Here is a 72,089-nt window from a genome sequence, read left to right on the forward strand (position 1 = left end):
AACACGCTACGTAAATGCACACTCTCTGACTTTTAATTTAAAACGAGTAAACACATTAATGACTTACCAATTCATTTAAAACAAAAAATATTACACATGTTAATTTTTTTTTAGCTGGCTCTAACGACTTACGCAAATGAGCAACTAGCCAAAAGTTGATTGTATGACCTTCCATAATTTTCCTTAGTCCATCGCAAACCTTCGCCCTTCTATCCCTATGCGTGGATATATACACCATGTATTGAAATTGACTCTGCTAATGCTAAACTCAATAGAATGGAAACAAGGAATACACTTGCCCCTTTTGGTCTGCTTATAGATCCTAAAGGGTCAAAGGGCGGTTCCTTTATGATTTCCTTGATAACGTTCAATCAATATTATATTATTACACATTATATAAGTTGATAGTTGAGATGAGAGGTCCAATTTACATCCTCCCAATACTTCTATTGGCATTTGTTCATCATTTTTTTACAATAATATTAAATTAATAACGGCAAAGCTTTTCTAAGATTAGAAGTGCTTATTTAAGGAGAAAAAGACTTATTTTAGAGAAATCTAAAACATATGCCATAATTGTAGAAGATCAAGTGGAATTTGCTATTATCACATCTGTTTTAATTGCTAATTTCCCTCAATCTAGAAAATCAGAGTTCAACTTTATGACCAAACTACAATTACAAAAGTGAGGTTCGACCTTTTTTCCTTCTTTTTTGTTGTTGTTGTTTTTTTTTTTTTTTTTTGGTTTTTACCCAAAAGGAAAAAGAAAAAAAATGAGATGAGTCTTTTCACACATACAATGCAAGCAAAAGTTCTGATTTTATCTAAGGAGGACAAAATTCTGAGTTTTCTATATCATCTTTATCTTCCTAATAAAAATCCTAGACAAAACATTTGATTACTAATAATTGTTTAGATCATAAATTGTTTTTTCACTATAGTGTGAATCCACCTTCTTTTTCTTTCTTCCATTTTTCTCTTATTTTTTTTTTTACTTTTATCAAGCAACCACTCTTCACAATATGAAATTTTTTATTCACGCCAATGTGCAATTAATTTGATGGCAGTTTGTTTTTGCAAATTACAACAATTTTCTGTTCATTTCATTTTGCCATTCCCAGATAAATACAAATAATAAATTTTGAATATAATAAACTAAGTTAAACATGGTAAAATCTTGAATCCGAACTCACAAAATTCAAATATTTATTTCGGTTCGATATGTGAGTAAATACGTGATTTTAATTGAGGATGTCATGTCAAATAGGAACAAGGAGTGTTAACCAGTAAAACGGTTCGGTTGAATTTATAAACATGATCAGGGACACGTAGATCAAAGTGACCAATAAGATTATGATGCTCATATCGAGATAATGTAAATGGAAGTAAATAAAGTAAGTAATAAGGAAAAGCCTGGGCAGTAGGTGACAATTCCAAACTTAAATTTCTCAGTTCCGGTCAGGCCGTGGCACCGGAGCTTAGTAAGTATGACAATAAGATTAAAGTTTATGCAAAGAATAAGTGTGAGAACTGGGTATTTTAGCTTGTCTCTCGTCTCTTTACAATGGGAATGACAATCCCTGTTTAACTAAGAGCTAGGGATGCATATTCCATGTATTGCGCCCCTGCCCATAATGAGCTTTAAATACATGGCAATAATCAGTAATGAAGAGGGCCATTAAGCATAATCACACCGTATCCGTAATGTTTGAATTGACTCATAACGGAAGACTATTATGTTCTCGACTGGGGCTATTCTAATGCCCCACTAGGCCTAGCGCTTTCTCTGGTACCATGGTTGTTGACACCTAATTTTTGACCTCCCGTAATTTGTTTCAGTCACTCAAAATCCCCGGATAATAAATAAATGAGCTGAGCATTTTTAAAATAAAAGCTAGTGATTTTTTATAAATTGTCCAGCATCAATATTTATTTTCCTTTAATTAACAAAAAACGGGGGGGGGGGGGGGGGGGGGGGGGGGGGAATGTTCATGCACCATAATTTATTTAGAAATTAATGAGCATTTTTTTATTTTGTTGAATTTAATTAAACAAAAGTGTTGAGGGGGGGGGGGGGGGGGGAATTGAGAAAGGGTCCTTATTTTATTATTTGAAATTATTTTTCAAATACGCCTTTTCTTTTTATTTTATCTTTGAAATTTGAATAATTTAAATGATTTAAGTAATTAATTATCTAACCTTCTTAACTTCTGATTTTTTTTATAAAATAAGCATAATTTCCCTTAAATGTTTTAATTAGGTTAATTATTTAATTAATTAAGTAATTGAAATTTTGATTTTTTATATTTTTTGCCTTGCCCATAATTAATTTAGTCAAACCATAATTTAAAGAAATTGGAGTTGTTTTTGCAAAATCAGCCAGTTAACATTTGATTTAAAAATAATAGGTTTAATTTAATTTCCAAAATTAATTTAAAAGGTCGTAATTAAAATAATTACACTAGGCTAATTAATTAAGGCCATTTTAGGCCCATTAACGATTTGACCGGCTTTTTAAAATTACTTTATAAAATGATTATGGCCTAATTTTTCCCGTAATTAAAATTCCCTCCAAACTTTAATTTCTAACTATTTGTTTTAGGTATACCCAATGTATACACCAAAGTATACACATATATGTGAGGTATATATTTATACATTTGGTGTATACACAAATGATGAGGCCCCATTGATTTAAATTCGGATTTGGACCAAGTCCATCCCAAGCCAGACTGTGACCCAACCCAATCCCTCTTGATATACAAACCCTCCCCCAACCCCTCATTTCATTTCCCCTTTTTGGAAGAAAAAAAATGACCCCCCCCCCCCTTCTATTATCTTATCTCTCTTTCTTCTTCGGGTAACCCTAGAGGCGCCGCCTCTGAGTGCTCTCCCTCTTTCATCGCGTAAATGGAAAAAATTCAGAGCATGCATGGTCGTCACTGACGCGGTACAGCCCGAATAGTGAAAATAATTAATGCTTGGTCTCCGTTTCATTCAAATTTTCCACAAACGGTATTAAAATCCCTCCTTTCACTTTTTCTTTGCATTGTTAAGTCAAGATTATGATTTTTCTGTCAATTAATGTTATATTGCTTTATGATTTTGCGCTATTTTTCTATTGGTCTTCGTGGGTTGGCTCAGATCGACTTTGAAAGGGACTGATTTGGCCGTAGGTGTTGTTTTACTTTAGATCTCAGACGTTGAATTTGTTTTCACTGAAAATGGGTTTGTACCACATCGTTGGTTTCACCATTTCGCACAGCCTTGGAGTTCTATAAATAGAAACTCCACCAGAACTTGAAAGGAGGAGGAAAAAAGGTTGAAAAAAGAGAAAGAAAAAGAAAAAGGTTTTTTAGAAACAAAAAGCTCAAACTTTGAGTTTTACTTAAAATTTAAGCTTCATTGGTATAATGTTAGACTTCACCTAAGGGGTTAGAGTCTTTCTAGTTCTTAAATTTGTTTTATTTGTGCTTTGTGTGGCTGAGATTTGAATTTGGAAGCACCAAGGTCTTCAAATCTATTCTTTTCCTGGATGCGCATTCAAAAGGTAAACCTTCATTTGATTTATTTCATTTTTGTTATTTAGTATTCTGCATAGTCTAAGTATGTTTGTAAGTTAGCTATACTTATATGTTTTGATGGTGTTCATTTGCTAAATATGCCTTGTTTGGTTTTGTGCTTAATGTGTGCTTCATTTAATAAAAACATGATAAGAATTGAGGAAAATGCCATTGTGATGTTCATTCAAGAAGTAGACTGTTGAATTGCTTTGGGTTTTGTTTGTTCATGTGGTCTTGAGGTTCCGTGTTCACCATAGAGAGGTGTATGTGAGGTGTTTTGAAGGTCCCATTCCCTTTCCTTTGCTTTTTCTTGAATATTGTTGCTAGATCACTGATTATGATCCTAAGTAGAGCCAGTATAATAAGTTCAACTTAATGTTTTTTTTAAAAGGGAGGTGAGACAGTCTATGTGTAATACAGATGAATGTGGTTGATTTGCTGGTGATGTATGCTTGTAATCACAGTCAAATTCCCCCCATTTTGCTAGTCAGTCATGAATTGCCCCTATTATGAAGTGAGGTCTGTTGTCAAAGTCTCAACTGGACTGTTTGAACTTGACAAGTTGTTTTGGATACAACTCCTGATGTGTTTCTCTTTCTTCTGAAAATAAATAAATAAAGGAAAACTTAGATAGAATGTTAATCTACTTTGCTGAACCTCTGAATAGATAATAATGGGATGTCTCATTATTTCTTTCCTCTTCGATAATCTTGCACTTAGAATAGAGTAAGACAAGATAAGCCAATGGTTTCTTTGTTTGTTACCTAATACTAGAACAAAGGAGTATCAGGTTCATGCCTTAAGCTTACAGTTTGATAGTTTGTTCATGACTGTGCTTGTGGTTGTGTCATCACCTAGTGTAGATTATGTATAGCCACCTATGATTTGTGACAAGTGTATGTTAATTGTCCATGACTCATAGCAAAATCCTAGAACCATTATAATCATGACACCGGAATATGAACCCTATTTCCCTTTTGGTCTGCTTAAGGTTGTTTTGTCTTCATCAAATTTGTTGTTAGGGTAAAAGGAGAAAAATGCTCTCTTCTCTCTGCTACTCTATGCAAACCCTAAACTAACGTAGCCACTATGGCTGCCACCACTGCTGGTCAGATTTTGACACTCTCATCACAAACCCAATTCCCTCCTCTACCCAATACACATGCACCCGCTTCTTCCTCCACTACAATCGAACCTTTACAAAACACTAATCCTATCCCTACGACAAACTATGCGCAAACTATTTTAAACATGGAAGTCTCAGCTACCAAGATTCAATGTGATCCTATCCCTCTGAAAAAGATCACATATGTTAATGGTATTCCTTATGTGAAGTGGACATCGAGTGAAGTTTCTCGTATGGAAGTGCTTGAAGAATTACAATATGCTATTGTTGGTAATTTTTCTTATGGTTGGCCTGAACTTGAAGAATTAAGAACTATTATTCCTAAGCAATGTGGGGCTAAAGGAAGAGGTCAAGTAGGGTTTTTCAGAAACAGGCATGTGTTAATAAGATGTTCATTGATGGAGGATTTTATTACATTGTCATCGAAGACTGGCTTTTGGTTGAAATCGCAAGATGGTTCTACATATCACATGATACCTCTTATTTATGATTCAAAGTTCAAAATAAAGGAGAAGACTAAACTGCTATGCCTTGGATCTCTTTTCCAAATATGTTGCCCACCTTTTTTTGTGAAAGAATCCTTGTTTACACTTGCATCTTGTCACGACCCGACTCGGGGCCGCGGCGAGCACCCAGTGCTAACCCACCCGAGCACCCTCTTAGCTTACTCTTATACTTACATCTAGGTGAGCCACATAATTATACATGCATTTCCATTGATTCGACAACTAGTCCCATATGGACAACCGCACATTTATATCATCATAGGCATTTATGCTACATCAATATACATGGGCCAACGTGGCCGACAAAATGATATACAAAACATTGGCCGACAAGGCCAAACACATCTACCCACACACACACACGTCTACGAGCCTCTAAAAGTATAACATATCGCATTAGCGGGACAGGACCCCGCTATGCCCATAATTATATACACAAAAGAATGAGTACCCAAAAGATATGGCTCCGAAGGAAATGGAGCTCTCTATGAAATCTCCGAATAGGCAGCTAAGGATCAAATCTGTCTCTCTGCGCACCTGCGGGCATGACGCAACGTCCACAAACAAAAGGACGTCAGTACGAAGAATGTACTGAGTATGTAAATCATGATCAACATCAATATAGAAGCATAATAGATATCATATGAAGATAGCATAGGAGGGGAGACAGTAATATCATCATCATGTCGCTTACTTGCATACATCGTCGTTCGTATCCCATAGTAATACTCGTACCATACTTGTGCTCATATTCGTATACATGTCCTTATCCGTATTCCTATACATAGTCTTTTCACATTCATATTCATATTATATACATAGTCATTTCATATACATAGCATTTACATAGCATACCCGACCTCATGGGATCGGTGTCTTATACATATTTGGCCAACCAAGGCTCAAGGTCATACATACCTGGCCCTACCAAGGCATCAGGGTTATCCGTGCCCTCTGCAGAGGTGTGCGCGCGTTTCGTAATCGTATACATACTTTATACATAGTCATATACATATAGTCTTACCCGGCATCATAAGCTCGGGGTCTTATTATAGCCCTTCATAGGCACACATACACATATATCGTAGCTTGTAAGCATCTCTAGTCTCATTTTACTCTCATCATCATTTCTATCCTCATCATTATCGTTACATTTACATTATAGACTTACTCGTCATACGAGGAACGTAGTATAAGCATAGTACATATCAAGGGTCGGGAGCTTATGAGCTCGGAATGTCAACCATGTGAAGACAACATACTCATATAGAGGAATTTAGGAATTTGGCCAAGAACCATGCCTTATGAAAGAAGGGTTAACCTTACATACCTTTCCGTCGAACTATTCTATGCTTGCACGTTCCCTTCCAATGCTAGCGTTTATACCTTCATTAATATCATAACAATGGCCATTAGTCATTCACATTATCCACATTATCTAGAATTCCTTAATTTGCCTCTAGTTCACCCACATTCATGATTATAACACCCATCTTCGTCCATTCGTCTAAAGTGTTTAGTTCATGATCTTAATACCATTTATAACACATTCATATCACAACACAACAACATTCATAACTCAATTCAAACTATTTCTCAAAATGTCACTATTCATCATTCATGACCTAGTTGACCACATTTTCTACAATCCATGTATTTTAATTCTCCAATACCTCAAACATCTTGTAAAAATCATGAATCTTACCTTAGAAGTTGTAGGAACAAGCTTTGGTTGATAATACTCTTCTTTGAGCAAAACCCTAGTTTTTCTCCATTTGGATTTCTTGACTTGGATGATCCTTGATGATTCCCTTATCCGTGATTTACTTGTCTTAATGTTATGGATGACTTACAATCCTTGAAAACTCATAAAATAAATGTAGAGGGGAGCTCTAGAGAGAAGTGGTGTAATGTTGTAAATGAAATAAGACAAGTCTTGATCCTCATATTTAATGAATTGAAAAATCTGTGCTGGGTGAACAGTGGTCGTCCATGGAGGTTTACGGTCCGTATTTCTGTTTAAGGACCGTCCCTCGTGGTCGTTTTTAAGCTTAAGCAGAACCAGAAACTTTGGCCTGCATGCATAGTGATTTACGACCATGGTTTACGGGCCGTAAATCACTTTACGATCCGTCCACCAGGTCGTATTATACCTCTACCTCAGCTGGCAGAAAGTTGAAGTTTGGCATGCCAGTTTACGACTTGGCAGTTTACGGACCGTATACCAGTTTACGGTCCGTATTTGCACTTTACAACCTCTGGCAGAAAGCTGAAGCTTTTGCATGGCAGTTTACGACTGCCAGTTTACGGACCGTATTGCACTTTACGGTCCGTATTTTGCAATATACGACCACTGGGCAGTTTTGCCAACTTTCAATTTTTCTCATTTCTCGACTTTTCATTCTAATCATCCACATCCCTTTACATACATTTCCCATGAAACATTATACACTCGCACTCCTCGCACACCTCATTAGTTCATTTACTTGCGTACCAACGGGAAATTTTCCGAGGTGTAACATTCTACCCCCTTTAGGAACATTCGTCCTCGAATGTTAAAGGCTTGGGGAATTCTATAAAAATTTCGCCAGAGTTTCCTCTGTAATGTGGCACTACCACCCTGTCACAACAACCCACAATAACAATGCCTCACAGGGCAATAATACAACAGCACTAGAAATTTGGCCACACACGACCTGAATGTATAAAAGGAAAACATGCATACCTTATTATTTTGACGTCTAATCTTGGACTTCTTTCAAGGGCTGAAATAAATGTGGGTATTTGGATCGCATATTCTCTTCTGCTTCCCATGTCATTTCCTCTCGATTGTTATTTCTCCAAAGAACTTTAATTGAGGCCACTTCTTTGTTTCTAAGCCTCCGTACTTGCCTATCTAATATGGCAATGGGTATTTCATCATAAGTTAACTTTTCTGTCACTTGAATATCATCCACTGGGACGATCCTCGTAGGATCTCCAACACAATTCCGAAGCATCGAGACATGAAATACTGGATGGACTGACTCCAAATCTGGAGGTAGATCTAGTTCATAGGCCACTTTGCCTATTTTGTGCACAATTTCGTATGGCCCAACATACCGGGGACTGAGCTTCCCCTTTTTGCCAAATCTCATCACGCCCTTCATTGGCGACACTTTCAAGAATACCCAATCTTTCACTTCGAACTCTAAGTCTCTTCGACGATTATCCGCATAGGACTTCTGACGACTTTGAGTCGCTAGCAACCGATCTTGTATGAGCTTAACTTTCTCTAGTGCTTGCTGGACCAAGTCTGGCCCTATCAACTTAGCTTCTCCGGTTTCAAACCACCCAATTGGGGATCTACACTTTCGCCCATATAGAGATTCATACGGTGCCATTTGAATGCTAGAATGGTAACTGTTATTGTAAGAAAACTCAATGAGTGGCAAATGGTCATCCCAATTTCCTCCAAAATCAATCATACATGCCCATAACATATCTTCAAGAGTCTGAATAGTACGTTCAGCTTGCCCATCGTTCTGTGGGTGAAACGCCGTGCTTAGGCGCACTTGGGTCCCTAAACCTTCTTGGAAAGACCCCCAAAACATGGTTGTAAACTGAGTCCCTCTATCAGAGATGATAGATACCGGAACGCCATGGAGTCTCACTATCTCTTTAAGATAAAGCTTGGCATAATCTTCTGCCATATAGGTCGTTCTGACCGGTAAGAAATGCGCTGACTTTGTGAGCCTATCCACGATCACCCATATAGAATCATATTTACGTCGAGAACTGGGTAACCCTGTAATGAAATCCATATTAATCACTTCCCACTTCCAAGTTGGGATTTCTATAGCTTGCAATAAGCCACCCGGCTTTTGGTGTTCTATCTTCACTTGTTGGCAATTAGGACACTGAGCTACGAATTCCGCTACGTCTTTCTTCATCCCATTCCACCAATATATAGTCTTAAGATCACGATACATTTTCGTCGCTCCAGGGTGAACGGAGTAACGGGAACAATGAGCTTCTCTCAAAATCTGATGGCGTAGACCTGCCACATCGGGAACACATAACCTGCCTCGACATCGGAGAGCTCCGTCTTCCGAAATGTCAAATGATGACTCCTCCTTCTGAGGGAGTGTATCTCTATACTGCATTATCATGGGATCCTCATATTGTCGCTCTTCTACTTCCGCTACTAACGATGAAACTGCTGAATTCTGAATAATAGCTCCACTGCTACCGGAGTCCACCACTCGGACTCCTAGGCTAGCTAACTGCTAAAGATCACGGGCCATCACTTTCTTTTCTGGTCGTACATCACTTAGACTTCCCATCGACCTTCGGCTAAGAGCATCAGCCACAACATTTGCCTTTCCGGGGTGGTACAGGATTTCGACGTCATAGTCTTTTAGCAACTCTAGCAATCGTCGTTGCCGCAAATTCAACTCTTTCTGCTTGAAGATGTACTGGAGACTCTTATGATCTGTATAAATATCCACGTGGACACCATATAAGTAATGTCTCCATATCTTTAAAGCATGGACCACCGCGGCCAATTCTAAGTCATGGGTAGGATAATTTTGCTCATGTTTCCGTAATTGTCTAGAAGCATACGCAATCACCTTACCATTTTGCATCAATACACAGCCTAGCCCGACGCCTGAAGCATCACAATAAATAACATATCCTTCCAATCCTTCTGGAAGTGTCTAGACTGGGGCTGAAGTCAGTCGGTCTTTCAACTCTTGGAAACTACGCTCGCAAGCATCTGTCCATTGAAACTTAGCTGACTTCTGAGTCAACCTGGTGAGCGGTGCAGAAATAGAAGAGAAATCCTCAACAAATCTTCTGTAATAACCTGCTAAACCCAAAAAGCTACGAACCTCCGTAGGGGTCGTGGGCCTTGGCCAAGTCTTCACTGCCTCAATCTTTTGGCTATCCACTCGAATACCGTTAGCTGCAACAATGTGGCCCAGAAATGCCACTGAGTTCAACTAAAACTCGCATTTGGAAGACTTCGTGAATAACTCTCGAGCTCGAAGAACTCCAAGGACAATTCGCAAATGATCCACATGTTCTGCCTTGGATCTAGAATACACTAGGATGTCATCGATGAATACAATCACGAATCAATCCAGAAAAGGCCTGAATACATTGTTCATTAAGTCCATAAACACTGCCGGTGCATTAGTTAGCCCAAACGACATTACTCGGAACCCGAAATGGCCATATCTTGTTCTGAAAGCTGTCTTAGGGATATCTTTCTCCCTAACTCTTACTTGGTGATACCCGGACCTCAAATCAATCTTTGAAAACCGTTTGGCACTTTGCAGTTGATCAAATAAATCATCAATCCTCGGGAGGGGATACTTGTTCTTAATTGTCACTTTATTCAATTGCCGATAATCAATGCACATTCTCAAGGAGCCATCCTTCTTCTGGACGAACAATACGGGTGCTCCCCAGGGGGATGAACTAGGCCGAATAAAGCCTTTTTCAAGCAAGTCTTTCAATTGCTCCTTCAACTCTTTCAACTCTGCGGGTGCCATCCTATAGGGAGGAATAGATATGGGATTAGTGTCTGGCAACACATCAATCGCAAAATCTATCTCTCGCTCGGGAGGAAGCCCTGGAAGCTCTTCCGGGAACACATCCGGAAATTCGTTCACTACCGGAACGGACTGAAGAGTCGGCGACTCAGCTTCTACATCTTGAACTCGCACTAGGTGATAAATACACCCTTTCGTGATCATCTTCCTTGCCCTTAGATAGGAAATAAACCTACCTTTTGGTGATGCCGCATTCCCTTTCCATTCTAAACTGGTTCTCCCGGAAACTGGAAACGAACCATCTTCATTCGGCAATCAACATTGGCGTAACAAGAAGCTAACCAATCCATGCCCATAATAACGTCAAAATCTACCATTTCTAGCTCATGGAAATCAATCATGGTGCGACGATCACAAATCACAATCACACAATTCCTATATACTCGGCTAGCTATTACCGAGTCACCCACGGGTGTAGACACCTCAAAAGGTTTGATAGACTCCGACTCAATTATAAATCGACCCGCAATATATGGAGTAACATATGATAATGTGGAGCCCGGATCAATCAAAGCATATACATCATGAGAGAATACCGATAATATACCTGTGACCACATCAGGAGAAGACTCAAGATCTTGGCGTCCAGCCAAAGCATAAATACGGTGCTGAGGACCGCTAGTACTGGGAGCTCTGCCTCTACCTCTACCATGGCCGACTGGCGCATGTGAGCCTGGCCCCGTAGGGCGTACAGATGCCGAAGATCCGGCTACCGACCCTGATGGCTGGGTCCTACCTCTACCATGTACTGAGGGGCAATCACGCATAATATGGCCTGGCCGACCACATGAATAGCAAGCGTCTGAACCTGATCGGTACTGACCCCAATGCAACTTTCCACACTGAGAACATCGTGGTACGGGTGGCCTTGGCTGGCCTGAATCACCTCTAAACTAAGACCCCGAATAACCCTGACTCGGCTCGGAACGAGTAGATCTGTCAAATCTCTGCCTCGTGAACTGTGGAGGTGTACTGGTCATAGGATAGCCTGAATGGCTGGGAAACTGTTGTCTGTGTCCGCCCCTGGACTCGCTCCTCGAACCCGAAGGTCTGGCCCTCTTGTTATGGCCCCTATCCTGCTCACATTCATTTCTCCGCTGCTGTAGGTGTTCCTCTAATTCCTGAGTATGTGCCTGAATGCGTGCAATATCCATGCCATCCTGAAGGGACGCAGTCAAATATTTATCCATCAAGTGTGGCCCTAGGCCTTTCACATACCGGTGCACCCGATCGCCCATATCCGCTACCATGGCTGAAGCATACCTAGCCAAGGAATTGAAGCGGAGACTATACTCTGTAGCACTCATGCTACCTTGCCTCAGATTCAAGAATTTATCGGCCCTAGCTCGCCGAACGTCTGGAGGCATGTAGTGACGGAGAAAAGCATCGACAAACTCTTTCCATACCGGCGGAGGTGCATTGGCTCCCCGCGAAGCCATCCAAACCGTATACCACTGGATTGAGACATCCCTCAATCTGTATGACGCTAGCTCCACCGATTCGGTGTCTGAAGCATGTATCAACCGGAGCGTCCTTAGCATACCATCAATAAAGTCCTAGGGATCCTCCTCCAGTTTCGACCCAAAGAATTCTGGGGGTTTCAAAGCAATGAAGTCACGGGCCCTTGCACTAACAGTCCTGTCACCTTGCCCTGCGCTTGGCCTCTGAGTCTGGGCCGCAACACACTGAGTCAACAAATTAATGGCCTCTCTCACATCTTGGCCTGAAGCATTCGGTGGAGGAGCTGGAGCTGGGGCTGAGGCTCCCACGTGCTCCTCAGTAATAAGCACTGTCTGGGAGGACTGAGATTGAGCCGCACTCTGGGACTTATCTTCCTCTACTACCGGTGGCGGTGCTCTTTCAGCCCGCTTTTCTGCCACTGTCTTGCCCTTTTGGGCTGCTGTAGCCTTTTTCTTTTTAGGCATCTCTGAAATACACAACACACGATTTAAGAACAAGAATTTCTTACATCATAGCCCTATCGCACGATTCTTATGAACAAAGAAGGTCATATATTCCTAAGATGTCCGCAGCTTCTCGTTTATAAGTGTGGCGCGCAACACACCCATAACCAAGACTCTACTAGACACGGATCGTAGACACATCCTAGGACTGAACTGCTCTGATACCACTTTTGTCACGAACCGACTCGGGGCCGGGACGAGCACCCGGTGCTAACCCACCCGAGCACCCTCTTAGCTTACTCTTATACTTACATCTAGGTGAGCCACATAATTATACATGCATTTCCATTGATTCGACAACTAGTCCCATATGGACAACCGCACATTTATATCATCATAGGCATTTATGCTACATCAATATACATGGGCTAACGTGGCCGACAAAATGATATACAAAACATAGGCCGACAAGGCCAAACACATCTACCCACACACACACACGTCTACGAGTCTCTAAGAGTATAACATATCGCATTAGCGGGACAGGACCCCGCTATGCCCATAATTATATACACAAAAGAATGAGTACCCAAAAGATATGGCTCCGAAGGAAATGGAGCTCTCTATGAAATCTCCGAATAGGCAGCTAAGGATCAAATCTGTCTCCCTGCGCACCTGCGGGCATGACGCAGTGTCCACAAACAAAAGGACGTCAGTACGAAGAATGTACTGAGTATGTAAAGCATGATCAACATCAATATAGAAGCATAATAGATATCATATGAAGATAGCATAGGAGGGGAGACAGTAATATCATCATCATGTCGCTTACTTGCATACATCGTCGTTCGTATCCCATAGTAATACTCGTACCATACTTGTGCTCATATTCGTATACATGTCCTTATCCGTATTCCTATACATAGTCTTTTCACATTCATATTCATATTATATACATAGTCATTTCATATACATAGCATTTACATAGCATACCCGACCTCATGGGATCGGTGTCTTATACATACTTGGCCAACCAAGGCTCAAGGTCATACATACCTGACCCTACCAAGGCATCAGGGTTATCCGTGCCCTCTGCAGAGGTGTGCGCGCGTTTCGTAATCGTATACATACTTTATACATAGTCATATACATATAGTCTTACCCGGCATCATAAGCTCGGGGTCTTATTATAGCCCTTCATAGGCACACATACACATATATCGTAGCTTGTAAGCATCTCTAGTCTCATTTTACTCTCATCATCATTTCTATCCTCATCATTATCGTTACATTTACATTATAGACTTACTCGTCATACGAGGAATGTAGTATAAGCATAGTACATATCAAGGGTCGGGAGCTTATGAGCTCGGAATGTCAACCATGTGAAGACAACATACTCATATAGAGGAATTTAGGAATTTGGCCAAGAACCATGCCTTATGAAAGAAGGGTTAACCTTACATACCTTTCCGTCGAACTATTCTATGCTTGCACGTTCCCTTCCAATGCTAGCGTTTATACCTTCATTAATATCATAACAATGGCCATTAGTCATTCATATTATCCACATTATCTAGAATTCCTCAATTTGCCTCTAGTTCACCCACATTCATGATTATAATACCCATCTTCGTCCATTCGTCTAAAGTGTTTAGTTCATGATCTTAATACCATTTATAACACATTCATATCACAACACAACAACATTCATAACTCAATTCAAACTATTTCTCAAAATGTCATTATTCATCATTCATGACCTAGTTGACCACATTTTCTACAATCCATGTATTTTAATTCTCCAATACCTCAAACATCTTGTAAAAATCATGAATCTTACCTTAGAAGTTGTAGGAACAAGCTTTGGTTGATAATACTCTTCTTTGTGCAAAACCCTAGTTTTTCTCCATTTGGATTTCTTGACTTGGATGATCCTTGATGATTCCCTTATCCGTGATTTACTTGTCTTAATGTTATGGATGACTTATAATCCTTGAAAACTCATAAAATAAATGTAAAGGGGAGCTCTAGAGAGAAGTGGTGTAATGTTGTAAATGAAATAAGACAAGTCTTGATCCTCATATTTAATGAATTGAAAAATCTGTGCTGGGTGAACAGTGGTCGTCCATGGAGGTTTACGGTCCGTATTTCAGTTTACGGACCGTCCCTCGTGGTCGTTTTTAAGCTTAAGCAGAACCAGAAACTTTGGCCTGCATGCATGGTGATTTACGACCATGGTTTACGGGCCATAAATCACTTTACGGTCCGTCCACCAGGTCGTATTATACCTCTTCCTCAGCTGGCAAAAAGTTGAAGTTTGGCATGCCAGTTTACGACCTGGCAGTTTACGGACCGTATACCAGTTTACGGTCCGTATTTGCACTTTACGACCACTGGCAGAAAGCTGAAGCTTTTGCATGGCAGTTTACGACTGCCAGTTTACGGACCGTATTGCACTTTACGGTCCGTATTTTACAATATACGACCACTGGGCAGTTTTGCCAACTTTCAAGTTTTTTCATTTCTCGACTTTTCATTCTAATCATCCACATCCCTTTATATACATTTCCCATGAAACATTATACACTCGCAGTCCTCGCACACCTCATTAGTTCATTTACTTGTGTACCAACGGGAAATTTTCCGAGGTGTAACACATCTGTTGTTGGAAAACCATTGCAACTTGTTTTGGCCACTGTTAATAAGACAAGGCCAAATTGTGCAAGGGTGAAGGTTCAAGTGGACTTACTATCAGATTTCCCGAAGTTTGTAATGATGGAGATTGAAGATGAGGATACAAAAGAGGTTAGGGATGTTAAAGTGAAGATTCACTATGATTATTTACCAAAATATTGCACTGAGTGCATGTTATAAGGTCATGCAAATGATGAATGTAGAGTATTGCATCCAGAATTGGAGAAGGATTTAAATGCAGAAAAACTAGTGGATACATCAGCTGAGACTAAGGAGAAGATAGAGGAACCAAAGGAACATAATGAGGAGCAAAGAATAGTTACGAATCAAAGATACAATGATTACAGGAGATATAGAGGAAGAGTGGTACAACAATTTGTACCAAAAATACTGTCCAGTAGGAAAGTGGTTACTTGTCCAGGTGAGACAAGGTACAAAGGAGAGTCAAATCAAAGAAAAGAGAAAGTAATTGAGAAATCCTTAAAAGTTGGAGAAGTGGCTCAAATTGATCTGCATGGAGTAAAAAATGTGTCGGAAGAAGTCATAGAGAGTCAAAATAAATTTGATGTTTTAGCCAATATTGAAGAAAATGGTGAGATGATGTAGAAAGAAGATGATGTTGAATGCTCAAACTTTCAGATGGATAAGCAGATTGCAGATACTGCTCATGTAACTGAGAATTTGAATGAATGTATCAATACTAGAAAGCTGGTAAATGCAAACAATGAGGGAATGACTGATGGAAACAAGGAAGAAATGGAAACTCAGCATGGAGAAGTGGTGGCTCATCAGAAGGAAGTTGATCACATTGATGAAGGTGAAGTACAGAACAATGTTACAAAGAGTGATCATGTTATGGTTAAGACACAGGTTAGAGGAAATTCTGAGGATGATATACAAATGAAAGATATTGTTGATGCACATGGAAAGCATAATCCAGTAGAAGATGATGTTCAAATAGCAGATATGGATACAGAAGGCATAAATAGGCAAGAAATCCCAAGAGAGTTCGACAATTTGGAGAGTAGCAGACAAGGGGTACAACACACAACAGAGTTGACAGATATTCAACTTGTAGAAAGACGGAATCACAAGTTATTCATATTTCTTGTAAAGAGGGTCATAGAGTTGAAGTCTGTGATAAAAACAATTGATGGAAATAGTGCAGAAGTCAAAATGAAGATACCAGGAGATGAGGTTGCAGTGACAGAAGTCCAAGAGGAAGCACAAAAAGATTTCATTCAATTGGAAAATACCAATGGAGAGAAAGATCCTCAGGCAGGTGAGAAACCAAATACCTTGGTTAGAGCTGAAGGAGGAGATCACATAGGTTGTTATCCTAATAAGCTGGTTCAAAACACTCAACATGCAGAGTCAACTGCATTAGTGTTGAAGGAAAATAATAATGTTCTGGCAGTGTCTAAGAAGTCTTCACCAAACAAAGACCTACATGACTTAGTTTCTCATGATTTGAATAGTATGAGGGAAAACAATATTGCAGAAGTTGATAAAGTTCAGGGAGCAGAATTGGAGTTAGTAGAAGAGGAAGACATGGAAAAGCACATGGAAGAAATAAGTAAATAGGCAGATGTGACTCCTAATCATGAGTCCAAGGGCAACAGAAAAGGGAAAAAGAACAAGGTTACTGAAGTTACCAGAGTCTATTCCACCAGGACTTTATCAAAGAAGGGAACAAGTTCTAAGTTTAGTTCCTAATGATGTTGAAAACTTTCATTTGGAACATAAGGTCAGTAAATACTCAGAAGGCCTTCCATAGAGTGCAAATGTTAAAAAGACATCACAAGTTTGTTTTGATAGCATTAATGAAGCCTTTTCAAAATTCAAGACAAATAGGCAAGTATATAAGGATACTAAACATGAATACAGCTGGTCACAACTGCAATGGAAAGATTTGGTATTTTGTGAATGATGGGGTTAATGTTGAAGTTTTGATGGATACTGAGCAACAAATTACTATTAAACTGTGCCTGCAGAATAGTGGTAAATCTTTCATCAATACCTTGGTTTATGCAAAGTGTGATGTTGTAGAAAGGTTAGAACTGTGGGATGATACATACAATTTGGAAAATAACATTAATTTGCCATGGCTAATTGGTGGAGACTTTAATGTTATCATGAATGAGGAAGAGAAAATAGGTGGACTTCATCTTTATCCAACTGAATATGAGGATTTTGCTTTTTGGGTGAATTCATGTGAGCTATAAGAAGTGGAATTCAGAGGGGGTCCATTCACTTGGTGGAATGGCGGAGCTGGTCATGATTGCATTTTTAAGACATTGGACAGAATCTTGGTCAATCAATAATTACAGGATTGGTTAGGAAACATGAGTATGGAGCATTTATCTAGAACAGGATCTGATCATGCACCGCTACTTTTATTAGCAAGTGATCAAATCCAAGAATTCCATAAGCACTTCAGATTCTTGAAGTTTTGGTTAGAACATAAGACCTTTATGCAAATAGTGGAGCAACATTGGAAAACAGAATATGTAGGGGATTCTTTCATTACTTTCAAGTTGAAGATGAAGAATTTGAAAATTGCTTTGTCAGCTTGGAATAGAGAAAAAATTAGAGATGTATTCAAGCAACTTGCAATAAGAGACGATATAGTCAAGATTAAAGAACAGTTGTTTGAAGAGGATCCATCTGAGGAAAATAGAATAGTGCTGCAAAGAGCACAAGCAGAACTCAAAAATATTTGCATTTTGAAGAGGAATTTTGGAAACAAAACTCTAGCATTCAATGGCATTCAGAAGGTGATAGAAATACTAGATATTTTCATAGTCTAGCAAAGGGAAGAAGGAAGAGGCTTCAACTAACCAAAATTCAGAATGCAGATGGTGAATAGTTAGAGAAAACTGAACTGGTTGCTGCTGAGGCAATTGCCTTTTATGAGAATCAATTCACTCAGGAACAAATCTCTACAGATTTGAGTTTATTGGATCATGTACCAAGGAGGATCTCAGAGGAACAAAATGCTACCCTTTGTGCCATGCCAACACTGGAGGAGGTTAAAAATGCAGTTTTTGCACTATTAGGAGATAGTGCTTGTGGTCCAGATGGATTTTCTGGTATTTTCTATCACGACCCGACTAGAGGGCCATGACGGGTACTCGGAGCTGACTACCGAGCACCACCCATCACGCTAGTCATCATACTCATCTTGAACACATATAAACTCCAAGACAAAACATAAATATCCATAAGCCCCACGGCTACCAAAATGATATACAAATGTACAATGTAGTCATCATGGGACATCTACTACCCACACATACGCATCTACGAGCCCCTACTAGAGTACTGTGACATAAGGACGGGACAGGACCCCGTCATGCCCAAATATATATATGTACACAAAATAATATCTCAAAATGGCACCTCCAGAATAGTGGAGTGCTCCTGTAAATATGATGAGTAGCTCCTAGGAATCTGGGCCACCTTCCTGTCTACCTGTGGGCATGAACACAGCGTCCAAAAAGAAAGGACATCAGTACGAACATTGTACTGAGTATGCAAGGTATGAACAATGATAACATATCGAAGAAATAAGGGAACATCAAGTAAGGAAACAACTTGTACTGAGGATCGCTGAAAATAGAACAATGCCTGCTAACTTACATCATAAACATCATCATATCAAGTATGCATATATAAGTTGCCCGACCATATAGGTACAGTGCAATCATCATTAGCCCGGGTCCAGGCCTCCCGCGTCCGAGGTAAGCATCTCATGCCGCCCACTAGTGGTGTCTGCACATGCCCTCTAGACATGGTGTATATCCCGCCCGCCTTAGCGGTGTCTGCCCGGCCATCTAGGCACGATGTAATCTCATCATCATGTACTTATCATAATACATGCATAAGAATTCAAGGATAATCTATAACTCTATTGGGGTGACGTAAGGTCGAGAACCCCCGATTCCATTATGGAGTAGTCATAATCATCCTAGCTCACCTTGAAGGAACTAGCATCATAAGGTGAGATTAACAACAATGAATATCATCAAAGAATCATTGACTTCATAAGAATATCATATCATAGGCTTTGGAATCTTTAGACATAGACTCATCATCATCATTATTATCGTATTCATAACATGTCTCTTATCTTTATCTCATGAGAAGCTCTTTATAAACATAGACTCATAGTTTTCGAAATGTAAGAAAGTCATGGAAAGATAAGGGGAATCATGTCATAGAAATCATGCCTTTGAAAAGAAAGGACTAGCCTCACATACCTTTTCTCCTTTCTAACTTTCCTACTAAATGCTTCCTTCCAAGTTCGTAATTCTACATTCAAAGTAATTCGTGCTAAGATTAGATAATCGGAAACGTACTTAAGCTTAAGCTAAAGCTAATGAAAATTGGGTAGCATTTCCTTTGTTTCTATAACTTCATCCATGTGATATAACAACTCCCAAACATCAATAACAGCACCACAATATCACAATCAACAATCTTCATCAAGTTATACATCATTCAACTCTTCCAATTCCATTTCAAATCATCCAAAACTAAAATTATCACACTACATCGTATTCATCAACACACAATGCCTTTTCAACACTTCTAATATCATTTACAATAAGATTATATTCATAACACGTCAAGAATTATAGTCCAAATCAAGTCACTATTCAAGAACACTACCATTTTCATATTTACACTCCACTTCCTCCTCCCTTTCATAATCCAAGTCTTTTAACCTCTTAATATTTTTAATATCATGAAATGATCATAAAAATCACCTTTGATTGTGTAGGGATGGGATTTTGATGAAGGTACTTCACTTGGAGAAAACCCTAGCTCCACTTCCAAAGAATTTATTGACTTCCAACAACCCTAGAGAACTCCCTTGCACTTGATTTCCTTGAATTAATGAACTTGATCTTTTATTTCCCTTAGATCCTTGTAAATAAAGGGTGTGGAAAGTTCTAGATGTGTGGAGAGTGTTGGAGAGAAAATGGTAAATGAAAGAAATGAACTTGGGCCTCCTTATATAAAATTTAAAATCTATCCCGACGGTATTATACGGACCCACATATGGTCCGTATAACTTATATGGTGCGTATATGCGACCGTATAATGCTTCCAGTGGAGGACCCTTCTCTGGACATGTTATACGGCCCCTTATACGGACCGTATAAATTATACGGGCCGTATAAGTTGACTGTATAACTCCTAGTTTTCTGAAGTTGCTCTCGTCGTTTCGTTTGATCTCCAATCCTAATGGAACCTTCTTAGCACTTGTTTAGCACTTCATTAGCAATCTAAGGGGAATCATAACGCTTCGTCACAACATTATTAAATCATCATTAGCTCGGTACTTCGCAACCCTTTTCCAAAACACAACGTATACTTCGCCTTTCTTAACGAACTTTCTTCTCTTGCTTTAAATGTCTTTGGAATCTTAATTAGAACCATTAAGTAACCTTTCTTACTTGTAGAAACTTCATATACCTCTTACCCTGCGTTAGCCTATTCACTGTGCAATGACATGAAATTTTCTGAGGTGTAACATTTTCTATCAAAAGTGTTGTGATATAGTGGGAGATGATGTCTATAATGTGGTTAAGGCTTTTTATGAGGGACAAACACTTCCAAAGTCTGTAACTTATACAAACTTAGTCTTACTACCTAAGAAATCCATTATCAGTACTTTTCTACATCTGAGACCAATTAGTCTCAGTAACTTCATTAATAAGGTCATTTCTAGATTGTTGCATGATAAGCTTGAAGTTATGTTGCCTTCTTTGATATCAAACAATTAGTCTGGCTTTATTAAAGGAAGGAACATAATTGAGAATTACTTGTTAACTTAAGAACTGGTGACTGAGATTAGAAAAAGAGGAAAACCAGCTAATGTGATCATCAAACTTGATATGGAAAAGGCATATGATAGAGTTTCTTGGAGCTATGTAATTCAAGTGTTGAGAAAAATGGGATTTGCAGAAGGTTATGTGGATATGATTTGGAGAATAATAGCCAATAATTGGTACTCACTACTAATTAATGGTCAATCACATGGTTTTTTCCATTCTATAAGGGGAGTCAAACAAGGAGATCCATTATCACCAGCTTTATTTATTTTGGCCGCAGAGCTTCCATCAACTACTCTTAATTCTTTGTTTGATAATGACATGTTCAATGGATATGGGATGCCTAAATGGAGTTCTAAATTGAATCACTTGTCATATGTTGATGACACAATAATTTTTGTTTCTGTTGAAAAACAATCATTACAGATGGTAATGGAAGTTCTTCAGAGGTATGAAAAGATATCAGGCCAGAAAGTTAATGCTGATAAGAGTGCATCTTATATGCATAAAAAGGTAGCAACTCAGATTGTTCAAGAGGTTCAGCAAGTGACAGGTTTTGAAAGAAGAGAATTCCCATTCATTTATTTAGGTTATCCTATGTTTCATGCAAGAAGGCAGAAGTTATTCTATAAGGAGATGATGACAAAAGTAAGGGATAAGCTTCAAGCATGAAAATGAAAGGTGTTATCTTTTGGAGGAAAAGTTGTATTGATCAATAGTGTCTTACAAAGCATCCCAATATACTTACTATCTGCAATGATTCCCCCAAAATGTGTTATTCATGATTTGCAAAAGATGTTCAATAAGTTCTTTTGGCAAACCAAGGATGAAGGGAAAAGCAAGCACTACTCTAAATGGGAAAATCTGTGTTTTCCAAGGCAAGAAGGAGGAGTAGGATTCAGATCATTATTTGATGTCTCAAAAGCTCTATTTGTTAAATTATGGTGGAGATTCATAATAAGTAATACTTTGTGGTCAAACTTCATGTGGAATAAGTATTGTAAAAATTTTAGATCGACAAGTGTACAATGGAAAGGAGGTTCACAGACTTAGAAGATGATGCTTGAAGCTAGGGATGAAATGGAACATAATATTTGGTGGGAAATTAAGGATGGTTCTGCATCAGTATGGTTTGATAATTGGACAAAACTTGGAGAACTGCATGAGTTACTTCTATCACATGAACAAATAAAGAAGTGGAGGAGTTGATGGAAGGTGATCACTGGAGTTTTTCAAGGATGCAGGAGTTACTACCAGAAAACATTGTGAATCATGTTAGACAAGAACTGGGAGATTTTGTGAGAACAGAAGAAAGGGATCAACCATGGTAGAAGATTACAAGCTCTGGTAAGTTTACAGTCAAGAGTGCATGGGATGGTGTAAGGCAAAAAGTTCTAATTTCATAATTTTTTGACAAACTCTGGACTAAAGGAGTGCCATACAAAATTTCATTTTTTTGTGGAGATTTTGGTTCAAAAAACTGCCTGTTGATGATATTCTGATGAAAATGAAGATTAATATTGTATCAAGGTGTTGGTGTTGTCAAAAGCAGCAGGAAACTATGGATCATCTGTTCATTACAGGTCCATTTGAATGTGAAATATGGAAATACTTCACCTCAGCATCAAGTATCATAAAGCCTCTCATCCAAATAAAGCAGACAATACTGACCTGGTGGAATGCTACATGTGTTGTAAGACTAAGGCCTTTTTATTAAGCTGCTCCTGCTGTGATAATGTGGCAGATTTGGAAGAGTAGAAATAGAAGAAGACATGGTGGATTAGTGGCATATACCAAGGTTATATATGAGATCAACAAAGGCATGCATCTCCTATTTCAAAAAAGATATCCTTGGTTGCAGAATTGTCCCAAAACCTGGCCTTTGATGGTAAAAGCATTGGAAGATTATCAAATGCCACTCAGTTTCAAGCAGCTAGTGTGGAAGCGTCCAAATGCAGGTCACTACAAATACAATACTGATGGGGCATCAAGAGGCAACCCAGGGCCTAGTTCAGCAGCATTTTGTGTAAGAAACTATAGAGAAGATATCATATATGCAGCAGCAAAGAGATTGCACAATACTACTAACTTAATAGCAGAAGCTCTAGCTATCAAGGAGGGCATTGAATACTGTGTTGCTCATCATTTATTGGCTTTAATAGTTGAAACTGATTCCCTAACAATGAAGAAGGTCTTAGATGGTATATGGGAGGAGTCATGGAGTATAGCAGTGGTGGTTAGAAGAATTCAGCACTGGAGAAAAGAAAATGCAGTTCAAGTGGAGCATATATGGATAGAAGGAAACTGCTTGGCTGATTATTTTACTAACCTGGTTTTTGATTTTGCAGGTACAATACAATACAGTAAATTTCAAGATATACCAGCACAAGGTAGAAAACTTATCAATATGGAGAAGAATCAAGTACCAAATTTCAGAATAAGGTCCTCAGCCAAACAAGGTAGCAACTGCCACAACATCAACTAGTGAAGCATAAGATAGGGAATTAAAACTTGAAATAGTTTTGTTTCCATTGTGTGGTATTAACAAAAGTTCAGTCTGCTGGAAACATTACTATTTCTAGTTGGAGATACTACAATGTGGGAACTTCAACAAGATGTAGAAGACAACAATACTGAATGATCAAGCAAGTAGCACACCAGTTCAATAAGTTGGAAGCATTTCAGTATGAAGCAGATTTCAGAATTGGTTATTAAATACTCAAGCTAACTAATAAAAATGCTAACAGGATTGACAGAAGATAGCAACTACATCCATATATGCTTGGAGATGTCTTCAAGAGATTTGATTCATTCCACCTGTGAGACTTGAAGGTGTGACATGATGGATACAAATCAAGGCATATGGAGTTCCAGTTCTTAAATTTTGTTGCTAATGTTAGCATATTTTACATAGTTAGCTCTTTTCTTTTCTTGTCTTTATTTCTGTTTCTAGGATTTTTTATTTAGACTTTTTTTTCATTTCTTCTGTAAATATTTGCTTTTAATAAAATGCCACCATTTTGGTGGTTTTGATTAAAAAAAATTGTTGTTTATGCACATTGTGTTCACAACTTGTCCTGTTAGTCTATACCACAAGCCCTTCACCCAGGAATAGCCTACCTCCCTAAATGTGTAGAATTTGATGGAAGAGGAAAAGTAAAAATGAGAAAAAATGATGGGAACCACAGGATCAAGTCCTCATTTAAGGCTAATTAGAGTTGATCTACTTGATAAGTGGTTAATAGGCTAACTGTCAACCTTGCCACCTAGTCATGGTCATGTTGAAACTGAAAGTTATAAAATAAAAATGGAATGAAAGTGGTGTCTAAGGAAAAGGTCTGTTCTCTTATTTGTGATTTCTTTTGTTGACACTGCCCCTATTAGTGATTTTATTTTAAAAGTGAAGTAATTTGCTATAAAAACAAGGGACTGATATGTTATGCTCTGGTATCTGTGCAGTCTTAACCCATTTATGGGTCTTAACTTGGTAAGGGATCATGAGTGTTCAGATTTTATGAGTTTAAGTATTGAAAGAAGCATGAAAAGAAGAAGCTTGATTTTGATTTGCTTAAGTCTTGAACCATTTAGAAATTAAGGCTTTACATTGAGATATGAATATTTTCTTTGTTCTCCTATGTGTATAAGCAATTGATGTAGTAATAATAATCCTTTGTTTGCAAACTGCCTAGGCTTAAAGATAGGCACAGATAGAAAGAAGAAGCCTCATGATAATAATCTTAGAATAAAGGGAGTATGAAGGAATAGGAAAGAAGAAGCAGTATTTGAGAACTTAAAAGGAAAAAACAACTTGCCTGTTAATCTGTAAACTGCCTAGTCTCATTTGGTATGATTGGGGAGGGGGGGTAATACAAGGTCATAAGTGTATGGGTTGAGGTTATCATCGCATCCCTCTCAAGTCTATAGGGTATAACCTGTCACCCTTTGCACTTTGGTGTCATCTTGCCATTTTGTTAAGGTTGTTGAGTTTTAAAAGATAGAACTACTCATACACCTGTTAATGGACTAATTAGAACTGATCAACCGGGTTTTTTGTGTCTGTCTGGATGTACCTTAAGACAATATTTGGATCAGTTGGAGATTGTAATAAAACTGGAAAAGAGAAAACTATTTTTTTTTATTTAAAAGGGAAACTGCTTGTTTTGGTAAATGAGATAGAAGAGTCCTTTCCCTTTTATGAAGAAGACATGATAGTATATGACAGGACCTTTAGCAACTGGTTAAGTTAGGTTCATGATTTGGACTATATGTACATTCTGTGTGCATTAATGTGATTTCAATCTGTATTTAGAAAGATGATCTGTCCTTCCTTGCATCTTAAGTCCTAATAAATATCTCTTTTAAAAGGTAAGAAGGTCAATGGCTTTGTGTTCAGTCAAGATAGTAATGTAGGCTGATGGGGGTATATTTGACCCTTTTCCTCTGTGACCCTTTGAACAATAAGTCATGCTTCCTTTCCATTTCTTTCTTTGAACTGAGTTGTGAGTCCATTAATCTAAAAGCCCAGCAACAGACAAAGTTGTTCTTATTCTAGTTATGTTTGAATTAAGTTGTTTTCCTCCTGTGCAACTTTCACAACCCTAATACCAATCGTGCGGGCACCTACCTTATTATCACTAGTAGGAAAACCCTTATTCGTTAACCCATTAATCACTAGCCAATTTTAACTTCTTTAATCATTTATGCTCAAACAATCAATGATCATGTGAATGAATAAATAAATAAGATAATTCATAATTAATAGATAATATACGTGCGGAAGTCTTAACTATTACACCCCCAAAATCTGAAAGTCACCGTACAAGGACTCTAGCCAACAATGTCTAAAGAATGAAGTATATCTCAAATATAATAACAAATAATGTCTGGAATGAAAGTAGTCATCTTAAAAGAGAGATCTTCAGGTGGCATGGCATGGATAGAAGCTCACCCTCGGATCTGATCGAGCAAACTAGCTTCAAGCTAGAGATGTAGTCTGGATGAAATCTCTAGAACTCAATCTGCACTCAAAAAGGTGCAGCAAGGTAGTATCAGTACAAACACTATGTACCGGTAAGCATCATAGGCCGACTAAGATAAGTTCACGTATATAAGCATAAAATCAACAAGATAAATAGATAGGCACTTAATACTCAAATCCAAGTCACAGAATATCCCCTAACAGAGTCATAACCTAAGATGAAGCTTCTAACCCACAAGTCAGTCAAGTTTCAATAATTTCACCTGATAATCACAAGTCCAAGTTCCTTCCCTAGGTAGTCACTAATCCACAATTTAACTCACTCAATAGTCATTATTATATTACAATAGGCATTCAACATCCTTACCAAAGTCCGAAACAAACGAACATATAATAATGCAGAATAAAATGTAATGATGTGCAATGCAAATATGATAATGTGCAATGCAATGCAGTGCCATGCACTGGCCAATCACTCGAACTGTACACACATGCTGACTGATGTCATTGCTCAGTAGGCATGACCTGCAGGGGACCCATGGTGTCCATGTACCACTCGTTCCGGATTCCCTCCTCCGACCCGAGCATAAACCTCCGCTGTAAAACGAACCTCGGACGCGGGCGATATCAATATATCCCTCATTTTTTAAATGAACCTCGGACCACGAGCCCACAACTAGGCCACATCCTCACCCCCGGTCAAATGTGTCTTTTCATATGCATAGTAACACTATCACATCACTATCAATGATCAATTCATCAAGTACCATGTATCAAATAGTATCACAAGTTCAACAAGAAGATTATATCAACTTCTTCAGTAATTTCACATCACAATGTGTGTCTCAACGTATTCCAGTTCACTAGTATGTATGGACTATGAATACTTAGCAATATCAATGTCAAACACAAGGCATCATGCCACAAGTCTTCCAAACCATTTCCATCATGTATGAGTGTATGAATGCATAAATAAGTGTAAACTTGGTAAATCAATGCAAACCAATAAAGCAATAGTGAAGGTACAAGTCACAAAGCCACAAGTCATATCAAGACTTAGTTCAACTCAGCCATGAAATAGATCATACAAACTGTCTCAACCAACATAATAGCCTATGTCCCTCTTTACTTCCACATGCAGAAAGTATGCCTCACAACTAAGTCTTGTATCACCAAGAAGCTCCACTTTTCTATGTATTATCATCAACAGTAAATCATACATAAAGTTTTCATCTACGTAATGTCATAAGTACATATATCACCATTCAGGTATAAACTCAGCATCCTTCCTTTCTCCGATAATATGTGTCACAAAAGAGAGAATTGAGTACAATACGACAATTAAGGTAATGAGTCTAATCACAATAACAAGGCAACAAGCCACCATCAACAACAATCAACCTAATAGAAATCCATCCCGAAGCACCACAGTATGAATACAACTACACCTCATATTTCAGTACATAACGTAATGGAGACGAGCCCACAAAATCATAAGTCATACCAAGCAAGCTAATATCCAACCCAAACACCATGTCCGAAGACCTAATCACGCTTTCTCCCATCAATTCTACACAATACATACGTTTCGCTAATCAAAGTCTAGCTAAATTAAGTCGTAACCTACCTGGAATGCCGAGCAACAGTCTCGAATCGCCCAACCTTAGCCTTGCCTTCCTCTTTGGAGAACCTCAAAACAATTAACGTCTATAAAATATGAATTCTATGTTAGAATACAAATCTAAGGATATCCATATTGTCATATTTTTACCCAAAACCCAAAAATGAACCTAAAATAGCCAAATCCGAGCCACAAGGCCAAAACTGTAATTTTATTGAAAATTCAGATGCAATATAGTCAAAATAGTACTCTATGAGTCCAAAGATACCCACATTGCTATACTTTTAGAAAAATGTCCAAAATATGCCTACAATGTGAATCCGGGTTCATCAGGGTAAAACGGGAAATTTAGTGCATAACTATGTTACCAATCATCTAGTTAACCTTCAATCGGAATTTCATGGAATTCGATTCATCATAAGGTATCCAAATTCATCTTTTCTATTTTTAGCCATAGGGTTCTTAACCCATTAGTTCTTCACAATTAGTGTGTAGGATGATTAAGAGACGGTGATAATCGACAAATAAATAATGAATACTAGGTTAGTATCTTAGCCTAAAGTGCTTGTGAATGATTTTTCATTGCTCTCTCCCCAACCCTTGAACTATTGAAGGTTTCATCAATTCTTGGGTACTAATCTTTCACCCACCATTAATGGATCTTAAGTTTGTCATGAGATTTGAAGAAGGAATGATAATGAATCACATAAGGGTTTGCACTTACCTTCAAGGAGGAACTTCACCCTAGCCCTAGGAAAATAGCCACTCACATTCTAAGGAAGTGTTTTTGGGTTAATGATGAGAAAGACTTGAAAAAAAAGACATTAAAAACGAAATTCTGTAGCGGGTGCCCCCTTCGCTATAGCGGGTGCCCAACTTTCTGATTTGTTCAAAACTTCATTTTAGCCCTCAAAACTCATCCGGAACCTCCCGAACACAAACCATATATGCGTTTTGATTGTAAACCACGATACGGACGCGCCCGTGATCTCAAAATTCCCAAAAGAGATCATTTTAACACGGTGTTGACCAAGTCAACCCCAACACTATGAAAATAAGCCTTCACTCGAGACGCAAAACATTCCCAAACGCCTTGGGACCCAAACCAATGGCTTCATTAAGTCATAGGTCGTACTAACGGGACTCGGGGAAAGGGTCAACACGGTTAAATGGGTGAGAACACTATAACGACTAGACGGGTCGTTACATCAGATACCAATTTACCCATCGTTCGTCCTCGAACGAAGAAGGAGAGTACGAAGGTTGACGATAACCCAAGGACATGCATTATAACCACACAAAAGCCTCCACGGCATCAAGTGCGCCCTACCCACTATCTGTTCATCTTATCAGTCAAAGCTTCTTATAGCTTAGCTAAAAGACCCAATTTTCATATTTCTGTACTTGAATCTACCACAGGAATTGCTACAACACATATGCGTCATCTAATATATCGAAGTCTCATCATACTAATCCCAATTTATACTTCTAACAATTACAACTTCTCTAGACCCTTATGATCACCAACGCAAACAACAAATCTTTCTTAGATCAGTGAACTAAGAATTCATATGTCGACATGTTTTGTTTAATACTACTATGTCAACCTTTTACCTATCAACCATTCAAGCCAAGTAACAGTTTATCACGGACTTACCTGAACCTCCCTATTTCTATCACTTACTTAATACTACAAAAGGACCACGTGAAACCCAACAGCCTTATCTATTCCACCAACTCATTTACCCTTTATCCTCGAGACTAATTCGTTAGGACACTCTTCATAACATCTCGTCCTATCAGAACTGTTTAACATCCTTATATTTCTCACATTATGAAAAATTTACCATTTATCAAGAAGTCACAACAATATATCAACTCTTAGACAAATCTCAACTACCATCAATTTATGAATTATTCCTCATATCTATCTCAATAAATCGGGACTCAGACACCTGCTTCACAAAGTTCATACTTAACCTTTTTCTGACTTAGACAACTAATTTAACTAAGATCACCATTACTTAATATGACGGAACTTAACTCAGGGATCTCGGAAATAAGCCTTACCTTAGCAAGATGTCGTACAATTCGGGAACACCAACGAACAAACATATATTCAAGCTCAATAACACATAGGTAATTACGAAAATATAGTACAATAAATAATATCATCTCTCCCTAGCCATAAGTAACACAATAACCACTAGAGTCTTCGTTTCTGTTATCCAACCAATGTCCCCTATAGCCTATGGCATACTAGAACTTACCAATTCATACATAACCCTCAAGTCGACTTCACATTGTACAACCTCAACATAAATCACAAATCATTTGCTCTTGTTTCAAACGATCCCCTTTTTTATCCCTAATTAATCTTAGTCTAGATTAGAGATTCAAGCTTATGGTTTACTACTTCGTGAAATCCCATCTCACTATTGGCAAGACTCACCAATTAAACTAATATTTAAAGCCTATTATTCAATTCTCAATGCTAAGGTAGAAACTCATCTTCTCCAACTAGTCCCCATACATTTGCACCATTAATTCAAGCCTAAGATGAGAGATAATCATAATATAAGGCAAGGGAACTCACCTCCAAAAGAAACAAATTCAAGAACTCTCCAAGTTACCCCAAGTGTTTCCTGGGAACTGTGTTGGATTTAAGAGAATAAATAATTCGGACTACGTGTTTTAAAACACCACTACTGTTTCCCGTCGACCGCTGCGGCGGTCAAACCACCGCTGCAGCGGTCAAGCTATAGCAGCCAAATGCCCGCTATAGCGGACCAAAAGAAAACCGACCACCGTTATGGCGGCCCATGTTCCGCTATAGCGACATCACCATAGCGGGACATGGCCCGCCACTGCAGATATATGAACAATGACTGACCGCTGGCGGTAAGGGGATCACCGCTATAGCAATGCCGCCGTAGCGGTACAAGCCCGGCCGCAACGGTCCCCTTTGGGCAGTAAGCTCGACTTTTGCCCAGTTTTCCACTCTGTCATGCCTCACACACACAAACAAAACATGCATATTAATATAAAAACACCATATGGACTCACCCGTGGCCTCGGAATTCCCAACGGAGGTCTAATTTCCTACGTCACCCCCAAATGGACTCAATACAACCAAACTTCAAGTCATAACTAGAAACTGAACTTGGATCATGCATCCGAATCAGGAAGACGCATTTAGTACCATACCAGACCATGCCATAATACAAACCGCTTGCATAAGAGTTTAAGGGAGGGGTTTCGACCATTCGTGGAAGAATAATACAAGGAAGTGCAGATACCAATTGGAATCGTCTAGATACCAATTTGAATGAAGTAGCACGAAAGAATGAAAGAAGTAGAAGTTTCCTAGATGTCCCTAGCCTCTCGCAGATAGGTACGGAGCTCTTCGTACCGATCCGCAAGACTCTACTAGACACGTCCTTGTACAATGAGATTCACGAACCTAGGCTCTGAAACCAACTTTCACGACCCTAATTACCGATCGTGTGGGCACCTACCTTATTATCACTAGTAGGCGAACTCTTACCTGTTACCCCATTAATCAATAGCCAATTTTTACTTCTTTAATCATTTATACTCAAACAATCAATGATCATGTGAATGAATAAATAAATAAGATAATTCATAATTAATAGATAATATACGTGCGGAAGTCTTAACTATTACACCCCCAAAATCTGAAAGTCACCGTACAAGGACTCTAGCCAACAATGTCTAAAGAATGAAGTATATCTCAAATATAATTACAAATAATGTCTGGAATGAAAGTAGTCATCTGAAAAGAGAGATCTTCAGGTGGCATGGCATGGATAGAAGCTCACCCTCGGATCTGATCGAGCAAACTAGCTTCAAGCTAGAGATGTAGTCTGGATGAAATCTCTAGAACTCAATCTGCACTCAAAAAGGTGCAGCAAGGTAGTATCAGTACAAACACTATGTACCGGTAAGCATCATAGGCCGACTAAGATTAGTTCACGTATATAAGCATAAAATCAACAAGATAAATAGATAGGCACTTAATACTCAAATCCAAGTCACAGAATATCCCCTAACAGAGTCACAACCTAAGATGAAGCTTCTAACCCACAAGTCAGTCAAGTTTCAATAATCTCACCTGATAATCACAAGTCCAAGTTCCTTCCCTAGGTAGAGTCACTAATCCACAATTTAACTCACTCAATAGTCATTATTATATTACAATAGGCATTCAACATCCTTACCAAAGTCCGAAACAAACGAACATATAATAATGCAGAATAAAATGTAATGATGTGCAATGCAAAATATGATGATGTGCAATGCCATGCACTGGCCAATCACTCGAACTGTACACACATGCTGACTGATGTCATTGCTCAGTAGGCATGACCTGCAGAGGACCCATGGTGTCTATGTACCACTCGTTCCGGATTCACTCCTCCGACCCGAGCATAAACCTCCGCTCTGAAACAAACCTCGGACGCGGGCCATATCAATATATCCCTCATTTTCGAAATGAACCTCAGACCACGAGCCCATAACTAGGCCACATCCTCACCCCCGGTCAAATGTGTCTTTTCATATGCATAGTAACACTGTCACATCACTATCAATGATCAATTCATCAAGTACCATGTATCAAATAGTATCACAAGTTCAACAAGAAGATTATATCAACTTCTTCACTAATTTCACATCACAATGTGTGTCTCAACGTATTCCAGTTCACTAGTATGTATGGACTATGAATAATTAGCAATATCAATGTCAAACACAAGGCATCATGCCACAAGTCTTCCAAACCATTTCCATCATGTATGAGTGTATGACTGCATAAATGAGTGTAAACGTGATAAGTCAATGCAAACCAATAAAGCAATAGTGAAGGTACAAGTCACAAAGCCACAAGTCATATCAAGACTTAGTTCAACTCAGCCATGAAATAGATCATACAAACTGTCTCAACCAACATAATAGCCTATGTCCCTCTTTACTTCCACATGCAGAAAGTATGCCTCACAACTAAGTCTTGTATCACCAAGAAGCTCCACTTTTCTATGTATTATCATCAACAGTAAATCATACATAAAGTTTTCATCTACGTAATGTCATAAGTACATATATCACCATTCAGGTCTAAACTCAGCATCCTTCCTTTCTCCGATAATATGTGTCACAATAAGAGAGAATTGAGTACAATACGACAATTAAGGTAATGAGTCTAATCACAATAACAAGGCAACAAGCCACCATCAACAACAATCAACCTAATAGAAATCCATCCTGAAACACCACAGTATGAATACAACTACACCTCATATTTCAGTACATAATCTAATGGAGACGAGCCCACAAAATCAGAAGTCATACCAACCCAGCTATTGTCCAACCCAAACACCATGTTCGAAGACCTAATCATGCTTTCTCCCGTCAATTCTACACAATACATACTTCACCCTAACCCTAGGAAAATTGCCTCTCACATTCTAAGGAAGTATTTTTGGGTTTATAATAGGAAAGACTTGAAAAAAAAATATTAAAAACAAACTTCTGCCGAGTACACCCGCTACAGCAGGTGCCCCCTTCGCTATAGCGGGTGCCTAACTTTCTGATTTGTTCAAATCTTTGTTTTAGCCCCCCAAACTCATCTGGAACCTCCCGAACACAAACCATATATGAGTTTAGATTGTAAATCACGTTACGGACGCATCCGTGATCTCAAAATTCCCAAAAGAGATCATTTTAACATAGTGTCGACCAAGTCAACCCCAACACTATGAAACTAAGCCTTCACTCTGGACTCAAAACATCCCCAAACGGCTTAGGACCCAAACCAATGGCTTCACTAAGTCATAGGTCATACTAATGGGACTCGGGGAAAGGGTCTACACAGTTAAATGGGTCAGAACACTATAATGACTAAACGGGTCATTACATTGCAACATATAAAGTTAGTCAAAGATATATGATACTTATTCAATTTTGAAGAAGAGATGAAGATTAAGAATAAGGTTATAGCTAAGATTAAGTTCATCCCTTAAAAGTTGATTGAAATTTTCCTGCAAACTAGATAGAATCAAGAGTAAAGGTTAGGGCACCTAGAATAGAAAGAATATGAGATCTTTGTGCATTTTTTAGACTTTGTCCTTTCTACTTGCTTAAATCATGTATAGAGGTGTAACTGTTGTATCCAAGATTTATATATCCCATATGGGAACATGATAGCTTAAAGGGTTCTGGGAAGTTGGTTCTATAGATTATCCTAGCTTGGTTTCCATTATTGCTTATGTCTTGAAGTGGATTCTGTGAAAAGTAACATGATATCACACCAATAAGGAACCCTGATCTGTTCCTGTTTGGCTTTGCTATACTATATTTATTAAGTGTATAATTTGGATCCCCTCTTTATTTGTGTCTTAACAAGAGGAATCATTTAGATTTGGAACATAAAATCCTAAAAATGGCAAGAATATTCACTTGAATTGTCCATAAAATGTCTAGAACTATTTGAGAGTTAGGCTTGGATAGTCATAGATATACTTTATGTATGCTAAACCTGTTGTGATGACACTATGCTTAGAGAATGGTTTTCCCTTTTCCTTGTGTGTCCCTATACTTTGTCATATCTGCCTGATTCTATGTTGTTCAGAGCTTCATTATTTTCTATGTGACTGATCTGTTGTGATTGTTTGGGTTTAAATTTAGTCTAGGCTATACTGTGCCCGTACAGATTACCTTCAATTTCATGCTCAAGTTGTATTTTCTCTACTTGTCTCATTTATTCTTGTTGGCTAATAGTTATTCCATACACATATATATTAGGCATATCCTATTTATTTTGAACCATGTGTGGATGTATGTGAATCTGTGTGTTCCTTGTTTGTGGGTTGAGAGGCAGTTTAGGTAAAGGAGGGTATAGTTTGAACCCTCCCCTGGTGACCAGCTATGCCAGAGGTTCATGAAACCTCTTGAAACTTCTGTGGCATCAGGACTAAAGGGGGGTGATGACTTGACCTTCTACCACCTAGTTAGGGATATTGAGTTTGAAGACATGGAACACACATATGCCTCACATGATCTCGCGAATAAATATGATATGTTGCTCGTATGTGTTGTATACTCATGTGTAGGATGGGATTTATAAAACTATAGTGTACTATGTATATTATGTGCATATATCATGTGTATGATAGGAACAGTAAATATAAATTAACCAGGGTCTTTTGTTTTTCCCCTCTCTACTGCATAGCCACTTGGCCGAAGTCAACCCACCTTATTAGGCTAAAAGCCCAATAGGGAAAATCTCTTTCAAATGTCTTCGGGTTCAAAAGGAAGAAAGGGAAGCTAATATGTTGAAGGCTCAATCATGGGTAAAAATGATATGAAGGCCCAGCCGTGGGTGAAAATGGTTGGGGTTTGGTACACCACATTTTATTTTACTCCATCATATTTTTGCTATCTTTGGCTTGTTTGTATTGTGCTTATTATTTGCAAAACCCACAAATATTATTGGAACCTTTATTATGAATTAGGCATCTTAGGAAAACGGTGCATATGCCGTTTAGATTGACTTTAGATCCTGAAAACCTTTTTTTCAAAACTTTGAGAATGCGTACGGATTTTGAAGACTTAAAAATGGGAAGCAACTGCTTTAGTTTTCATAAGTAATAAACTAAAAAGATTTTGGGAATAAATTGTATAACAACTTGTGTAAATTTAAGAGGATAAACAAATTAGGAAAAAAGGCTTCTTTCTTAAAACTATTGAAAGCTTGTCTTTTTCCGGGTTTTTGGGTTGGTAAAAAATTTGATATTTCTGGGACATAGCCAACTTGTCTTTTTTTTTCTTCTCTCAAGAAGAACGAATATTCATTGAAACGTTTTTGGGCTAGAGCCCATTCGCTTTGGTATTCTGAAAATAAATGATGTAGGTCTCTTTTATGAGCTAAAAATTTGTTTGGTTTTTTACATAAATCCGTGATCAAATAAATGTGGCTAAGGCCTATATTTTAAATGGCTAGAAATAAGGCATATTTGGGTCAGAGCCCACGCAGCTTGTTTTTTTTAAAATGAAAACCCAAATAAAATTGCTTCTTTAGGTTAAAATCTACTTGGCCTTCTCTAAATAATAAAATCATGATCAATGTTTTCTGGGCTAAGGCCCATGATTTCAACGAATAAAGAAAAGCATTTTCCTAAAACTGAATTGATTTTAAAATAAAGATCTTATCTTTTTAAATAAAATTGGGACTTTGTTATGAAGAATAGATATATGCAGCAAGTACGTTTTTTAAGGGAGCATATACAAGATTTTAGACCATAAGTACAATTCATTTTTTCCTAAAAAACCAACTGCGCAAAATATAAAGAGCTCTTTTCTTAAAAAATCAAAACAGTCCAATTTACGCCTAATTATAAAAATTTAGGTAAGGATATTCTGAAAATGTATTAAATGGATTAACCCGGTCCACATGTGAGTAAAGCGTGGATAAAACTTATTCACCCAAATCATAAAAATAAATGAACTTTCTATTTTTTCCTATAGAAAAAATACTACCCTTATATATAAAAGGAACTAATTATACCCCGATATCATAAATCCGAACGTAAATACCCTATATATAAGGGGAATATATTCAATTCTTTTCAAAAAATGATATGCAACACGAAAATCTTTTGCGGGAAATAAACAGTTCGTGCAAATACTCACACATTGGAATTCGAAGGTCAACCGTATAGTACGGATCCTTTATACAAGGGAGCCTAACACCTTCCCTAGGGGATCACCAGAACTCTTACCTAGAACTTTGGATTAAGAAGGTTTTTTCACGGTGTATGAATAAACCCTTCAAAACTAGTTTTCCTAATTTCCTAAAAATTAGGTGGCGACTCTTTAAAAACAAAGTCCGAAAAAGCACCAACGATTTCGAAGTAGCTATTTCGAGCGCTAATGGGGACTTAAACGTTCTAACCATAAGGGGTCCAATATAATGTGGGTATTTGCTTTAACTATTTATGTGTTTACTTTCCCGCAATTATCAACTGTCATTGCATGCATATCATAACTCAGCCACTCCTGGCCTTTATTTTACATTTTGCTCCAAAGGTGTTCCAAAGGCGACTTCGCGGAGCACGCGGTCGTACCTTCACTAAAAAATCAAAATACTTCTTTTGGAACCGTTATGAGGCGGGGTTGGTCTGTGGTCGTCCAACAGCCCTAACGGTTCATCCCCAGTTGGTTCTCGATCTTTTGTGAAAAACCCACTCTATTAAAACTAGGATAGAGCTAAGCCAAATCCCTACTGAACTAGAGCATTCATACCTAGACGGGCTTTGGATATCTCAGACCTACCTAAAGCTCATTAAGGGAGACCACCCTGTGCTCGGACGATCTATGACTCGAAGAACACGACATCTCATTTATTTGCTATGTGGAAGCATGTTTAGTGCCTATGTGATAAACCACTGACCCTGTGGAGATGGGGGAATCCTAATGGTGTTTTATTTTGTAGATGGAAGGCCGCATCCGTTTTGACATAATCATCGAGGCTCCAGATTTGTTGAGGGTTTGGTGGGCATGGTTAGGGGATGCTCACAAGAAGACAATTAACTGCACTTTAGGTCATTTGCTGGCTATCATGACGATGAAAGGTCGTCCGGAACTAATAAAGGTATTAACTGGACATTGGGACGATAAGGAAATGTTATTGCGCTTCAGTGAAATTGAGATGACTCTAACCATAGAAGAAATTAGAGATGCCATAGACACTAATGGATCCTGTCTGAGGAGACGACACAAACCAAATCACCACCTGTTATTTCCACAAAAGGCCACAGTCGGTCAAATCATGAAGTTCCTCACGCTAACTGAAGCACCCTGGGCATGAGGGCCCACTATAGCCTTTAGAGATTTGTATCAGAGATTCAGAGACACCACGGGATATACTTGTACCAGAGGGAGTTCAAGAGTAGGGAAGAGTGGGAAGCTGTCAGACCCTTAGCGTTCGCCATAGCCTTGATGGGCATTATGGTGTTTCCACAGGGTGACTTGATGGGCATTATGGTGTTTCCACAGGGTGACTTGATGGCCATAGACACCCGAGTAATATACTTAGCCGATGCTATTTTCCATGGTATATCCAAGGACCAAGAAACGAGGTACTTTGATTTAGCACCCATCATCCTAGCAGACATTTTTCGGGCCTTGGACAAATACCGAAATGGTTTTTTGATACTTCCAAGGATGTAGCATGTTGTTACAATGGTGTATTATCAAACACATCAACATGGCTAAGGAAGTCCAATATCTGAGCAGCCACAACAAGGTAGACCGTCTTACAAACTATTGCCCGAATCTTAGTTACATGTCCAAAGGGGCATGGGCTGGCTTCTTTGAAGAATTGACTGAAGGTAGAATCCAGTGGATGTTTCCTGACATCATATCAGAAAACGTGGTGGTTCGGGGTAAAAATTGTCCTTTCGTGCCATTAGCCGGTGTTAAAGGAATCCGCCCTTATTATCCATCACGGGTTTTAAGGCAATTTGGTAGGAGGCAAGTAATACCTCAGGTGAGAAATCCTGAGCAATTCATCATTGAGCACACGGGGCAGAAGATCAAGCACACCGGGGTGATCCTTAAATAATGGAATGGTCGCATGAGTTGGGGTCCAGACACTATAGCTCCAGCCAGGTTCGAAGCAGGGTGTGACCCAGAGTACCATGAATGGCTACAGGGACACCTGGCTTGGCCATCTATCCGAAGGCCCATACCTCCTCGATGCTCAATAAGAGGAGTGCTTGAAGTACTGCTTGGAAAGCATGGACGAGCACTTAGCCCAGATTATAGGAGAAACAGATCTGGTAATAGTCAGGATGGAAATGTACCAAGCACGGCTTCGGACACAGACCACCCTTCGGAGGGTGAAAAAGGCCAAGATAGGCTAGGACTCGAAATCAGTCGCTGGACGAGAACCTTGCTGATTTACTGCTTTATATTGAGCCCCTTGTCAGCTGTATCATCTTTGTAATCCCTTCAGGGAAGATACTTTTATTATTAATTAATGATGATTTTTTGGAGCAATGGTTCATCTTCACAAATGGCACTTGCATGCTTCACTCGTTTAGGAGAGCCTTGACTCAAAAAGGTTTAGGAACACGAGTAGTATAAATATCTGCCAAAATTATATGAATGCTTGCTACGTGCCTCACATGCCTACTTGCTATGTCTGTTATCATGTATTAAGGCTTGAATATATTTGATCCGATGAACTAAAACCACATACCAAAAGAAAAACTTAAAACTTATCCAAATTTATCTCCATTAAAAGGTTGACTAGCCATGGCAAACCAAGGAGAACAAGAGACGCGGACTCTGGGAGAGATAGCAGAAATGTTGAGAGACAAGGTACTACAAATGGAGAAGCATCTCCAAGAGATAGGGAGGAAAATCGAAGAAGTGGACCAACTGCTGGAGATGGTTGGGAACCCACCCGAGGGAATACCCCAAGAACAGTACTACGGGAATGTCTCGAAAGAAGTAAGAGAGTTAGTATTGAACTATATACCTCTAGAGAGGAGGCCCATAACTCCTACAGAAGGGACTCCGAGAAGAAAGAGGAAAGCCTAAGAGCTCGATCAGGTCATTAGGTGGTAGAATCGGACCCCCAAGAGGAGTCAGAGCCCTAACAGGAAGCCTCTGAACCCTTTGAGGGAGGGGAACCGGAAGATGAGGGTCCCCAAAATATAGAGGAAGAAGATTTGGAGCCCATTTGACATAGAAGCTGAGGGAGAAGAAGGACCATTTGGAATGTTTCCTGAGTTTGGTGAAGAAGAAAATGATGCCAATGAGGAGTTTGATTACTATGCCCCGACCAATGAGCGATCTGACTTTTATGCTCCCTCACCCATGTTGGTACCTGCAACATCCACCATGGCATCAGAGAATTTTGGAAGGGTAGGACCTTCTAAGCCTACTTGGTGGGGAATAACCTTCAAAGCCCGCTCCTCCCCATTCAGAGTGGCTCCATGGCCCGTCACCTATAAGGAACTATATGAGAAGATGGTCGCCACAGGAGTGCCCTACACCACTAGGGCTAGGTTGTCACCGCCCGAGTTGGTGTATGGATAAAAAAAGTGTCCGTTTCACCGCAACCAGGCTGGTCATACCCTAAACTAGTTCTTGGGGTTGAGAAGAAGAATTTGTAGTCGGATTGATGATAGGATCATTGGGACTTTCTGGGGCCATACCCCCTACTAGTTCATGATCCTATTATCCCTGGGAAGGGAGTCACTGCTGGCACGCAGATCTGGCGCTGTGATTTCACGATCTTCGAGGAATCATATGCCCGCATATTCTTAACCCTATCTAGTCTAAGAAATATTAGACCCATGGAGCCATAAGGCATGACATAAAAGAGTGCCACGCATTCAAGCTCGAGCTTGAACACAAGATCAGTACAGGAGAGATTTTGGTCATTTTACCACTATAATACTGAGAAGTTAGGAGAATGAGAGAGAGCGAGTTCGTAAGGATAGCGACTCGTGGGACTGTATTTTTAGGTAGATAATAAGTGTCCCCATTTTTGCACATAAAAGGTTACCCCCTTTCCCCCATAAATGTTGTAAGGAACCGCACCGACCTGACGTCCCTATAGAGGGATACGCGGGAAGCCCTAGCTGGGCCTGGTCTGGGGATATCTTTAGCTAGGTTAAGGTTAAAGGATATTTAGAATATATATATCCTTCTTTTGTAAAACGAATTACAATAGGGCCTGATTTCCTTTGGTGGGATACGTAGGCAGTCTATGTAAGACTCGGCCCTTACATAATATAAATTACAATTTCCCTCCCTCCCCCCCCCCCCCCTTTTTCCTATTTGTTTCACTTCTGCAGCCAGGGAGGGTTTTCTAGAGTAAGTCAGCCATAAAGCCCATTGGACCAAGATCCACCCAAACATCAAAAACCCATACACATCTGAGCCTTTAGGACAGAGGATCAAATAATATTCAAATGTAATACATGACCTTATTTGCTACGTGCGCTTTAAATATCAATATGTGATATCTTGCTTTTCACTTTATGTCAAGTAACTAACACTATCTATCGTTGAGTTATTCTTGTCTTATAGAACGAGGTCGATTAGCATAGTACTGAAAGCTGGCATACTTTACAAGATCCAGAGCCGCATTAGCATCCCTAGTAGACAAAGGCAAAGAAAAGATGACTGGTACTCCCGAGAACGGAACTGAGCTCGCTCTCCGTGACGGAGATGCCCAAGATCCGCAAGAGGTATCATCGCAGGAAGATGTAATTGCGACATTACTAACTGCTGTTATGGCTCAACAAGAAAAGGTAGCCCGGAATGAGGCAACGAATATGGGCAAGGATGCCTTGACGGAGGAAAGAGGGCCTCCTCCTCCATTCCCTTCCCTAAGCTCGGCAATGCCCGATCACTTTCCTATAAACTCGCCAGGAACTATCGCACCTCCACTTAGCTCCACCAACCCGAATCATATTGGAACTTCTTACTGCACTCTTCCCCCAGAAAAATACACCCAAGTCCTAGGGACCACCCACTCAGTTCCTTCTTACTAGGTTTCTCATCTTGTTCTTGTTAATCCGGCAGGCCAGTGAAGTGCTCCAGCTCCACTAACCGGGCAAACCACCACTGCCCCACTAAACCGTACCGCCACCAGGTCTCGTTCTTCACTCCTGACATCCCCAGTGGATGTTCTTCAGGGCACAAGGAACTAGATCATTATAAAGAAATGGAAAGGGACTGGAGAGCCGAACAGGATAAGCGGGAATGAGATATGGAGAAAAAGAGGGAGGAATTATTGGAGAAGTCCAACAGGTCTGCAAGAAAGGCTACGGACTTAAGGTATGATGATCTGTGCATGTGTTACACCTCAGAAATTTCCCCATGAACGTATAATGAATAGACTAATAAAGAAGACGAGTATACGATGTTTTAATCAGAAGGGAATGACGTTTGATGACCCTAAGTAAGATTTCAAAGGCGATGGGAACAATAGATAGGTTATGATCCACAATGACTAATTATAGGTTTTAAAGACGTGAAAGTTGCAGATTTGCACTTTGGCCAAGTCGATAGTAAAATGAAATACGGATCGTAAAGTGGTATACGTCCCGTAAACTACCATGTCGTATTTCAGCATACAAAACTTCAACTTTCTGCTAAATGTTCAAATGGTTAAATACGACTTGGAATATGAACCGTAAATTGAAATACGGCCCGTAAACTGCGATCGTAAATCAACATGATCCCCAGCATACCTTTCTGGTTCTGTTATGCTTAAATACGACCACGAAATACGGCCCGCAAACTGGAATATGGACCGTAAAGTGGGTTTACGACCAATGTGCACTTAAACTACTGTTCATTCCGAATCAGATTTTAATTCATTAAAGGGAGACCCAAGCTCATTAAATTCATTTCATTTCCACGATACTTCTCTCTAGAAACCTCTAGAGTACTCTCCACTCTTCATTCACAAGAAAATCAAAGGAAATCCATGATCAATAACACCAAATTCATGAGACAAAGTGTATGAAACCTAGCTAAAGTTCATCTCTCTCAAGAAAATCCAAAGTAAGTGAAGTAGGGTTTTGATGCTAGAGGAGTAATTCCATTCAAGGCTTGTTCAACCATCATCTAAGGTAAGTTTCATGACTATACAATGTTGTTTAAGGTACTGGAATGGTAAGATACTTGAATTGTAGAAAGACATAGGAAATGGGTCATTCATGAGTGAATAGTGATATGGTTGGATGGTAGTTGGGTTGAATCATGAATGGTGGTGTGTTGTGATTATGAATAAGTTATAAATGAAATTAATACCATGGAATAAGTATCATACATGAGGAAACGCGATAGTGAGCTATAACCAGAAATGTGGAGAAATTGAAGGGAAATGGTGGATTATGGTCAATGTATATAAACGATGATTGTTGATTGCAATATTGTGAATGTTGTTGTGAGCGTGTGGGAGTTGATATAGCATATGAGAAAATTAGTATAAACAAAGGAAGTTCTGTCCAGTTTTTCCTAGAAATAGTCGCGCGTTCTTATAGTCGAATTAACTAACGTTAGTGCGAATTCTTTCTTGAAGGTAGAAACGTGATATCGAAGGAGAACAAGCAAGCGATAGCTTAACTAAATGTCAAAGGTATGTGAGGCTAGTCCTTTATTTCTAATGGAATGAATCCTATAGCATGACCCTCTTTCCTCTTCATGAGTTCCTATATTCCAGAAAACTAAAAGCCTATGTCTACGAATAGCTATATAAGATAAGAGACATATTATGAGCCCTATAATGATATGATGATCCTATGATGATAATGATGTTATTTATTGCTCACACTCACCTTATATGTTAGTTCCTTCAAGGTGAGGAAGAATGTAAAAGAATGCTCCATAATGAAATCGGGGGATCACGACATTACGTCACCCCGATGAAGTGTAGTTGCTCTTGAGCCCTATGCATGTACTATGATAAACATATTATGATAAGTATATTATGATAAGCATACTATGATGAGCATGTAAGATGATGATATAACACCACGCCTATATGGCCGGGCAGTCACCGCTAAGGCGGGCAGCTATACACCATGGCCAGACGGCATGGGCAGACACCACTAGTGGGCAGCATGAGATGATACCCCGGACGCGGAAGGCCTGGACGCAGGCTAATGTTATGATTATCACACTGATCCGGTATGGACGGAGAGTTTATACATTATCACACCGTACCTATATGGGCGGGCAGCTTATACATTTATGCATATATGATATGACGATGAGTATGAGTAAGACAGTACGCATTACTTCTTCTATATTTGACAGTCAGATACAGATGTTTCACATTGATATTTCCTTTGTATCATTGTCTTATTTCATTGTTTATGCCTCCCATACTCAGTACAATGTTCGTACTGACGTCCGTTTTCTTTGGACGTTTTGTTCATGCCCACAGGTAGACAGGGAGGAGAGCTTGACCCAGATTCGTAGTAGCTGTCAGCCAATTGAAAGCACTCCTTTGTTCCGGAGGTTCTTGATTATTCTTTTGTGTGCATTCATCTATATGTATTTTGGGCATGACGGGGTCTTATCCCGTCCTTATGTTTAGCACTCCAGTAGAGGCTCGTAGATACGCAGTATGGGTTAGATGGTCTCACGAGATGTTATTATATATATATATATATTATTTTGATGGCCGAGAGGCATATGTATATAAAAGTATTTATGTTTCCATATGAAAAATGATTTTCCTACAATTTAAGTATAGATGTGATAAAAGAGCATTAAATGAGTAAGATGAGTAGTAGGATGAGTGGTGCTCGGTGGCTAGCCTCGGGTACCCGTCGCGGCCCCTAGCTGGGTCGTGACAAAAGTGGTATCAGAGCAGTTCAGTCCTAGGAAGTGTCAACGAGCCGTGTCTAGTAGAGTCTTGTTTATGGTGTGTTGCACGCCACGCTAATAAATAAGAGGCTACAAGGCATTTAGGAAAAATGACCATCTTTCTTCTTATGAGATCGTGCGATAGAGCCATGCATAAGATTTTACCCTCCCTAATAGTGTGTTGTGATTTCAGAATGCCGCCAAAGGGAAAAGCTACAGCCGCCCAGAAGGGAAAGACTACGGCAAAGAGGCGGGTAGAAAGAGAGCCTCCGATGAATATAGAAGAAGGCGAATCACATAATGAGGCCTTGTCTAATACTTCTTCTACCCCACCTAACGGGGAAGAACAAGGAGGAGCTCCAGCTCCAATTCCTCCACCGGTTGCTTCGAGTCAACAAATGACCGAGGCAATCCAATTATTGACACAATTGGTCGCCACGCAGGCACAACGACAAAATGTGAGTTCAAGTGATCGGGCAGCAAGTACCAAAGCCCATGATTTTATGAGTCTAAATCCTCTGGAGTTCTTCGGGTCAAAGCCGGATGAAGACCCGCAAGGTTTTATAGATGAGATGTTGAGAACATTGAAGATTGTCCATGCCTCCGAAATTCAATCCGTGGAGTTGGCATCTTATAGACTCCGAGAAATGGCAGTTTTATGGTACAACAACTGGGTACTATCAAGAGGAGAGAATGTGCCTCCTCCGGTTTGGCAAGAGTTCGTAAATGCTTTTATTCGTCATTACTTACCACCCGAGGTCCACCGAGCTAGAGCGGATAGGTTTCTAAATTTAAAGCAAGGAAACATGAGTGCCCGGGAGTATAGCTTGCAATTTAATTCTTTGGCTAGATATGCCCAGGCTATGGTGGCCGATATGGGAGATCGGGTACATAGATTTGTGAGTGGCCTAGGGCCACATTTATTTAGAGATTGTTTGACGGCTTCCTTGCAAGACGGGATGGATATTTCCCGAATACAGGCCCATGCCCAGAATTTGGAGGGGCGACAACAACACCGAAGTGACCGTGATATCGACAGAAGAAAAGGTAAGAGGGCCAGATCTATGGGAGCAGGTAGTGATTATAGAGGGGGATCAAGACAGACATATTCTAGGTACTCAGGCCAGTCGGTGACTAGTGCGCCTCCTCGATTCATAAGTAGGAGATTTGATCGCTCCTTCCGTCCAGGACAGGGCCAGAGTTCGAGGGCCTCAGATTCCCAGTTCAGGGAAGATTATAGTCAGAGGAGACCCCCTGTACTGTGATGCAGCCAGTGCGGTAGATTACATTCTGGACAGTGTCACCAGGGTTCGGATGCTTGTTATACTTGTGGCCAAGTTGGGCACATGATGAGAGATTTCCCGTCGATGAGTGCAACAGTTGGGGTTCAGCCTACAGGTTCAGCCGCTGGTTCTTCCTCGGTGCGCCCGGCAGGGCTGACTCCCTAGATGTCAGCAGGTCGAGGTAGAGGCAGAGGGGCAGCATCTACTTCAGGTGCCACTCAGCCCCGTGTATATGCTCTAGCCGGACGGCAGGATCTTGAGTCCTCCCCGGATGTGGTTACAGGTACATTGTCTATATTTTCCTAGGATGTGTATGCATTGATAGATCCGAGCTCTACATTCTCTTATATTACTCCATATGTTGCTGGCTGTATTGGGGTGAAACTTAAGCCAATCAAACCTTTTGAGGTATCTACTCCGGTTGGTGATCCCGTGATAGCTAGGCAAGTGTATAAAAACTGTGTGATAGTGATATGTGATCGCCAAACCAAAGCTGATTTGATTGAATTGGAAATGTTAGATTTTGATGTAATTATGGGTATGAATTGGTTGGCATCATGTTATGCTAATCTCGATTGCCGAATGAAAGTGGTTCGATTCCAATTTCCGGGAGAGCCCGTGCTTGAATGGAAGGGTAATGCAGCATCCCCGAAAGGTAGGTTTATTTCCTACCTTAAGGCAAGAAAGATGATAGCAAAAGGCTACATTTATCATCTAGTCCGAGTTCAGGATATCGAAGAAAGGTCGCCAGCTTTCCAATCTGTTCCAGTAGTAAATGAATTTCCGGATGTATTCCCAGATGAACTTCCAGGACTTCCTCCAAAAAGAGAGATTGATTTTGCTATTGATGCGTTTCCGGACACCAAGCCTATTTCTATTCCTCCGTATCGAATGGCTCCGGCAGAATTGAAAGAGCTAAAGGCACAGCTGAAAGATTTGCTTGAAAAGGGGTTTATTAGACCCAGTTCATCACCGTGGGGAGCACCAGTCTTGTTCGTGAGAAAGAAAGATGGATCCCTACGAATGTGCATCGATTATAGGCAATTGAACAAGGTGACGATAAAGAACAAATATCCTCTTCCGAGGATTGATGATTTATTTGATCAACTACAGGGTGCCAAATGGTTTTCTAAGATAGACTTGAGGTCAGGTTATCATCAAGTGAGAGTTAGAGAAGCGGATATTCCCAAAACAGCTTTCAGAACGAGATATGGCCACTATGAATTCCGGGTGATGTCGTTTGGATTAACTAACGCTCCGGCAGTGTTCATGAATCTGATGAATAATGTATTTAGGCCACTCCTGGATTTATTCGTGATAGTATTCATAGATGACATCTTGGTGTATTCCCGCACAGAATCAGAGCATGCAGATCATTTGAGAATTGTTCTTGGAATTCTTCGAGCTCGAGAATTATAAGCAAAATTTTCAAAATGCGAGTTTTGGCTGAATTCTGTAACATTTCTGGGCCATGTTATTTCAGATGATGGCATTCGAGTCGACACTCAGAAAATTGAAGCCGTAAAGACTTGGCCAAGGCCTACGACGCCTACAGAAGTTCGTAGTTTTCTGGGGTTGGTGGGTTATTATAGAAGGTTCGTAGAGGACTTCTCATCTATTTCTGTCACGACCTAGTTACGGGCCGTGACGGGTACCCGGGGCTATCCACCGAGCACCACTCGTTCTACTAGTCATCTTACTTATTTAATGCTTGTTATCAATTTATACTCAAGACATAAGAAAATCATCTTTTCATTTGAGAGCATAAAATACTTTTATACGCATAGGCCGCTTGGCCATCAAAATAATATATACATAAAATATCATCTCGTGAGACCATCTAACCCACACTGCGCATCTACGAGCATCTATTAGAGTGCTAACCATAAGGACGGGACAAGACCCCATCATGCCCAAAATTACATATACATGACTATATACGCAAAATAATAATCAAGCACCTCCGGGACAAAGGAGTGCTTTCAATCAGCTGACAGCTACTACGGATCTGGGTCGAGCTCTCCTCCCTGTCTACCTGTGGGCATGAACACATCGTCCAAAGAAAACGGACGTCAGTTGAACGTTGTACTGTGTATGAGAGGCATAAACAATGAAGTAGAACAATCACATAAAGGAAATATCAATATGGAACATCTATATCTGACTGCCAAGTATTAAAGAATTAAGTCATGCTGTCTTACTCATACTAGTCATCATATCATATATGCATAATGTATAAGCTGCCCGCCCATATAGGTGCGGTGTAGTAATATATATAAGCTGCCCGTCCATATCGGATCGGTGTGATAATCATAACATTATCCTGCATCTAGGCCTCCTGCGTCCGGGGTATCATCTCACGCCGCCCACTAGTGGTGTCTGCCCATGCCATTTGGCCATGGTGTATCGTATAGCTGCCCGTCTTGGCGGTGACTGCCGGGCCAAATAGGCGCGGTGTTATATCATCATCATACATGCTCATCATAATATGCTTATCGTAACATACTTATCATAATACATGCATAAGGCTTAAAACAGTTTTACTTTATCGGGGTGACGTAAGGTCGTGATCCCCCGATTTCATTATGGAGCAACTACTGACATTCTGCCTCACCTTGAAGGAATTAGCACATAAGGTGAGTGTAAGTAATGAATAACATCATCATCATTATGGGATCATCATATCATGTCTCTTATCTTATATAGCAATTCATAAACATAGGCTTTTAGCTTTCTGGAATATAGGAACTCACGAAAAGGAAGGAAAATCATGCTAGAAGATTCCTGCCATTAGAAAGAAAGGACTAGCCTCACATACCTTTGACGTTTAACTAAGCTACCGCTTGCTTGTTCTCCTTTAGTGCGTACGTTCTACCTTCAAGAGAATTTGTATCGACATTAGCTAGCGATTATAAAAACGGCTTACTAACACTAGAGAAAATTTGGACAACATTTCCTTTCGTTTATGTAACTCTTCCCATATTCTATATCAACTCTCAAACGCTCACAACAACATTCACCATATTGTAATCAACAATCATCATTTATATACATTGACCACAATCCACCATTTCTCTTTAATTTCTCCACATTTATGGTTATAGCTTACTATCGTATTTCCTCATATATAATACTTATTTCATGGCCCAAATGTCATTTATAACGTATTCATAATCACAACACTCCAACATTCATGATTTAACCCAACTACCATCCAACCATGACACTATTCACTCATGAATGACCCATTTCCTATGTCTTTCTACATTCCAAGTATCTTAACCTTCCAATACCTTAAACAACATGTTTTAGTCATGAAACTTACCTTAGATGATGGTAGAACAAGCCTTGAATAGAATTACTCCTCTAGCATCAAAATCCTACTTCACTTCATTTGGGTTTCCTTGAGAGAGATGAACTTTAGCTAGGTTTCATACACTTTGTCTCATGGATTTGGTGTTATTGATCATGGATTTCCTTTGATTTTCTTGTAATGAAGAGTAGAGAGTACTCTGGAAGCTTCTAGAGAGAAATATCGTGGAATTGAAATGAATCTAATGAACCTGGGTATCCTATTAATGACTTAAAATCTGACAGTAGGTGAAGTGTACAGTGGTCGTAAACCCAGTTTACGGGCCGTATTTCGTGGTCGTATTCAAGCATATCAAAACCAAAAAGGTATGCTGGAGGTCATGGTGATTTACGATCGCAGTTTACGGTCCGTATTCCAAGTCGTATTTAACCATTTGAACATTTAGCAGAAAGTTGAAGTTTTGTAAGTTGAAATACGACATGGTGGTTTACGAGCCGTATACCACTTTACGGTCCGTATTTCATTTTACGACCGACTGGCCAAAAAATGCAAATCTGCAACTTTTCACATTTTTAAAACCCATAATTAGTCATTGTGGAGTATAACCTATCTCTTATTGCAATTACCTTGGAAATCTTACTCAAGTTCGTCAAACGTCGTTCCCTTCTTATTAAAACACCATATACTCGTATTCTTCGTTAGTCTATTCGTTGTGCGTTCACAGGGAAATTTTCGAGGTGTAACAATTTCAGCCCCATTAATGAAGCTAACCCAGAAGTCAGCTAAATTTCAATGGAATGATTCTTGTGAGTGCAGCTTCCAAGAGTTGAAAGACAAATTGACCTCAGCTCTGGTATTAACACTTCCAGAAGGGTCAGATGGCTATGTTGTGTATTGTGACACTTCCGGTGTTCGATTAGGATGTGTCTTGATGCAGCACGGTAGAGTTATTTCATATGCTTCGAGGCAGCTGCGGAAACATGAAAAGAACTATCCAACTCATGACCTCGAATTGGCTGCGGTTATTCATGCCTTAAAAATATGGAGACATTACTTGTATGGTGTGCAAGGTGATATCTATACAGATCACAAAAGTCTTCAGTACATTTTCAAGCAGAAGGAGCTGAACCTGCGACCGAGGCGGTGGTTAGAATTTTTGAAAGATTATGATATGAATATTTTGTACCATCCCGGAAAAGCGAATGTAGTAGCTGATGTGCTTAGCCGCCAATCAATGGGCAGTTTATGCGAAGTTCCTCCGGAAAGGAAAGAGATGGTTCATGAGCTCCGTCAACTAGATAATCTTGGAGTGCGTGTAATTGATTCGGGCAGTGCAGGGATTGGCATTAACGATCCTACAGTTTCATCTTTGAATATAGAAGTGAAAGAACGGCAATATGAAGATTCTCAATTGTGTCATTATAGAGACACATCTCATGGAAAAGAAAAGTCTTCATTTGAAGTTTCTAGGGATGGAATTCTTAGGTACCGAGGTAGGTTATGTGTGCCGAATGTGGCAGAATTACGCCGACGAATTCTAGAAGAAGCCCATTTTTCTCAGTATTCTATTCACCCAGGTGCAACCAAAATGTATCATGATCTCAAGATGATGTATTGGTGGGATAGCATGAAGAGAGACATAGCAGAATTTGTAGCACAGTGTCCAAATTGGCAACAGGTAAAGATTGAACATCAAAAGCCATGAGGCTTATTGCAAGCAATGGAAATACCTACTTGGAAATGGGAAGTGATCAACATGGATTTTATTGCGGGGTAACCTCGTTCCCGTGGCAAGTATGATTCTATATGGGTGATCGTGGATAGATTGACGAAAGCAGCCCATTTTCTTCCAGTTAGAACCACGTACTCAGCAGAAGACTATGCGAGGTTGTATCTCAAAGAAATCGTACGACTCCATGGTATTCCATTATCTATCATCACAGATAGAGGAGCACAGTTTACAGCCAAGTTCTGGAAGTATTTTCAAGAGGGTCTAGGCACTCAAGTGAAACTTAGCACGGCATTTCATCCACGAACTGATGGACAAACCGAATGTACTATTCAGACCTTAGAAGATATCATACGAGCATGTGTGCTGAATTTTGGTGGTAGTTGGGACGATCATTTGCCGCTAATAGAATTCGCATACAACAATAGCTATCATTCCAGTATCCAAATGGCTTCGTATGAAGCATTATATGGAAGGAGGTGTAGATCCCCGATTGGATGGTTCGAAACAGGAGAGGTATAGCTAGTAGGCCCCGAATTGGTTCAGTAAGCGGTGGAAAAAGTTAAGGGGATCCGAGATCGATTGCTGACAGCCTAAAGTCGCCAAAAGTCTTATGCGGACAATTGCCGACGAGAGTTGGAATTCCAGGTTGAGGATTGGGTATTTTTGAAAGTGTCGCCAATGAAAGGGGTGATGAGATTTGGCAAGAGAGGGAAGTTAAGCCCTAGATATATTGGACCCTATAAAATTATCTGCAAGGTGGGTCACGTCGCCTATGAATTGGACTTGCCTTCGGAGCCCGGATTAGTCCATCCAATCATCCATGTTTCGATGCTCCGCAAGTGTGTTGTAGATCCCACAAAGATTGTCTCGATAGATGATGTGCAAGTAATAGAAAAGCTAACCTATGAAGAAGTGCCTATTGCTATTCTAGACAGGCAAGTGCGAAGACTTCGAAATAAAGAGGTAGCTTCAGTTAAAGTCTTGTGGCGAAACAATAACCGGGAAGAAATGACTTGGGAGGCGGAAGAGAAGATAAAATCCACGTACCCGCATTATTCCAACCCCCAGGAGAGATTCAAGATGAAACGCCAACAATATAAGGTATATATATGCTTACTTTTCATGCTTTTGGTCGTGTGTGGCCATAGATATGTTGATATTGTGATGTAGCCCTGTGAGGCAATGATATTATCGGTTGATATAACAGGATAGTAGTGCCATATTACAGGGGAAACTCTGGCGAAAATTTTTCTAGAATCCCCAATGACTTAACATTCGAGGACGAATGTTCCAAAAGGGGGGAAGAATGTTACACCTCGGAAATTTCCCCGTGAACGTACAATGAATAGACAAACGAAGAAGACGAGTATACGATGTTTTAATCAGAAGGGAATGACGTTTGACGACCCTAAGTAAGATTTCAAAGGCGATGGGAACAAGAGATAGGTTATGCTCCACAATGACTAATTATAGGTTTTGAAGACGTGAAAGTTGTAGATTTGCACTTTGGCCCAGTCGATCGTAAAATGAAATACGGACCGTAAAGCGGTATACGGCCCGTAAACTACCATGTCGTATTTCAGCATACAAAACTTCAACTTTCTGCTAAATGTTAAAATGGTTAAATATCACTTGCAATACGGACCGTAAATTGAAATACGGCCCGTAAACTGCGATCGTAAATCAACATGATCCCCAACATACATTTCTAGTTCTGTTATGATTAAATACGACCACGAAATACGGCCCGCAAACTGGAATACGGACCGTAAAGTGGGTTTACGACCACTGTGCACTTAAACTACTGTTCATTCGGGATCAGATTTTAAGTCATTGAAGGGAGACCCAAGCTCATTATAATCGAATTAACTAACGTTAGTGCGAATTCTTTCTTGAAGGTAGAAACGTGATATCGAAGGAGAACAAGCAAGCGATAGCTTAACTAAATGTCAAAGGTATGTGAGGCTATTCCTTTCTTTCTAATGGAATGAATCCTATAGAATGACCCTCTTTCCTCTTCATGAGTTCCTATATTCCAGAAAACTAAAAGCTTATGTCTACGAATAGCTATATAAGATAAGAGACATGTTATGAGCCCTATAATGATATGATGATAATGATGTTATTTATTGCTCACACTCACCTTATATGTTAGTTCCTTCAAGGTGAGGCAGAATGTAAAAGAATGCTCCATAATGAAATCGGGGGATCACTACCTTACGTCACCCCGATGAAGTGTAGTTGCTTTTGAGCCCTATGCATGTACTATTATAAACATATTATGATAAGTATATTATGATAAGCAAACTATGATGAGCATGTAAGATGATGATATAACACCGCGCCTATATGGCCGGGCAGTCACTGCTAAGGCGGGCAGCTATACACCATGGCCAGACGGCATGGGCAGACACCACTAGCGGGTGGCATGAGATGATACCCCGGACGTGGGAGGCCTGGACACAGGCTAATGTTATGATTATCACACCGATCCGGTATGGACGGGCAGTTTATACATTATCATACCGTACCTATATGGGCGGGCAGCTTATACATTTATGCATATATGATAAGACGATGAGTATGAGTAAGACAGTATGCATTACTTCTTTTATATTTGACAGTCAGATACAGATGTTTCACATTGATATTTCCTTTGTATCATAGTCTTATTTCATTGTTTATGCCTCCCATACTCAGTACAATGTTCGTACTGACGTCCGTTTTCTTTGGACGCTGTGTTCATGCCCACAGGTAGACATGGAGGAGAGCTTCACCCAGATTCGTAGTAGCTATCAGCCGATTGAAAGCACTCCTTTGTTCCGGAGGTTCTTGATTATTCTTTTGTGTGCATTCATGTATATGTATTTTGGGCATGACGGGGTCTTGTCCCGTCCTTATGTTTAGCACTCCAGTAGAGGCTCGTAGATACGCAGTGTGGGTTAGATGGTCTCACGAGATGTTATTATATATATATTATTTTGATGGCTGAGAGGCATATGTATATAAAAGTATTTATGTTTCCATATGAAATATGATTTTCCTACAATTTGAGTATAGATGTGATAAAAGAGCATTAAATGAGTAAGATGAGCAGTAGGACGAGTGGTGCTCGGTGGCTAGCCCCGGGTACCCATCGCGGCCCCTAGCTGGGTCGTGATAGCATGCATCCGGATTTGGACCTACTGGAAGGATTCAAAATCCCAAAATTTTAGATGTTCAATGGAGCAAGAAATCCCATGGCACACCTCCGATCCTACTGTGACCAATTGGTGAGTAAATAAAAATGAGCCTCTGATCATGCGACTATTCAGTAGTAGCTTGACAGAAGAAGCCGCTGAATGGTTCGCAACTCAAAATATGCGTCAGTGGCACACCTGCAAGGACAAGGTATAATCCTTCATAGAAAGGTTTCGCTTCAACGTTGAAACACTGCCAGACCGCTATTATCTTGAAAAGGTCAAACAAAAATCAACGAAAAACTACAGGGAATTTACCAGCAGGTGGAGGGCCGAGGCGGCCCGTGTGCAGCCTCCAATGTGTGAAGGAGAGATAGTCTCTGTGTTCATCAGGTCCCAAGAGCCTGATTTCTATGACAGAATGTTGTCCATGGCCGGAAGACCGTTTCCTGAATTGGTCAAAATGGGAGAGGCTATAGAAGATGGTCTCAAATCCGGGAAGATAGTTAGCGCCTTCAACAAGGCGTCTGGACAAGCTGCTATAGGAATCTTCTGCAAGAAGAAAGAGGATGTGGCAAGAGTATCCCACACTCCAAATCCGAGCCCAAAAGAACCACAATCCACTCCCATAGTTACACCCCTCATAAATTATCCAACACTTGTGTACTACGCATAGCCAAACTTTACCACCACTGTACCAGCTTACACTGCTCCGCCTAGTGTCCGTGTGTTCGGTCCCACTTACCAAGAACCACCCCAATAGAATTATCGCCTAAATAACCTACCACAAGCATATCAACCACCCCAAAACGACCAAAATCAATCGCCACCCCCAACATACAATGCTTCACATCCTGCTTTCGAGAGGAGGCCAGTAAGGGAATTCACCACGTTCCTCGAGCCTAGGGTTCGGCTCTTCAAAAGGTTATTGGTTGAAGGCTTGATTCAGAAGGTCCCACCAAAACCAGCACAGCTGGGAAATAGATTTTACCGGGCGGATCAGACCTGTGCCTATCATTCAAGAGGAAATGGGCACAGCACAGAAGATTGTATAAATCTCAAGCACAAAATCCAAGATCTGATTGACAAGAGAGAAATCATCATGGAAACCGCAGCTACCAATATGAACACAAACCCGTCGCCCAACCATAGAAACAATGGAGTCCACATGATTGAAAAGAATTAGGACTGGAAGCTTGCAGAGCATTAATCCCCAGAGCGGTCAAATCCCTGGAGCACACAGTGGCCTCCCTCACACTCCAAGAGAGTCCAAATTTCAAGGTTCTGGTCCTAGCATCGGGAGCCACGACAATGACATCAAGATTCAAAGCCTTGACTCCAGCACCCGTGGTGTCTCAGGTGGCGCACCAAATCGCTCCCGCAAAGCCAATCACTGCACAAGCAGCCATGGCCCAAGGCATGTCATGTTCAGGGAGATGTTACACTCCTGAAGTGTTAGCTCGGAATGCTGCAAAAAAGGAAAACACCCAAAAGAGAGCAATAACTGAAGGAGAAGCTGAGGATTTCTGGCGGCGTATGCAGCCGAAAGATTACTCCATTGTTGAACACTTGAAGAAAACACCCGCGCAAATATCGGTGTTATAATTTCTAGCCAGCTCCCTATCACACAAGCAGGCTCTCATGAGAGTATTGGATTAAGCACATGTACTAGCCGGTACAAGCTGTGAAGACTTGGCTAGACAAGTAGCCTATATCATTGGAGAACACAAGATCTGCTTCCCCAAAGAGGATCTGCCGGCAGAAGGAACGGCTCACAATAGAGCCCTTAACATCACCGTGGAATGCTATGGTAAAGCAATATGGAGGATGCTAGTGGAGAATGGATCAGGCCTCAATATTTGCCCTGTCACCACATTGATCCAGCTTGGCTGCGACATAGGCAAGATTCGCCAAAGCGGAACGAACGTCAGAGGGTTTGACATATCTCTATGTCATTCCCTTGGAGAGATAGACCTACAGATCTAGGTTAGACCTGCGTCCTTCACAGCAGAATTCTAGGTCATGGCAATCACTGCCAACTACAGTATGCTCTTGGGAAGACCGTGGATACACTCCGCCGGTGCAATCCCGTCAACTCTGCATCAAGCCATAAAATTTGAATGGCAAGGACAGGAAATTGTCGTGGCAGCTGAGAAGGATATTCAGAAGTATCCTTACAACATCCTTCCCATGATTGAAGTGATCCCTCACTCGCCAAACTTTCATGTAGTGGAATACGTAGGGGCCACTCATGCGGAGGAAGAGGCTGGTAGGCCCATGCTAGTAGTCTACAGAATGATTGCCTCCTCCATCCTGAAGAACAGCTTCAAAACAGGCAAAGGTCTAGGAAGAGACCTCGAAGGGATAACAGAACTTGTCCCAATCCCTAAAGAATACTACCACTTCAATATGGGGTATACTCCTAGCGAAGATGAGCTCACAAGGGCAATAAAAAGAGATCCTAAAACAAGGAACTTGCCTCGTCCAATTTCAGGTTTGTACCAGTCATTCCCCAAAAACATGTCGACGCTGGACGAAGAAGAAATGGATGGGAGTCTCACATCGTTATTCCAAGAAGAGGAATGATACGCGGTTATTGAAGAAAACCAGGAGACACCCAGCATACACAGTCTGAGTCCAGGGAAGCGCCTAAACAATTGGACATCCACCCCCCCCCCCCCCCTTTTGGCTCCTCGGTAGAGAGACGAATTTTCCTTAAAACCTTTTTTGCTAAAAGCGGTGACATCGGCTGAGGCCCGAATGGTCACCTTTTTATAAATTACTTCGTAATGTTTAAAAAAATAGAAATGGTCCGACATTGTTTCGAGCCAGGGCCACAGTTGTAGCCAATTTCTTTTGAATTAATGAAAAGCCTCAATTTACATGAAACTGCTATCTTTATCAGATAATATTGATAATGAAGGTTTTTCTAACTAAATGTGCATAATAGGTAGTAATAAACCTAACTTTACTCTACCTCGCCTTTTCAGTAGTAACCATAATAAAACAATCGAAAATGTCATGACGTATCGTGAAATGAGCGAGGAAAATGGACAACAGGAATATGAGGAGTACAATGAATCAACAATGATGCCAGAGGGACTGGTAGAAGAATTGGAAAAGTTGGAAGGAAAAAAAAACAAATATGGATGAGACTGAGATAATCAACCTCGGTGGCGAAGATGATGTCAAGGAGATGTGAATCAGTGCCCATTTGGGAGCTTCACAGAAAGAAGAGCTCGTAGCCCTACTAAGGGAATATGTGGATGTATTTGCCCGGTCATACGCAGATATGCCAGGTTTGAGCACTGAAATCATAGCTCACATATTGCCTATTAAGGAAGGCTTCGCGCTAGTTAACCAAAAGACCTGGAGATTTAAGCCTGACCTAACTATCAGGATAAAAGACGAAGTGGAGAAACAAATCGAGTCCGAAATAGTGGAAGTGACGTCCTACCCCACTTGGGTGGCCAACATAGTGCCAGTACCTAAAAAGGATGGAAAGATTCGAATCTGTGTGGACTACCGAGATCTCAACCGGGCCAGTCCAAAAGATAACTTCCCACTTCCAAACATTCATATCCTGATAGACAACTGCGCCAAGCATAAGCTGCAGTCATTCCCTGATTGTTTTGCCGGATACCACCAGATACTCATGAGCGAAGAAGATGCTGAAAAGACAGCCTTCATCACCCCTTGGGGGTCTACCACTACATGGTAATGTCGTTCGGCCCCAAAAATGCTAGCACCACGTACATGAGAGCTATGACTACCCTGTTCCATGATATGATGCATCGAGAGAATGAGGTCTATATGGATGATGTCATCATAAAATCAAGGGAAAGTTTGGAGCATACCGTGCATTTGCGTAAGTTCTTCGATAGACATCGCACGTTCAATTTAAAGTTGAACCCCACAAAGTGCGTGTTTGGAGTGCCTGCAGGTAAATTGCTGGGATTCATAGTCAGCCGTTAGGGCATAGAACTAGACCCTACCAAGATTAAGGCAATTCAAGAGTTACCATCTCCCAAAACAAAGAAAGAAGTCATGAGCTTCTTGGGAAAGTTAAACTATATCAGACGATTCATAGCCCAGCCAACTGTGATTATAGAGCCAATCCTCAAGTTGCTCAAGAAAGACGCTCCCACAAATTGGACCGAGGAGTGCAAGAGGCATTCGACAGGATCAAGAGATACCTTTCCAATCCTACCATCTTGGTGCCACCCAGGCCAGGGAGTCCTCTGTTACTATACCTGTCAGTATCAGAGAAAGCTTTCGGGTGCATGCTCGCCCAGCATGATGAAGAGGGCAAAAAGGAAAATTCCATCTACTATTTGAGTAAGAAGTTTACCTCTTGCGAAGCGCGATATACGCTCATAGAGAAGACCTGTCGTGCTTTAACCTGGATTGCCTAAAAACTGAGGCACTACCTATCAGTTTTTACCACTCACCTCATCTCCCGAATGGATCCGCTAAGATACATTTTCCGGCAACCAATGCCCAGAGGAAAGTTGGCTAAATGCCAAATGCTGCTGAGCGAATTCGACATCATGTACGTGGCACAAAAGGCGATCAAAGGAAAAGCCCTAGCGGACCTGCTGGTAGAAAGTCCCGTGGATGATGAACTGGAACCATTACGGACTTTATCCCGGATGAGGAGGTGATGACCATGGAAAAAGAGGTGGTGGAACCATATTCGGGTTGGAGACTGTTCTTCGATGGAGCAGTCAATTACAAAGGATTAGGCATCGGAGCAGTGTTGATATCGGAAATAGGTCAACACTATCTGATGGCCGCAAAGCTCAACTTTAGATATACCAACAATATGGCGGACTACGAAGCATGTATCCTAGGCCTCAGGATGGCGTTGGACATGAACATACATGAATTGTTGGTATTCAAGGACTCCGATTTGCTCATCAATCAAGTGAAAGAAAATTGGGCAACCAAAAATGATAAAATACTCCCATATGTGAATCTGGCACAAATATTGTGCGGAAGATTCCAGAGCATTGACTTCAGGAATACTCCAAGGGCCCAGAACAAGTTCGTAGATGCATTGGCCACGATAGCGTCTATGATCCAACATCCTGAGAGTGCCCACAATGATCCGTTAGAGATCACACTGAGGGACGAGCAGGCTCACTGGGCCTATGTAGAGGCCGAGCCAGAAGGACAACCATGGTATGTCGACATCAAGGCCTACCTGAAAAAAGAAGAGTATCCCCCAAAGAGTTCGGCAAATCAGAAGAAAACCATCAGGAGATTGGCCAAAGGTTTCTTGTCGAACAAGAAAGTGTTATACAAAAGGACCCCTGATCTCGGGTTGCTCAGATGCGTGGATGCCAAGAGGCCAAAAAATTGCTAAAAGAAGCGCACGTGGGGACATGCGGACCCCACATGAATGGATTCATCCTCGCTAAGAAAATCCTGAGGACAGGATATTACTGGATGACCATGGAACACGACTCCTATAAATTCATGCAAAAGTGCCATCAGTATTAGATACACGGGGATCTGATCAAGCTTCCACCCACATAATTACATGCAATGAGTTCCCCTTAGCCTTTCGTGGCATGGGGAATGGACGTCATAGGACCCATTGAGCCTTCGGCCTCCAACAGACATCGCTTCATCTTAGTCGCCATAGACTACTTCACCAAATGGGTAGAGGCAACTTCCGACAAATCAGTGACCAAGAAAGTCGTGGCTGACTTCGTCAAGAACAATATGATATGTCGTTTCGGTGTGCCGGATCTATCATCACAGACAATGGTTCTAATCTGAACAGCAATTTGATGAAGGACATCAGTGAACAATTCAAAATGACTCATAGGAACTCGACCGCCTATCGGTCGCAAATGAATGGAGCCGTAGATGTTGCTAACAAGAACATCAAAAGGATTTTGAGGAAGATGGTCGACAACTACAAGAATTGGCACAAGCAGCTGCCTTATGCTCTGTTAGGGTATAGAACAACAACCAGAACGTCTATCGGGGCAACCCCATACCTCTTCATTTACGGTACAGAAGCGGTCATACCCGTATAAGTGGAAATCCCTTCACTCAGGATCATCCAAGAGACAGAGCTAAAAGACGCAGAATGGGTTAAAAATCGTTATGAACAGCTGGCCATGATAGAGGAAAAAAGGATAGTGGCGGTGTGCCACGAACAGCTGTACAGACAAAGGATGTCTAGACCCTTCAACAAGCGGGTCAGAACTTGACTTTTCCAGATCGAACAACTCGTGCTCAAGCGAGTCTTCCCTCACCAAGAGGAATACAAAGGGAAATTCGCACCAAACTGGCAAGGACCATACATGGTCAAGAAATTACTCTCAGGAAGAGTCATAGTCCTAGTCGAGATGGACAGGCAAGAGTGGCCCAAGGGCATCAATGCAGACGCACTCAAGAGATACTACATTTAGGATTCCATTTGCTTGTAATCGCATTGATATTTTCTTGTAATTGTACCTTTCGCTTGTAAACTTACTAGAATAGGAGAAAACAAATCATCTATGTATTGAACTACGCAATGACCTGAATTCCCCACGATAGGATACGTAGGCAGTCCATACTGGACCCAGTTGCTTTATTAGAAAAATCAACACTCAATTACTTTATTCCGAACTACGTTCAACCTGAATTCCTACCGCGACGGGATACGTAGGCGCTCTCAAGCTCAGTCATAATAAAAGAAAAACCAAGAAACCCCTAGGAAACCTCAAAGACAATAAGGCAGGGAAAGTCAACAAGATCAAGCTTCCAAGGGTCAGTACAAGAACCAGACAATACCAACCTTACACTAGGGCAGAATTTTTTAGGAGACCTCAAAAATTCCTATCAGAAACGGTCAACGGAGAAAGGGACAAAGTAAAGCCGTACACCGGGGCAGAATTTTTTAGAAAGATCTCAAAAATTCTATCAATATGAAAGTCAGCAATCATGCTACCAAGAAGAACCAGAAGACCTCGTTCGAACGAAACATACGTCATGACGCATAAAACGAAACAAACATTTACCTTTTAAGAAATAATAATAGTAATGATAGCATGCGCTTTACGAATTTTACTCTGAATTTTCAAATATATAGCATAATTACGTCCTAGAAACATCTCTAGAAATAACGAGCCCAAGGGGGTCTGGGGAGTATCAAGAGGAGACACCAGGCAGGAAGACAACAATGTTAATCGGCCTCTTAGGAAATTCACAATTTTTCTGTGGATGCAAGTTTTCCCTTTTACAGGGCAGCAGATACACCACCAACCAGCTTACTCATAGCAAAGGTGAAAGGCAAAAGCCCAAACGATGGAGGAAGACCAAAAGGGTCGCAGCAGAAATGAGTAATAAAGACACATCTGACCAAGAGGGTCACACTAATAATGAACAACAAAGATATATCAGACCAAGAGGGTCAGAATTAATGAGCATAAAGGTACATGCGACCAAAAGGGTCATGGCAGGCACAAAAGGGCATATCCGACCACAAGGGTCAACAGCCGATACAACGAACGAGAGATAGATTATCCAGCCACAAGGGCCATAATTGTCATCTGCATGCCGAAAGGGCCATTCATTTTTTTTTTTCAAAAGGGTCATTCATGCAAACAACCAAGAGGGTGTTCATACAAACAGCCAAGAGGGTCATTCATACAAAAAGCCAAGAGGGTCATTCATACAAACAAGCCGAGAGGGCCATTCATCTAAATTTCCACAAGAATATCTGCATATTGTCAAAATCAAGGAATGACGCACACAGTCGCCCAAAAAGGAGTTGGTTGTTGAACCAGATCCAGATAATTGCAGAGCAAACGTGGAACTTTTTCTTACGCAGTCAGTCAAGATAGGGTGCCAATGAGAGTCAAGCTCTCCGGCCAAGATTTGAAAGACATCCAATCTCAGACTCAGCCATAACTTGTCTTGTTTTTGTTCTTTTCCACTAAAAACCGCAACTGGTCGGATACACACCGAGAAGTCTGAAGGTGTTCCCGCATAAAGGATACACTCTTCTCCAACAAGTCGAACTACATGGGACCTGATTCCCAGAGACTAGGGATATGTAGGAAAACTCAAGCCCCGAGGGTCAGTCTCATTCTAACAGTCTTTCGGAGAAACCTAATCACAATATTGGGATCCCCGGATAGTTTCTCCTAGATCACTTGAAGGTCTTTAGTTGAGTCGAACTAAAAGCAGCCTGAATTCTCATATGACATGAGACATATAGGAAACCCAGAGACCAGGGTTCGGCCACATATGTGAAAATTGCGTGGAGACAAAAGGTGAAATGAGCCGGGTCAGTCAAAAATTAGGGTTAGTCAAATTTCGTTGCTCAGGGATGGCCCCGCCATACTCGAACACTGAAGGGGCAGTTGTTCACACCTAATTTTTTACCTCCCGTAATTAGTTTCAGCCACTCAGAGTCCCCGGACAATAAATAAATGAGCTGAGCATTTTTTAAATAAAAGCTAGTGATTTTTTATAAATTGTCCAGCATGAATATTTCAGTTCCTTTAATTAACAAAGAGGGGGGGATGTTCATGCACCATAATTTATTTAGAAATTAATGAGCATTTGTATGATTTTGTTGAATTTAATTAAGGGGGGGGGGGGGGGGGGGGGGGGATTGTGAAAGGTTCTTTGTTTTATTATTTGAAATTATTTTGCAAATACTCCTTTCCTTTTTATTTTACCTTTGAAAATTTGAATATTTCAAATGATTTAAGTAATTAACTATCTAACCTTCTTAACTTCTGTTTTTTATAAAATAAGCATAATTGCCCTTAAATATTTTAATTAGGTTAATTATTTAATTAATTAAGTGATTGCAAATTGAGTTTTCATATTTTTTGCCTTGGACATAATTAATTTAGTCAGTCCATAATTTAAAGAAATTGGAGTTGTTTTTGCAAAATCAGCCTGTTAACATTTGATTTAAAAATAATAGGTTTAATTTAATTTCCAGAATTAATTTAAAAGGCCATAATTAAAATATTTATGCTAGGCTAATTAATTAAGGCCATTTTAGGCCCATTAAAGATTTGACTGGCTTTTTAAAATTACTTTATAAAATGGTTATGGCCTAATTTTTCCCGTAATTAAAATTCCCTCCAAACTTTAATTTCTAACTATTTGTTTTAGGAATACCCAATGTATACACCAAAGTATACACATATATATGAGGTATATATGTATACATTTGGTGTATACATAAAAGATGAGGCCCCATTGATTTAAATTCGGATTTGGACCGAGTCAAGCCCAAGGCAGGCTGTGACCCGGGCCAATCCCTCTTGATATACAAACCCTCCCCCAACCCCTCATTTCATTTCCCCTTTTAAAAAAAATGAACCACCATCCCTCCCTTTTTCTTTTCTATTCTCTTCTCTCTCTTTCTTCTTAGGGTAACCCTAGAGGTGCCGCCTCTGAGTTCTCTCCCTCTTTCATCGCGTAAATGAAAAATTCAGAGCATGCATGGTCCTCACAGACGCAGTACAGGCCGAATAGTGAAAATAATTAATTCTTGGTCTCTTTTTCATTCAAACTTGCCCCAAACGGTATTAAAATCCCTCCTTTCACTCTTTCTTTGCATGGTTAAGTCAAGATTACGATTTTTCTGTCAATTAATGTTATATTGCTTTATGATTTTGCGCTATATTTCTATTGGTCTTCGTGGTTTGGCTCAGATCGACTTTGAAAGGGACGGATCTGGCCGTAGGTGTTGCTTTACTTTAGATCTCAGACATTGAATTCGTTTTCACTGAAAAAATGGGTTTGTACCATATCGTTGGTTTCACCATTTCGCACAGCCTTGGAGTTCTATAAATAGAATCTCCACCAGAACTTGAAAGGAGGAGGAAAAAAGGTTGAAAAAAGAGAAAGAAAATGGTTTTTTAGAACAAAAAAGCTTGAACTTTGAGTTTTACTTAAAACTTAAGCTTCATTAGTATAATTTTAGACTTTACCTAAGGGGTTAGAGTCTTTCTAGTTCTGAATTGTTTTATTTGTCCTTTGTGTGGCTGAGATTTGAATTTGGAAGTACCAAGATCTTCAAATACATTCTTTTCCTGGCTGCGTATTCAAAAGGTAAACCTTAATTTGATTTATTTCATTTTTGCTATTTAGTATTCTGCATAGTCCAAGTATGTTTGTAAGTTAGCTATACTTATATGTTTTGATGGTGTTCATTTGCTAAATATGTCTTGTTTGGTTTTGTGCTTAATGTGCGCTTCGTTTAATAAAAACATGATAAGAATTGAGGAAAATGTCATTGTAAAGTTCATCAAGAAGTAGACTGTTGAATTGCTTTGGGTTTTGTTTGTTTATATGGTCTTGAGGTTCTGTGTTCACCATAGAGAGGTGTGTGTGAGGTGTTTTGAAGGTCCCCTTCCCTTTCCCTTATTGTTTCTTGAATATTTTTGCTAGTTCACTGATCAGGATCCTAAGTAGAGGTAGTATAATAAGTTCAACTTAATTTTAAAAAATAAATAGAGGGAGGTGAGACAGTCTATGTGTAATACAGATGAATGTGGTTGATTTGTTGGTGGTGTATGCTTGTAATCACAGTTAAATCCCCCCCATTTTGCTAGTCAGTCATGAATTGCCCCTATTATGAAGTGAGGTCTGTTGTCTAAGTCTCAACTGGGCTGTTTGAACTTGACAAGTTGTTTTGGATACAACTCCTGATGTGTTTCTCTTTCTTCTGAAAATAAATAAATAAAGGAAAACTTAGATAGAATGTGAATCTGTTTTGCTGAACCTCTGAATATATAATAATGGGATGTCTCATTGTTTCTTTCCTCCTAGATAATCTTGCACTTAGAATAGAGCAAGACAATATAAGCCCATGGTTTCTTTGCTTGTTACCTAATACTAGAACAAAGGAGTATCAGGTTCATGCCTTAAGCTTACAACTTGATAGTTTGTTCATGACTGTGCTTGTGGTTGTGTCATCACCTAGTGTAGATTATGTATAACCACCTATGATTTGGGACAAGTGTATGTTAATTGTCCTTGACTCAGCAAAATCCTAAAACCATTATAATCATGACACCTGAATATGAACCATGTTTCCCTTTTGGCCTGCTTAAGGTTGTTTTGTCTTGATCAAATTTGTTGTTTATGCACATGGTGTTTACAATATGTCCTGTTAGTCTATACCACAAGCCCTTCACCTAGGAATTGCCTACCTCCATAAATATGTAGAATTTGATGGAAAAGGAAAAGTAAAAATGAGAAAAAATTATGGGAACCACAGGATCAAGTCCTCATTTAAGGCTAATTAGAGTTGATCTAGTTGATAAGTGGTTAATAGGCTAACAGTCAACCTTTCCACCTAGTCATGGTCATGTTGAAATTGAAAGGTATAAAATAAAAAATGGAATGAAAGTGGTGTCTAAGGAAAAGGTTTGTTCTCTTAGTTGTGATTTCTTTTGTTGACACTACCCTTATAAGTGATTTTATTTTACAGGTGAAGTAATTTGCTATAAATATAAGGGACTGATATGTTATGCTCTGGTATCTGTGCAGTCTTCACCCATGTTAGGTCTTAACTTGGTAAGGGATCATGAGTGTTCAGATTATATGAGTTTAAGTATTGAAAGAAGCATGAAAAAAAACAGCGTGATTTTGATTTGCCTAAGTCTTGAACCATTTAGATATTAAGGCTTTACCTTGAGATATGAATATTTTCTTTGTTCTCCTATGTGTATAAGCAATTGATGTAGTAATAATAATCCTTTGTTTGCAAACTGCCTAGGCTTAAAGATAGGCACAGATAGAAAGAATAAGCCTCGTGATAATAATCTAAGAAAAAAGGGAGCATGAAGGAATATGAAAGAAGAAAGAAGTATTTGAGAACTTAAAAGGAAAAAACAACTTGCCTGTTAATCTGTAAACTGCCCGGTCATATTTGGTATTATTTAGGAGGGGGGAGGGATAATAAAAGGTCATAAGTGTATGGGTTGAGGTTGAAAACCACTTGGCTAGAAGGGGAAGGTCTTTTAAAGACACGTTAGGAGAGGATTGTGAAAGGGTCAAGCAACTATCTTTTCTCCCAAATAAAAGGTTGTCATGGCATCCGTCTCAAGTCTATGGGGTATAACCTCTCACCCTTTTCACTTTGGTGTCATCTTGTCATTCTGTTAAGGTTGTTGAGTGTTAAAATATCGAACTGCTCATACACCTATTAATGAACTGATTAGAACTGATCAGCCTGGGTTTGTTGAATCTGTCTGGATGTGCCTTAAGACAATATTTGGATCAGTTGGAGATTGTAATAAAACTGGAAAAGGGAAAACTATTTTTTTTATTTAAAAGGGACACAGCTTGTTTTGTTAAATGAGATAGAAGAGTCCTTTCCCTTTTATGAAGAAGACATGATAGTATATGACAGGACTTTTAGCAACTGGTTAAGTTAGGTTCATGATTTGGACTCTATGTAGATTCTGCGTGCATTATTGTGATTTCAATCTGTGTTTTGAAAGATGATATGTCCTTCCCTGCATCCTAAGTCCTAATAAGTACCTTTTTTAAAAGATAAGAAGGTCAATGGCTCTGTGTTCAGTCAAGATAGTAATGCAGGCTGATGGGGGTATATTTGACCCTTTTCCTCTGTGACCCTTTGAACAATGAGTCATGTTTCCTTTCCATTTCTTTCTTTGAACTGAGTTGTGAGTCCATTAATCTAAAAGCCCAGCAACAGATAAAGTTGGCCTTATTCTAGTTATGTTTGAATGAAGTGGTTTTCCTCCTGTGCAACATATAAAGTTAGTCAAAGATATATGATACTTATTCAATTTTGAAGAAAAGATGAAGCTTAGTAATAAGGTTATAGCTAAGATTAAGTGCATCCCTTAAAAGTTGATTGAACTTTTCCTGCAAACTAGATAGAATCAAGAGTAAAGGTTATGGTACCTAGAAGAAAAAGAATGTGAGATCTCTGTGCATTTTTGAGACTTTGGCCTTTCTACTTGCTTAAATCATGTATAGAAGTGTAACTGTTGTATCCAAGATTTATATATCCCATATGGGAACATGATAGCTTAAAGGGTTCTGGGCAGTTGGTTCTATAGATGATCCTATCTTGGTTTCCGTTATTGCTTATGTCTTGAAGTGGATTTTGTGTAGAGTAACATGTTATCACACCAATAAGGAACCCTAATCTGTGCCTTCTTGGCTTTGCTATGCTATATTTGTTAAGTGTATAATTTGGATCCTCTTGTTTATTTTGGTCTTCACAAGAGGAAACATTTAGTTTTGGAACATAACATCCTAAAACTGGCAAGAATATTCACTTGAGTTGTCCATAAAATGTCTAGATCCATTAGAGAGTCAGGCTGTTACACCTTGGAAAAACCCCCGTACATGTACAGTGAATAGGCTAACAGAGGACGCAGCATATACGATGTTTTGACGAGTAAGAGAGAGTATTAGATGACCCTCATCGAGGTTTTAAAGGCATACAATGCAAGGAGAGAAAGTTGCTAAGGAAAGAGAATCATACGTTGTGTATCGGATAAGAATTTCGAGCAACGAGTCCATGATGGCATAATGATGTCTTAGAGAAGTGTAATAATGTCCCTAAGATTGATATTGAAGTGTTAAACAAGTGTCAAGAAGGTTCCATAAGGACCGGAGATCAAACGAGACGACGAGAATGAAAACGGAATCACTGGGCATTATACGGCCCAATCTACGGACCGTATAATTTATACCAGCCGTATATTGGACCGTATAATTGGCCAAGAATACCACCAGAAACTGGACCAAATGTACGCCCATACATACGGTCCGTATAAATAGTACGGACCGTATGTTGGTCCGTATAATGATGGTCAGCCAGCTTTTAATTTAAGTATAAGGACCCCTTTTTCATTTCATATTTCATTCCACTCTCACTCCATACTTCAAGAGACCTCTAGAACCTTCCCTACTCTTCAACTACAAGAAAAACCCAAGGGGAACTAAGATCAATAATACATAATCCATGAATCAAAGTGTATGAAACTCAAGAAAAGTTCATCTTCCTCAAGAAAACCAAACGAGGTGAGATAGGGTTTTGGTGCTAAGAAGAGAAACTTCATTCAAGACTTGTTCAATCATCATCCAAGGTAAGTTTCATGGCCATTTCATGTTTTTTAAGGTATTGGAAGGTTAAGATACCCGAATTGTAGAAAAGCATAGCAAATGGGTCATTCAACAGTGAATAGTGTCATGATTGAATGGTAGTTGAATTGAATCATGAATGTTAGTGTGTTGTGAGTATGAATACGTTGTAAATGACATGTAGACCATGAGATAAGTGTGATACATGGTAAAATATGATAGCGAGCCCAAAACCATAAATGTGGGAAAACATAGAGAAATGGTGGATCATGGTCATTGTATACGAATAATAATTGTTGATTGCTATATTGTGATTGTTGTTGTGAGTGTTGGGAGTTGATATGGAATACGGGAAAAGTAGTATAAACAAAGGAAGTTCTGCCCAATTTTCTCTAGAAATAGTAGTGCGTTCTTATGGTTGATTGACTAATGTTAGTACGGATCCTCTTTTGAAGGTAGAGGCGTGACATCGAAGGGGAAAAAGCGAACGCTAGATTGCTTAAACGAAAAAGGTATGTAAGGCTAGTCCCTTCTTTCTAAGGCATGAATCCCATGATATGATATTCCTTCCTTCTTCATGATTTTTCCTACGTATCAAAAACTATGAGTCTACGATTATAAAGAGCATCACAAGATAAAGAAAAGAGACACGTTACGAGTATGACGATGTTGATAATGAATCTAAGTCTAGAAGTCATAAAGCTCATGATATGATATTCCTACGAAGTTAATGATCCTTATATGATTCCTATGATAGTATTTTCCTTACCTCTCCATGACTTTCCTACTTTCCGGAAAACTAAGAACCTATGTTCATGAATAGCCATATAGGATAAGATAAGAGGCATATTACGAATGCGGTAATGACGATGATGAGTCTAAGTCTAAAGATACTAAGGCCTACAATATCATAGTTCCACAAGGCTAATGATCCATATTACGATCCATTGATATTGTCCATTGACTACACTCACCTTATATGCTAATTCCTTCAAGGTGAGGCATAATGCTTATGAATGCTCCATAATGGACTCGGGGGTTCTCGACCTTATGTCACCCCGACATTGTTATAGATTGCCCATAAGCCTTAATGAATGTTCTATGACCAATGTTCCGCAAAGTTATGAGTCTATGTTCTTAAAGGATTTCATATGAGATAAAGGTAAGAGATATGATATATAAACGATAGTGGTAATGTTGAGCTTAAGCCTAAAGATTATGAAGACTATCATACGATAATTATACGAAATTCATGCTACGAATACGATGTGACTTTCGTAAATTGTCTTTGAATTTAAATGTGTGCATTAATGAAAGGTTGCGATAAGCTTATGAGATGTATACGATGACAATGATGATGATGAGATATATTGATCCTTGTGTGATGCATGTGACATGGTCGAGCCACTATGTGGCTGAATATGGAAGATATGTATGTGATACTGTCGAGCCACTACGTGGCCGAATACGGATACTGTCGAGCCACCATGTGGCCGAATACGGATATTGTCGAGCCCTAAGTGGCCGAATACGGATAACGTTTTATGTGTATGAGTAGATACGGTATTATGATGATAAATTATATGACGTGATGATGTATACGCTATGATGATTCATGTTCGACGATTATGTATATGTGATGTATGTATGAAATGCATTCTCCTTAAAGGTCGCGCAGTTTTTGCCTTTACCTAATGACTTACGATTCTCTATCATGTTTATTTCATTCATGCCTTACATACTCAGTACAATATTCGTACTGACGTCCATTTTCTTTGGACGCTGTGTTCATGCTCACAGGTAGACAGGGAAACGGCGCAGACCTATAGGAGCTATCAGCAGATTTTCAGGAGCACTCCATTGTTCCGGAGGTGCTAATCGGGTTTATACTTTTGTGTATATATATATGTATATGTATTTTGGGCACGACGGGGTCTTGTCCCGTCCATATGTCTAGTACTCTAGTAGAGGCTCGTAGATACGTATGTGTGGGATATATGGTCTCACAAGGTCACTACGGTATATACGTAGATATATGTACATTATCTTTTGATAGCCAAAGGGCTCATGTATATAAAAGTATTTATGTTCTTCAATGAAAATGATTCTCTTATGATCATGAGTTTATGAACGAAAAAGGAGGCTTAATGAGTATGATGAGTGGTAGAACGAGCGGTGCTCGGTGGTTAGCCCCGGGTACCCGTCACGGCCCCTAGCTGGGTCGTGACATAGGCTTGGATAGTCATAGATATACTTTATGTATACTAAACCTGTTGTGATGACACTATGCTTAGAGAATGGTTTCCCCTTTTCCTTGTGTGTCCCTATGTTGTTCAGAGCCGCATTATTTTCTATGTGACTGGTCTGTTGTGATTATTTGGGTTTAAGTTTTGTCTAGGCTATGTTGTGCCCATACAGATTACCTTCATTTTCATGCTCAAGTTGTACTTTCTCTACTTCTCATATTTATTCTTATTGGCTGATAGTTATTCCATACACATATATATTAGGCATATCCTATTTATTCTGAACCATGTGTGGATGTATGTGAATTTGTATCTTCCCTGTTTGTGGGTTGAGAGGCAGTTTAGGCAAAGGGGGGTCTAGTTTGAACCCTTCCCTGGTGACCAGCCCTGCCGGAGGTTCATAAAACCTCTTGGAACTTGTGCGGCATCAGGACTAAAGGGGGTGATGACTTAACCTTCCACCATCTAGTTTGGGATATTGAGTTTGAAGACATGGAACACATATATGCCTCACATGATCTCGCAAATAAATATGATATATTGCTCGTATATGTTGTATATTCATGTGTACGATGGGATTTATAAAACTGTAGTGTATTATTTATATTATGTGCATAGATCATATGTATGATAGGAACAGTAAATATAAACAAACCGGGGTCTTTTGTTTTTCCCCTCTCTACTGCATGGCCACTTGGCCGAAGTCCAACCACCTTATTGGTCTAAAAGCCCAATAGGGAAAATCTCTTTCAAATGTCTTCGGGTTCAAAAGGAAGAAAGGGAAGCTAATATGTTGAAGGCTCAATCATGGGTAAAAATGATATGAAGGCCCTGCCGTGGGTGAAAATGGTTAGGGTTTGGTACACCACATTTTATTTTACTCCATCATATTTTTGCTATCTTTGGCTTGTTTGTATTGTGTTTATTCTTTGTAAAACCCACAAATATTATTGGAACCTTTATTATGAATTAGGCATCTTAGGCAACGGTGCATATGCCGTTTAGATTGACTTTAGAACCTGAAAACCTTTTTTTCAAAACTTTGAGAATGCGAAGTGATTTTGAAGACTTAAAAATGGGAAGCAACTGCTTTAGTTTTAATAAGTAATAAACTGAAAAGATTTTGGGAATGCAAAAAAAGTATAACAACTTGTGTAAAATTAGGAGGATAAATAGATTAGGCAAAAAGGCTTCTTTCTTAAAACTATTGAAAGCGTGTCTTTTTCTAGGTTTTTGGGTTGGTAAAAAATTTGATATTTCTGGGCCATAGCCAGCTTGTCTTTTGTTTTTTCTCTCTCAAGAAGAATGAATGCTCATTGAAATGTTTTTGGGCTAGATCCCATTCGGTTTGGTATTCTAAAAACAAATGATGTAGGTCTCTGTTTGGGCTAAAAATCCGTTTTATTTTTTACATAAATACGTAGTCAAATAAACGTGGCTAAGGCCTATATTTTAAATGGCTGGAAATAAGGCATATTTGGGCCAGAGCCCACGCAACTTATTTCTTAAAAGAAAACCCAAATAAAATTGCTTCTATGGGTTAAAATCCACTTGGCCTTCTATAAATAATAAAATAACGGTCAATGTTTTCTGGGCTAAGGCCCATGATTTCAACGAATAAAGAAAAGCATTTTCTTAAATCAGAATTGATTTTAAAATAAAGATCTTATCTTTTAAAATAAAATCGGGACTTTGTTATAAAGAATAGATATATGCAGCAAGCATGTTTTTTAAGGGAGCATATACAAGATTTTAGACCATAAGTACAATTCATTTTTTCCTTAAAAAACCAACTGCACAAAATATAAAGAGCTCTTTTCATAAAAAATCAAAACAGTCCAATTTACGCCTAATTATAAAAATTTAGGTAAGGATATTCTGAAAATGTATTAAACGGAATAACCCGGTCCACGTGTGAGTAAAGCATGGATAAAACTTGTTCACCCAAATCATAAAAATAAATGAACTTTCTA

Source organism: Lycium barbarum, chromosome 7, assembly GCF_019175385.1.
Source record: "Lycium barbarum isolate Lr01 chromosome 7, ASM1917538v2, whole genome shotgun sequence".
Lineage (NCBI taxonomy): Eukaryota > Viridiplantae > Streptophyta > Magnoliopsida > Solanales > Solanaceae > Lycium > Lycium barbarum.